Below are 53,824 nucleotides of genomic sequence, written 5' to 3'. Positions count from 1 at the left end.
GTTTTAAAATGTATAAACTTCAAAGTTTACTTCAATGGTTTGTTTCTCCTGCCTATAACTTTGACTGGTGATTTTTAAAACACAGTTCTGTCTCAATAAGGAAGTCAAATAGTGTTCTTGTGCTTCCTTCTTTAAGGTCTAACATAATAGGAGCACCCCTTTTAAGTCCCTGCTTGGTATTATTAAGTCCACTTTAATAAAGTTTAAATGAAAGCAAAAACAGTGTATTAGCCTCAGAGATTATAAGGGAACTTACCCGAGTCTTTTCATTTTCTAAATGTCTTCTATAAAGTCAATTGCACCACCAAAATATCTTTTTGTTTTGGATGAATTTACGAGGTGGTGGTTTTTTAAAATCAGGCTGAGCAGATCATGTCACTCCAGTGGCTTCCCTTCTCACAGGTAATGAAAACCAAGTCCCTTTCTGGAAGTCTCTTATTTCCCTTTTACCTCAGAGTCCTGTCACACTCTTGACTCAATCATCCTACCTCAGACACTCCAGCCTCCTTGCTTCTCCTCAGGGTCTTAGCAGTTGCTGTTTCCCTGTGTTTGACTCAACCCTTAGTCATTTGCATATCTGTGTGACTTGTTCCCTCACTTCCTTTAGGTCTCTGGTGCAATTTTCTTAATCAGAACAGCTGTCCTTGGCTACACTGTATAGAACTACTTCCCTTTGCTTCCTATGATCCTTATCCTTCTTGCTTTTTCTCCTAAGCCCCCTAAATGCACCTGTGCTCACATGCACACTACAGTGTCCGCTCTGTAAGGGCAGGGGCCTTTTTTGTTACTATCACCACTAGAAAAGTGCTTGCCTACTAGAAGGCGCTGAGTAACTTAGCTGCTGAGTGACTGAACAGACGTAGTATCTCTTCATCGTCAAGGCCTGCTCTTTTGAATTTCTTGCTAATGCAAAAATACAAAATGATGAATTGCTTGGAAACTGACGACCTATATCCAGTATGTAAATTTAGTTATGTTCACCAACTACATTTTCTTAAACACTTCTAGTAAAGAATTACGGTTTTGTGATGCTAAGATATGAACCAAACTTCACATTTTAAAAACAATATTTTAAAAAAATAACCATTTTAAGAATTAACTACTTACCAAAAATGCTGTTTGCAAAGTATAACATTTAACCTAATGTGATATCTCTTTTTAGGAATTTTGGCTCTTGATTTGTACTCAGCTTACTTTGTTCACATAACTTCTAGACTGAATTTAAAAACAGAAAACTCAAGGACTGTGGTATTTAAGAGTAAATCTTCATAAGCATTATGTAATATGGAGTCATTGTCATCACTTTATTGATAATGCACTTTTTAATTTTTGATACAGATCTGTCTGCAAGAGTAGATGCAGTTAAGGAAGAAAATCTGAAGCTAAAATCAGAAAACCAAGTTCTCGGACAATATATAGAAAACCTCATGTCAGCTTCTAGTGTTTTTCAAACAACTGACACAAAAAGCAAAAGAAAATAAGGGATTGATATCTCTTATGTCTTACGGAATTGCTGCTGATCTTTTTTTTTCTTTAAAACTTGGATAGATTCCAAAAGTTACAGTACTTTTGTTTGTGGCTTCACTGAGTATTTATGAAGATAATGTCAGATCTAGGCAAAAATAAGAGCATAACAGGAGACTTCCATGAGTTTGTGTATTATGTTAGTCTATGAAAATGTGCAAATGTAGAGACTTTATAATTAGAAATGCATATATTTATGAAACTTGAAAATGAATGTTTTATCAAATTTGTTTTGATTTATAGGGTTAGCATTGTCTTATATTATAGGCATAGAGATAAAAGCAAATAACTACCGTGTTGTGAAAAAGTAACCAAAATCATGTACCGAATGCACAGCTTTATGTACCCTGTCTACCATCGTGTGCCTCTTTTCCATTTGCTATCTTCCTGTTTTTCCTTCCCCTAAGGAAAAAATTGGTTACACGTTTGTGAAAAGTAATTTCAGTAGCTAATCATCTAGGAGAGTAGCCTGAACTCTAACTGTTGAAACTTAACCAAAATAAGTTACTTTCTCAGTTAGGGCTTATTTATTATGTTTAGTAGTAAGGATAGTAGGTTTCTCTTACATTAATTGAAAATGGAGGCTATAAAAATGAAGGTTTTTCTTTGAATTATGGTATGGGGAAGATTTGTTATTAAAAACTTCCTTTGCACAAAATAACCCACTTGGTATCTGAAAAGATGAGTTCTGGTTGTGTGTGTGTTTCAAATAGAAAATTTTGAGGAAAAATAGAAATAGGGTGGGAAAAGCACTTCGTAAGTACCTGTAACCAACTCCAAATGTTTCTACTCCAGATTTATGTTCTCTCTGGCACAGATTGGATTTTGGAAGGAATATTTTTAAAAATGGATTAAGTTTGGCTAACTTTATGTAAACCACACCTGGAAGAGAATAGAGTTTGGTCTCAGGTTTATTTGTTGTACCAGCAGATCAACTTTGCAAAGTCCATTAAGAGTGGATTAGTATCAGAGTCATGAATAAGATGAGAGAGTTTTACATGTAAACTAATTGATGCTTTCTCAGTATTTTATCTACTTCTCCCAGAAGTTTCTGCAAACCCAACTACTGGTTTGCAGAATTTTAGTCATTTAACCGTTTTTTAAAATTTAGTAGGTTCCATTTGGTAAGGAAATCAGTAGTTGTTAATTAAAATGTTAAATAGGAAAAGAAATCCACTAATATAGTTTATAGTTATTAAATTTAGGCTAATCATGGAATAATCTTTGTTTGTGTTGGTGTAAGATTTGATGACTTTAGCTGTATGAATATATAATAGTCATACTGCAAACATTTTTGCATCTTTGTGACCAAATTTTCAAACATTTAAAATTGTGTTGCAGTTACGCTTTGCTGTTTAATAAAAAGCTGTTTCAAAAACTGCGTGTGTTTTGATATAGTTGCCTAAGTAACTGGGATATATATAGTGGTGCGGTGTGGTATATTCAGGGTTGTTCCAAGCCACAGGATTACTTAAGTATCAGTTACTGGATGTTTAAGGGAATACTGTATTTTTAAAATGATATTATACATTAATTTAAAAAAGAAAAGCAAAGAATTCAAAGAGAAGGATCCAAGATTGCCAGGAGAAAGGTGGTTGTCATTTTTTAGGTTAGGTTAGGCTAACCTCTTTTAACAAGAAACACAGTGATTAAATACATGGAAGTTTTCTCTTCCAGCTAAAGGTTCTGAGGTGAGCATTATAAACTAGAAGGCTTTATGAACTGGGGATTTCTCTGCCATTTTCAGCCATGGCTTCCAAGTCACATTCGTTTTCTCTATTCAGATTTGCAGCAGAAAGTGCCTGGTGAATACTTGCAGGGTTTTATGGGCTGGGCCTGCCTGGAAATGGGCTCATGTCTTATCACATTCCCAAGGGTGTAGGGTGTGGGAATTTACTTAGACCTAGTTGCTGAGAAATGTAACCCCTGCTGGAAGCCGTATTCCAGCTACAACTTTATTATGGAAGCAGACAGAGGATAAGGTGGGAGCAGCCTTAGCCACAGCCCTCTTCTTGTGCTGTGAAGTATCTGTGCCCAACCTTCTTCCCATACATAGAACGTACATAGCCTCTCCTTGTCCACTTCTGACGCAGCGCAAAATCCAGGGTCTCTATCAAGGTCTGTCAGTTGTAGATGTGACTCCTCATAGTCTGACCTCCTTTAAACTGATGACAGATTATATAACTCCCCTGCGTAAGAACCTTCAAAGACGCGAATGTGCCTGTGCGTGTCCAGTCACTACGTTCACGTGTCTAGTGCGTATTGTCACCTGCATGTACCCACTATAAGCAGTTGTGTTTTTGTGTGCTTCACTGTATACAGTACTACAGCATCTTAATTTCAAGCTCAGGAAGCAAGCGTAAAAGCTGTGATACATAGCAGATTGTGTTAATTGGGTACATAGGCTAACTTTGTTGAAGTTATGAACAAGTTGGACTTAGCAACTTGCTCTTGGAAGGGAACTCATTCATACATAAGGGACTTACTGTATTTGCTCTGTCCGTTTATAATGGTGCAGTGGGGATAGGATACCCAAATAACTCTCAGTTTGGAAAATTGAACAAAGAGAAACACGTCAAAGTCACTGTGGAATACTCCTGGGAGAGACACCCTGGAAGATTCCGTCTCATAGTGGACAAAGTTCCTTGATTCAACCTGAGTGTAATCTCTGGCAAGGGACTTCGCTTATTCCTTGCTCTCCATGGCTCCCCCTAGCTGGAAAGTTACTTGTTATCCATCCCGCTCCCCGCCCCCGCCCCCCCCCATTCCCCTTCCTGGGACTCTCAAGAGTTTGGGGGTAATTCCCTGCACAGGTTAATGTTATGAAAACAGTCCACTTCTCGCTGGTGTGAGTTTGGTGCCCACTGTTTGAAGCCCAGGCTCACATTTCTTGGGCTGTACTGTTCCCTCAGAAATAGACTTCTTGTCTACATGCTTCAGTTCCATATGCTGGGAATCACAATCACGCTCTTCTAGACCAAACTCTCCAAAGCTGGCCTGCTTTCCTTCTTCACAGGACCCTGCCTCTCTGAATGGACCCTGCCTCCTCTAATGGAGGCTACTGTGAAACCAACTGAAAACAGGGCTGGGAATGCAGCATCCAGGTATCACTGCAGGGCCGGGTTCCTTTGTCTGCCTAACACTTGGCAGAGAAATCTTAACTGGGCTTACCCTTCTATCTCCCACACCTCAAAAATAAAACAATGCTGAACTTCTGCCATTCAGGGTACAGAAGCAATTAGCTTTTTTAATATTTGTGAGGTACCTAATACATGATTTTTCTCTGTTCCCTTCCATCTCTGCTTGGAAACTAAGTTCCTTCTTGTGATACCTTCTTGCTATAAGCATCAGGGCACACCCAATTCACTTCATATTCTGCCTTTTCCAACTGCCATCCTACAGCTGTTAACTCAGAAGGTGACAAAATGTTACTTGAAATACATGCCCCACCTGCTTGCCATACAGATGGTAAACCAGTGCCCAGAGGAGCCTAGTGGGCTACAGTCCATGGGGTTGCAAAGAGTTGGACATGACTGAGCGTGCACACACACACACGCATTATTATGGCAATATCTTCAGGATGTCAGTTTGTATATTAGAAATACAGGTGGTAACTGTGCACAGAGACTGTACTTAGCTTCTGATGAAGACTCTCCTTAACCAAAGTTTAGCCAGGTTCTTCTGAGCCCTCTTTCTCAGCAGGCCTCGTATCTTAGGTCCTGTCTTCAGCCTAACTAGTCCATTGTTAGTAAAAATCCTGCTGCGTCACTTTAGAACGAATTCCCCTACTCTCAGAATCTAATCACCCTGACGACGGCCTTCGGCAAGAATCCTGTTAAGTCAGCATGGCAAGCATCCCCCTATCTTGGTGTCTTCTCAGTCCCAATGACCCACTTCCACTCTGCTTGATGACTATACATCCTCAGCTGTCTTCACTGTAGTTGGAGCTGAGCCCATTCTCTTGCCCCTGTCACCACAGCCTTGGCCCCTGCTGCAATAGCCCTGAATAAAGTCTTCTGTACTGTTTTAACCAGTGTCAGAATGCATTTTTAATTCTCCCCAGCTCTAAATGCTAGTGGAATGATGACTTGCAGAAACCCTTCTTCCTCAGGGTCTCCAGCAGAAATTCCCTCAATACTAATACTAGGTTCCATCCAAAATTTGTCTTTATATTCACTATGAACTTTACTTACAGCAAGTTAATATAGCTCATAACCCCTTATCTGTAACTCTTGGGACCAGATGTTTCAGAATTTGGAATTTTTCATACATGATAAAGTATTATGTAACTCATACACCAATACAGCTTGGGGCAGTACTTGTAATCAAATATATTAACACTTTTGTAGCAAAATATATGAATACTAAGATAAATAAAGATTAAAGGTAGTCTGTTAGGGAAGTCAGGTTTGGCTGCCAAATGAGTTTTGATGTCAAACATGAAAAAACTCTAGATTTTCACAGATTTTTGGAATTGTACGTGTAACAGCGAAACAATTTGTGAAATAACCAAAATCATCGAAGCTTGCAGTTTCAACCAGTTTGTTAATCAGTTGTGTCCAACTCTTTGCGACTCCATGGACTGCAGCCCACCAGGCTCCTCTGTCCATGGGATTCTCCAGGCAAGAATATTGGAGTGGGTTGCCATGCTCCTCTCCAAGGGATTTTCCGACCAGGGATGGAGCCCAGGTCTCCTGCACTGGAGGCAGATTCTTTACCATTTGAGCCACCAGGGAAGCCCTCCAACCAGTTTATGATGTCACATTTGTATTCCTTTCATTATTCTTCCCTCTGATCTAATCTTTTTCCAAATGAGAAATGGAAAGTGAAATATATATTCTAGGATGACTTTTATGATCCAAAACAAAGCAAAACTGATCTTAGTTCTTTAGAGTGCAATCTTTACTTTCCCCAATAATTTTGTACTTCCCTATCTTGAGTTCAGAGAAGGCAGTGGCACCCCACTCCAGTACTCTTGCCTGGAAAATCCCATGGACAGAGGAGCCTGGTGGGCTGCAGTCCATGGGGTTGCTAAGAGGCGGATACAACTGAGTGACTTTGCTTTCACTTTTCACTTTCATGCACTGGAGAAGAAAATGGCAACCCACTCCAGTGATCTTTCCTGTAGAATCCCAGGGACGGGGGAGCCTGGTGGGCTGCCATCTCTGGGGTCGCACAGAGTCTGACACAACTGAAGCGACTTAGCAGCAGCAGCATCTATCTTGAGTTAACACCCTCTAGTTGGTTGGTAGGACCACTTGTAAATCATGAAAGAAAAGAGACTGTGTCTAACATGACAGGGTTAAGAATTGGAAGACTGACTTAATTGCCTCTTAGCTACTCTAGCCAAAAGACAAGCTACAGACTATTTCACTTAAATCACAGAGATTAATGAAATTTGACGATATTTACTATAACTTGGACTTTACGTTGGCCTTAGGACCTAATTTACCACATAATGGAAGGGGTATTGAGGAGCAATGACAGAAGCTAAAGTAGTACATTGTAATCAACTGTATAATGTATTTGCCTTGTTTTAAATTTTCTATATTATCTATAGATGGCTTACCAAATGTTTAAGTAATTAAAACTTTAAATTACTCCAAAATTTGACAAAGGATGTAAAATTATATTCATTTAAGAAACATAAAATGTGTGATATGATACCATGTTGTTAAAAGATCATTTAAAAATTACCCTGTTGCCCATCTTTTTCTAAAACTACCATTGCTCTTCCTTCCATGCATTTCAATCTCTGTACAAACTCCAAACAGATTCAAAAATACATTTTTTTCTCCCATCAACTTACTTCATCTGACCTGTCAGATTAGAGACAATTTTATTTCCTGAACTCCTCACAGCTACTATACTATGGAAATGAGAGCTATAATTTGGGAAGATAGTCTTAAAATTTATGTAGAAATGCTATTCAGTTCAGTTCAGTCGCTCAGTCGTGTCCGACTCTTTGCGACCCCATGAAATCGCAGCCGGGCCTCCCTGTCCATCACCAACTCCCAGAGTTCACTCAGACTCATGTCTATCGAGTCGGTGATGCCATCCAGCCATCTCATCCTCTGTCGTCCCCTTCTCCTCCTGCCCCCAATCCCTCCCAGCATCAGAGTCTTTTCCAATGAGTCAACTATATGTTTAAATAAACTCTTTACATGAGACTTAAGGAGTTATCCAACATTAGCCATCTGGTATTTCATCTCTAAATCCTGACGTTAAAAACCACAATTGCCAAAAGAAAAAACTTCACAGATGCCTAGAGTATATTTAAATTTTATAGTAAGATATTTATGTTTTAACTATTCTGAATAGTTTTCACTGAAAACTATTAGTTTTCTAAATTAGTATTCTAAATTTCTAAGGTTCATTAATTCCATTACTAGTAGTTAATATTGACATGTAAGGAATTTCATCCTCTGTCTCCTGCAAATGTGGACTGATGCATCAAAAAAGCTCTTAGTTCTAGAAGTCTATATCTTTCTAGAGGAATGACCAATGGAAGCAAGGCTACCTTAAAAAAAAAATCTCAAGAAAAAGAAAGCTACTTTAGTCTGATCAAGGTAAAAAGTCTCCCCAAAATAAAGAGCAAAATACATGAATTTTTCTCCTTTATTAGAGAAAAGGATAAAACTTAAATCATTTAAAACAACAGAGTCAGACTGGGGTGGTAGAAGGAAAAAATGATCTCATTATTAAAGAAAACTCTATGCTTTGTCTACTGAGTGAATGTAGCACATGTTTTTAAGTTTTGGTTAAACCTATCAGCCAACGGTACATTCACAGAGGGGGCACCCACAGGAAAGAGCAGAGAAATGGCAAAACTGGTTGCTCAGATTTTACCACTGTAAGCTCATGGACTTTAACCAAATGTTAAAGTTTAAATGAATCTGCAATCAAGAAATTTTAAAAAGCTTTAATAAATCTTTAGGGGAAAAAAGATCATATACAAGACACTTGTCAAACAAGAAGTTTCCCATAAAAATTTATCTCATGAAGTAGTAGTTTACTTTCAAAAACATTCTCATCTAGAATCATTCAATGTGTCTACTTCATTTAAAGTACATAGCAAGAAAAGGAGTCTTTGCAAGATGTGTTAGGTTTAATTAGTATTAAATAAATACAAAGTATGGTTAGCTATGTATTAAATTGTCCACCACCAATATATGGAAAATTCAGAACACAGCAATGAATAAAGCACTTATTCTCACTTTCAATTCACTGTCTGAAATGAGTGAATAGTGGCTACTCTAGCTATTTGGCTTCCTTCCTTCAGTCAGAGGAGAAGCTAGAAACTCATTTTCCTTATACATGAGCTCTAAATGTATTAGTGGGGCTAGCCCAGTGATGGGATATGTATGTTCATGAAGGAATCCAAAGTATCACCCAACTAGTATAGAGTTCTCAAGGTAGTATTAAAGTAGTTTCATGGCCTCAAAGATTGATATCACCTTCTAAAGGGTTTATCACCCAAACATGAAAAATTCTTAGATATATTAAATGGAATAATACAGTTCTACTATAATGCACTTCTGTAACTTCTGGTACCTACAGTCATCCCTTGGTATCCATGGGAGATTGGTTCCAGGACCTGTGGCAGATATCAAAATTCACAGATGAAGCTCAAGTCCCACAGTTGACCGTCTTTATCTGCAGATTCTGCATCGGAGGATTCAACCAACTACCTACCATGGAGCACTGCAGAATCAATTGGGGAAAAAATCCACATACAAGTGGACTCGTGCAGTTCAAACCTGTGTTGTTCAAGGGTCGATGATATTTTAAAAGAGGAGCAATAATAGTCTGTCTACCATAGAGGGAGCTTTAAAGCTAGATAAGACAATATTTTTGAATTTGTCAGAAAAACAGGATGATCAATCAGCCACTAGAATCTCTTACTGATCAGACCCCAATAATAATTTACCTATTAAAGTAGGTATTGTTTAAAAAAAAAGAAAAAATGCTTAAATTTTGTTTTTAAGACCAATGTAGGCATAAGCAATCTTGTGAATAGGGTAAGCTATTCTGGCATAAAAGAACTATAACAGCTTGAAAAACAACTGTAAACCATTTCATTTTGATAAAACCTCATCTCTGTATTCAAATATGAATATGCTGCACTATTAACCGGTGATTCTATGAATGATAAGACACATTTCTGTTCTGTTAACTGACCTGTCAACAAAGCACCTCTTTAAAGTGAACAATGGACCATAACTATAACTTGACACAAACTGGGTAAATGTGGGTCACATACAACACTTTCAATTGTTGGTAGAACCAAACAGCCATACAGAAACTTTCTTGCAATCAGCTCTGCAAAACAGAACTCTCTCACTTATACTACAGAACTACCAGGTATATTGTAGGATAGCCATTTAAGGGGAAATTCCAATAACTGACTTGTCCCATAGCAGTGAAGCATATTATTTTGCTCTGTAGAAACTAAAACTCTCCAAACTATGAAAACTGTGTAACCTCTAATGATATAAATCTCTTGAAATCTGATATGTAACGTGCCACTTTTCTTTTATTCTAAATTCAAAGACCAGGTAACTTCAAAAGTTTTTCATTTCTGAAAAAGAAGATTAAAAGAAATGTCTGAAAGAATAACATTGCTAGATGGTAGAAAAGGGATGTGCAGATTGACAAGCGCAGTTCTGGCACACAGACTTGAGAATGCCAACTTGCTCTCTCAGGAATGAAAAATACTTGAATACAGGTTACTCCTTCCGTACTCTTCTTTTGCGTACTGACTTTATTGGCCCATCTCCAGATCCTGTGCTCTCATCTGCCTCTTTCATCTAGGAAAAAACGTTATGAAAATGGTTATTTTCAGACAGTAGGCAATGAGTAGACAGTAGTATATAAAATATTTATTTTAAAATACCTCTATTTCTAAAATACATGTTTCTAATCAAATGCTTTATACTAATTAATGATCAGTCAAAAATGTATATATATATTGATGTGTTTCAGTTTGTTCATCTTTTGCCATGATTTCATTTTTAGAGTAACTGTGCCTGTCAGATATGCATCTGACAAGGGATAATGCTAACAGCTCAGTTCACGATTTTATCTCATGATTTCCAACCTAATCTAATGTCATGGTTCATTAAAGGTGGCATAATGTTTTCATTGTGGATAGTAACCACTAACTATACCAACACAATGTCTCTGTAATAGTGAACCGCTGCACTGGTTTTACAGAGACTTTTCCAGAACTTCTGGCACACAGTACTTGATAAAAATTAGGAGAGAGGAAAGGGAAACATCAAACTTACGGTTTGGGTTTTTTCTATTCTTTAACTCGTATCCTTCCAGAATAATCATTTGTACATAAGGTAAACTTGTGTAACAAATAATGGGGGTGTTATACAAAATAGTTAAAATTATTTCTCAAGGTTACACTATATAAAATTTATTTATTTTAGCTCACTGACAAATGCATAAAAGATTAAAAGATTGGAACATGGAATTAATATGCTTTTAAAGGTACGCAAAATATTTTTTTCTAAAGCAAAATATAACTAGAGTAAGTGCTCCATATGTAATTCCAAGTATTATTATGAAAGTGTAACACAGGGAAACAAGGGCCATGTAAAACTACGTTCTGGAAGAAACTTTCTTCACCCAGGTCCCTTTCAATAAAGGTATTTGTGATGATCCCCCAAACCCATTTAAACACTCACAAGACAGTTAAGACTAGTAACCAGGCAAATGTACAGAGTAAGCTTTAGAAAACACTTAAAACAATAAAAACAGACGTTTATTTGGGTGATTTCTTCAAGCAGACAAAACAGAATGTTTATTTCATCATACACAACAGTCCAGGCATCACGGACATTTACCCTCCTAACTCTAAGCTACAAGAGTGATGGGGACAGTGACTCTGTCAGGTTAAGATTATGCAGCTCTCAAAAGGCCAGAGAAATACAGAAAACGGGCTTTTGAGGGTATACAGTAGGTTAAAAAAAAGAGAAGGAAAAAAGAAACCTCTGGTTCTGAATTATACCCTGGATGATTCTGATTTCATAACTGACTATAAAAAAGGGCACTATGGAAAGTTTTACTACACATCAGGATGGGGAAAAAAAGGGCAGACATATCAAGTTAATGAAAAAAACAAGCTTAAAGATTTGAGAAAAACACCACTACTAGACACAGTACTCCACTAGCCAATGAATGAAATCCTTTAAAATTTTACAGTAAATATAAATGTGACAGAATGTTTTCACAATGTCTATAAAGAAGACTGCCTTATAATAAACATAATTACCTCTTAAATATTCAATTGGTCTGCTTATTACACCTTTCAACAAAACACTTTAATAAAATTTTGTTTTTAAACAGATGTAGCTATTTTGTAAACCAAAGGCTTATTTTATACTATTTCATTAGGCGTTAGGAAGATAGTTTTTTCATGCTTTCCTTATGGATACATTTTATACCAATATGTATGCTCTTAAGAAAGCTGGGAGAAAATATGGCAAAAACTTCTTCACAAACGAGATCACTACTTTTATTAAAATATTTTTATAGACTAACAATCGTACATAGAAACTAGTTTATTTTCTGTTAAAGAGATGCTTACCTCATCCTCTGATCCAGACTTATTGGATTTATTACCTTCTTCTTGTCCTTCTATAATTTCAATTTCTTCTTCACTCTTTTCCTCAGGTTCACCTTCCTCTTCTAGAAGTTTTTATTAAACAGATTTTATTCAAGGCAAAAGACTCAATGAATTAGAATTTTTCTACTGAAAAGTATTAAGTAAAAGTGGAGGAGTACATTTAAATTTCAATATTTGAAAGCAATTTCTTCCATTCGACATTTTTGAAAATTAAATACAAGTACTCGTTATTTTGCCACAACTCATTGGAAAAGACCCTGATGCTGGGAAAGATTGAGGGTGTGAGGAGAAGGGGATGACAGAGCATGAGATGGTTGGATGGCATCACCGACTCAATGGACATGAGTTTGAGTGAGCTCTGGGAGATCGTGAAGGACAGGGAAGCCTGGCGTGCTGCAGTCCATGGGGTCACCACGAGTCGGACATGACTGAGCAACTGAACAACAACGATAAATATATCATCATATCTGAGGAAAGGGGCAGGTTTACAGCATTTTAAAGCCTTCAGTCTGTATGTGAAATGAAAATCAAAGAATATATGTGTGTATGTATATACATAAATATACATGTGTGCTTTGAGAGAGCATGGTTTTTAAGTCAACTGTTTCATCAACTATTAAGTTAAAAATAGTGCTCAAAATATAATGCAGGTTATAAAGGGCTCATTCTGGAGCCTGGCTTGGGACATCTGGCAAACATCAATAGTTTTATTGCTACTTAGATGTATACAAGGAAGTCTCACTGGAGAGGTACCAAAAAGCTGCAGTTGTCTTCAGTTCTAACATCTTCTGGAGTTTAGCTGAGAGCAGGAGGGGACCTATGATTCAGCAATCCTTTGAAGAGATTAAACTACTGGTTTGATATGATAAACTATCTGATAAACAACAGCCCTTGGTGTGGATTTTGTTGCTGCAGACACCTGTCTTAAGCCAACTACTCCTCCACAGAAGCTGTGATCTGTGCCTCCCATCTCATCCTTGGAGGCAAGAAAAACCCTTGCAAAAAGCTATGACATATGGGATTGATAGCTGCTAGATTCTGAAGCAACTGAACAATTCTGACAACTCTTTCTTCCTAGAAGAGAGAGCTCATACACTGGATGTCTGCTCAGGTACAATCCAGGCAAGGATGGTACTCCTCTTCACCACAGTCACGCACTCCCAGGGATTCAGATGGTATAAATCTGACAACAGACAAGTGCAACAGCTAGTGGCTCCCACTTAATCTACTGTTCTTAATGAGCTCTGCCCAGGGTCCCCTTTATATATCGCCATCACTGTCCTACCTTTTTCAACAATTTCACCATCACTTTGCTTTTTTTCCTCTTCCAAGTCAACTGGCTTCTCCAGGGCTGCTTTCTCTTCCTTCACTTCCTGCTCCAGTGCTCCCTTTGTTTGTGGTTTACATATGTCCAGTTTTTTGAAAGCCACATCTTCATATTTTTTCTGTGGTAGTTTAACATAAGCTATTTTTACTAGAAGCAAAGCACTATTAAAAAAAAACATTTTCTTTTTTTGCAATGACGGATAACACACACGCGCTGAAGAACTGATGCTTTTGAACTGTCTTGTTGGAGAAGACTCTTGAGAGTCCCTTGGACTGCAAGGAGATCAAACCAATCCATCCTAAAGGAGATCAGTCCTGAATATCCATTGTAAGGACTGATGCTGAAGCTGAAATTCCAATACTTGGGTCACATGATGAGAAGAACTGACTCATTTGAAAAGACCCTGATGCTGGGAAGGACTGAAGGCAGGAGAAGGGGACAACAGAGGATGAGATGGTTGGATGGCATGACCGACTTGATGGACATGAGTTTGAGCAAGCTCCGGGAGATGGTGATGGACAGGGAAACCTGACATGCTGCGGTCCACGGGGTTGGAAAGAGTCAGACGTGACTGAGCAACTGAACCGAACTGAACTGATATCGTACACGGTGAACTAACAGTAAAAACTTATATAGGAAATTTAGTTTATTACTTTTAAGAACCACTGACTCCATTTATTGAACTCCTAAACACTAAGAGATTTTTTTTTTTAATGTTGAAGGAAATTCATTTTCTTTACCTTTACTTTTCTTGGCCAACAAAATGAACTAATCAATGCTATTGGAAGCGCTGCTGTCAAGAGGTAAATGAACCAAAGCCATGGGCGCTGTTCAGTAGCCGACATCAATTGTTTGAATATACCAGGCTGAAAAAGAAATAAGCATAAAAAGGCTATTCAGATTTTATAAACCTTCATTCATAAATACAGCCTACGAAAACAAAAAAAAGTTATTTCACCTAGGTAGTTTTCTACTAAGGAGTCAAATTTATAAGGCAAAAAATATTTTCCATTTTATACTTTGTAAAGTTTAAACAATCTTTAAAAAAAAAAGTTTATCTGGCATGCCAGTTCTTAGTTGTGACCTGTGGGAACTACTTCCCCAACTAGAGATCAAACCCAGGCCCCCTGCACTGAGAGCGCTGAGTCCTAGCCACAGGCCACCAGGGAAGTCCCTTAAACAATCTTTAATTATTCACATGCATTGCAGTTTGACACTTGGTAGAAGATACATTATATTATACAAGTGAATATTGCTAATTCTCCAGCAAGAATTAAGACAGCTTCCTTTTCTGGTAGGTTTCAGGATAGTACTATGCTTCACGGATGTATTATTTGGTTCATTTAGAAGTAAACTCTCTAACTCATTCTGTACTTTTAAAGAACTTACTAAAAAAAAAAAAGTCAACCTAAGGATAGCTATGTTTTTTCTTATTTCTTAACAAATTTCACACACAACCTTCAGAAAGGAAACTGTTTTCTTTATTAAAATGTTTTAGTTAAAAGAGTTTCAAAATGAGAATCCTTTTACCTTTATTTACTCTTTTGAGGTTTTTGCTAATATTCAAAGAAACCTAATATAAGGTACATTTTTCTTTATGGTAATTGGTTTTAAAGATAGATAGATTCTCCAAGATGTACTGTGTTGAAATATTTAGCTTAAGCTTTCCTAAGCAGTGTTAAGGTTTGGGAAAAATAGCTAGAACATAATAATTAAATTTTAAAAATTTCTGTACTCCTCTAAGTGAAAAGTAGTTAAAATGAATAAAGATTTAGATTTCTGTTCCCACTTAGGCCTTAAACTGATAAGGTGACAAGATATTAAGCCTCATTTCTAACAGTAGTAATAACCGTCTCATTTCTATAAACATCAAAAGGCATTCAATCCATTTATGTTATCATAATCTAACAAATGAAAAGAAGACTTACATATATATAATTCACTATATAGTTTATAATGAAGTTATATCATAATTTGGTGAAGCTCATATTCTGTCTACATAGATTTAAATATGTTTCTTCATCATTTAGTAATTACTGTATCTATTGACTCATCAAAAGGCCATCTGTATAACCTATAACCAGGACGATACCCTATTATTATCATATGCTAAATACTGTGTACCTCATTAGCATTTTCTATTAGTATCTTCACTCCCCAACCATCTGCAGCCCAGCGGTCTGCTACTTCCTTTTCTGAACAGATAATAAAATTATCAAAGTAGATATCAGAGGTCATGGACCAAAGCTCTAAACCAAGAGCACGGAAAGAAGTCAGAAGAAATGGGTGATTGTCTTCAAAATAATCTGGATTAGGAATTTTTCGAGGACTCCAGACACCCTGGAAAAAAAATAATTTAAATACATTTTCAAACAATAATTTCATTATAAGTGTTACTCAAGAAGCAGTTGCTGTTGAATGAAATTAGCAATACTAACTGGGAAAAAGAAAACTTTAACTGATAATTAATTCATTAGTAATTCACTAGAAATAAAATCTTGTTTCCTCTTATCCTGTACACGATGTTAGCTATGAATAATACTGACTTTAAACTCAGCAAAAAAAAGAGGCAGAGTGAAAAATCCCACAGAAACTTGAGTAATTAAATTTCACTACTGATGCTGTATTAGACGAGTTTCTTTTTTTACATTTAGTAAAGATACTCAAGGCACGATATCATTAAAATTGCTCAAATCAAAGAGATTACTGTATGGCAAAAATGGAACCATGTCTTTTAACATACACTTATGATGGGCATCAGTAGTCACTCATGGTTGAATCACAGAACAATTATTCAACACAGAACTTCCATTAAGTCTTAAATGATTAAAGTCAACCAAAGCAGATAAACTGGACAATGTGATCACTCACTGGCCCATTCTGCCATCACCTATGACCATTCTGTGCCAGGCACTATGCCACCTGCTCTGCTCTGATAGTCAAGGCGGACATGGTCCCTTCATCATGGCGTTTAAAGTCTAATGAAGGAAAGACAGATCTCAAACAAAAAGTTACCAAAACAGTCCTTCTATGAAGAAAAACTACAGTGAGCAAAAAGAGTCTATAACTGTATATATATAAAATAATGTTAGAAAATGTCAATGAATAATTAGATAAAACTACAGCGTTAAACGGACAACATAAGGACTTCTACCCCAAAAGCTAAGTATACTCAAAAAAATCTGTTTCATATTAGGAAAAAAAATTCAATTTTAATAAAACCTGAGAGTAAGGAACGCATTATTTAAGCACAGACTTCAATTACTAAAATGTACAGTGTGAGTCCTCTTGATCAGAACTCAGTTCTTCTATTTAATCCTAAAATAAAATATTCCAAAGTGATGTCAATTGATTACTCAGGAAAATAGTATGAAGTGATTTATCTTTAGTTATTAGTTTTATTACCCCAGGAAATTAAAAGATGCTTTACTTTAAAAAAAAGTATTTATTTATCGGCTGTCTCAGGGCTCTGTGGCTGCACTGACTTTCCCGCTAGATGTGGCAAGAGGGGACAACTCTCTAGTTGCGGAGGGCAGATTGGAGAGAACACTGTGGTGGCCTCTCCTGTTGCAGAGCACGGGCTCCTGGGCACACAGGTTTTAGCAGCCGTGGTTCCCGGGCTCTAGCAAACAGGCTCAATAGTTGTGGCATACCGGCTTAGCTGCTCCCCGGCTCGTGAGATGTTCCCTAACCGGGGATCAAACCCGTTGTCTCCTGCACTGGCAGGCAGATTCTTTACCACTGAGCCGCCAGGGAAGCAAGCCCCACTTTATTTTTTAAACATAAATTGGTTGCAGTCTATTTTCTTTGACTTCAGATAGCTAAGGCACATTATTACAAACCAAATTTCCTCAAGTTAACATAACATTATTAATAACTAGATGTATAACAGAAATAGGCACAGCATTTTAAAAAGTTTACTATGGGAAGGGAATAAGTGGTTATTACCTGGTAGTTAGGGTTATCTATCATCGGCGGTCTCCATACTCCTTTGTATTTCGGATTATCTATCATGGGAGGGCTCCATTCACCACACCCAATCCGACATGCTGGGTTAGAAATATGAGGTGCCTCCCATTCTCCATCCATGTCTTCATTCCTTAGGGTATTAGAACAAAGCATGCGGAGTAACCTCAAGACTCCTGTCAGTCATATCAACGGTAACAAAAGAGCATGTAAGAAGCAGGAAACCGACATCTGAAGGTGAAGAATGCTTACCAGTCAAGGGGTTTCTCAGCATGAGGATCAGGAATAAATTTCGGTTCATTATCAAGCCAGCCATCAGGTTTAACAGCACTTGAATCTTCTATTTGGGCAGGTTCACTTTCATCCCTGTAAATACAGTATTTTATGCTAATTACTAATTATTCAAACAGTTAAAAATGCACATTACAGAATTCAGAAGGTACCAATAGGCACTTCCTACCTCTGTGAACAGAAGAGAAGCAAAAAGCAAAGGAGAAAAGGAAAGATACACCCATTTGAATGCAGAGTTCTAAAGAATAGCAAGGAGAGACAAGAAAGCCTTCCTCAGTGATCAGTGGAAAGAAATAGAGGCAAACAATAGAATGGGAAAGACTAGAGATCTCTTCAAGAAAATTAGAGATTCCAAGGAAACATTTCACGCAAAGATGGGCTCAATAAAGGACAGAAATGGTAGGGAACTAACGGAAGCAGAAGATATTAAGAAGAGGTGGCAAGAATACACAGAAGAACTATACAAAAAAGATCTTCATGACCCAGATAATCATGATGGTGTGATCACTCACCTAGAGCCAGACATCCTGAAATGTTAAATCAAGTGGGCCTTAGGAAGCATCATTACGAACAAAGCTAGTGGAGGTGACAGAATTCCAGTTGAGCTATTTCAAATCCTAAAAGATGATGCTGTGAAAGTGCTGCACTCAATATGCTAGCAAATTTGGAAAACTCAGCAGTGGCCACAGGACTGGAAAAGGTCAATATTCATTCTAATCCCTAAGAAAGGCAATGCCAAAGAATGCTCAAACTACCGCACAATTGCACTCATCTCACACGCTAGTAAAGTAATGCTCAAAATTCTCCAAGCCAGGCTTTAACAACATGTGAACTGTGGACTTCCAGATGTTCAAGCTGGTTTTAGAAAAGGCAGAGGAACCAGAGATCAAATTGCCAACATCTGCTGGATCATCAAAAAAGCAAGAGTTTCAGAAAAAACATTTATTTCTCTTTACTGACTATGCCAAAGCCTTTGACTGTGTGGATCACAATAAACTGTGGAAAATTCTTAAAGAGATGGCAATACCAGACCACCTGACCTGCCTCTTGAGAAATCTGTATGCAGGTCAGGAAGCAAGAGTTAGAACTGGATATGGAACAACAGACTGGTTCCAAATAGGAAAAGGAGTACGTCAAGGCTGTATATTGTCACCGTGCTTATTTAACTTATATGCAGAGTACATCATGAGAAACGCTGGGCTGGAAGAAGCACAAGCTGGAATCAAGATTGCTGGGAGAAATATCAATAACCTCAGATATGTAGATGACACCACCCTTATGGCAGAAAGTGAAGAGGAACTAAAAAGCCTCTTGATGAAAGTGAAAGAGGAGAGTGACAAAGTTGGCTTAAAGCTCAACATTCAGAAAACTAAGATCATGGCATCTGGTCCTATCACTTCATGGAAAATAGATGGAGAAACAGTGGAAACAGTGGCAGACTTTATTTTTGGGCTCCAAAATCACTGCAGATGGTGACTGCAGCCATGAAATAAAAAGACACTTACTCCTTGGAAGGAAAGCTATGGCCAACAGAGACAGCCTATTAAAAAGTAGAGACATTACTTTGCCAACAAAGGTCCATCTAGTCAAGGCTATGGTTTTTCCAGTAGTCATGTAGGCATGTGAGGGTTGGACTGTGAAGAAAGCTGAGCACCAAAGAATTGATGCATTTTAACCGTGGTGGCAAGAGTGAACGTTGACATTTTAGGAATCAGTAAACTAAAATGGACTGGAATGAGTGAATTTAACTCAGATGACCATTATATCTACTACTGTGGGCAAGAATCCTTTAGAAGAAATGGAGTAGCCATCATAGTCAACAAAAGAGTCCGAAATGCAGTACTTGGATACAATCTCAAAAACGACAGAATGATCTGTGTTCGTTTCTAAGGCAAACCATTCAGTACCACAGTAATCCAAGTCTATGCCCTGACAGGTAACTGAAGAAGCTGAAGTTGAATGGTTCTATGAAGACCTACAAGACCTCTTAGAACTAACACCCAAAAAGACGTCCTTATCATTATAGGGGACTGGAATGCAAAAGTACGAAGTCAAGAAACACCTGGAGTAACAGGCACATTTGGCCTTGGAGGACAGAATGAAGCAGGGCAAAGGCCAACACTTTGCCAAGAGAACGCACTGGTCATAGCAAACACCCTCTTCCAACAACACAAGAGAAGACTCTACACATGGACATCACCAGATGGTCAACACGGAAATCAGACTGATTATATTCTTTGCAGCCAAAGATGGAGAAGCTCTCTACAGTCAGCAAAAAAAAGACTGGGAGCTGACCATGGCTCTGATCATGAACTCCTTATTGCCAAATTCAGATTTAAACTGAAGAAAGTAGGGAAAACCACTAGACCATTCAGGTATGACCCAAATCAAATCCCTTACGATTATACAGTAGAAGTGAGAAATAGATTTAAGGGACCAGATCTGATAGACAGAGTGCCTGATCGGTGAAGTTTCCTGACATTGTACAGGAGGCAAGGATCAAGACCATCCCCAAGAAAAAGAAATGCAAAAAAAGCAAAACAGCTGTCTGAGGAGGCCTTACAAATAGCAGTGAATAGAAGAGAAGCAAAAAGCAAAGGAGAAAAGGAAAGATATACCTATCTGAATGCAGAGTTCCAAAGAATAGCAAGGAGAGAAAAGAGTCATGTAAGGTAGTCATGTATGCATGTGAAAGTTGGACTATAAAGAATGCTGAGCACCGAAGAATTGATGGTTTTGAACTGTGGTGTTGGAAAAGTCTCTTGAGAGTCCTTTGGACTGCAAGGAGATCCAACCAGTCCATCCTAAAGGAGATCAGTGCTTAGTGTTCATTGGAAGGACTGATGCTGAAGCTGAAACTCCAATACTTTGGCCACCTGATGCAAAGAGCTGACTCAGTTAAAAAGACCCTGATGCTGGGAAAGATTGAAGGTGGGAGAAGAAGGAGACGACAGAAGATGAGATGGTTGGATGGCATCACTGACTCAATGGACGTGAGTTTGGGTAAACTCCGGGGGTTGGTGATGGACAGGGAGGCCTGGTGTGCTGCAGTCCATGGGGTCACAAAGGGTTAGACACGACTGAGCAACTGAACTGAACTACAGAGTATGTTAGACCTTGTTTTAGTACATTTAAAAACTCATTCATCTTTTTATATTATTTGTTGAAATAATAATATTTTGGCTCTATTGAGTTAAATAAAATATATTATTAAAATTAAAAAGAAACCATTCATCAACAAACATATACAGAAAGACTACAACATGTCAAGACTGTTCTAGGAGCTCTATTTTATATAAATATATATCTGCTTTATTCTTAACAGTTTCATAGTTTTCTCCTTTGTGAATAAATAATAATTTATCTATTCTCTAGGATATTTAGTGTTTCCCAAAACTTACTACAACAAATAATGCTACAATTAATATCCTGGAATATATTAGAAATTAGTAAGCAATTAGTTGTCAATTATAGGAATTAAAATTTTTTCCAGTTTCTTGTGTATTTTTATATAGTTTATGGTGGGGATTTTTGTCATAGAAAAATAATTTATTTTCATGTAGCTGAAATTTATTAATATTTTCCTTTATGATTCTTCAATTTTATGCTATATTTGGAAAGGTCTTCCCTACTCCAATATTATTTTTTTAAACTCCCCATATCCTGGTAATTTTTATATTTTCATTTAAAAAATAACATTTAGAAAGTAAGCTCCAAAGTATATAAACATAGTCACAGTAAGTACAGAATAGAATTACTAATATAATTTTCGTCTTTTCAGAAAAGCAGGAATTTTATCTAGAATTTACATTATGCTTTTCCAAACAAAACTTGAATAACAAACTGAAATAATTTATATATGTGAAGACTGAATAACAAAACTGAAATAATCAACTGTATACATGTAAAGACTTGTACTTTCCTGATATCAATATTATCTGAAGGTCTCTTAGGGCTTGGAGTAACCTGAGTTTAAAATTTAAGGCTCTTTTAGTACTTTATAAAAGAAACTCTCACAGATTTCACCCATCATAATGAGATTGGTATATACAGTTTTTCTCTTTAAGGGCAAACCTATGTCCCATCCTTACTCTTTATAGGCAGACAAATATAAAGCAGTTAGAAAGTATACACAGATGAATATAGTCCTCTCTTTTCTGACACCATGAATTCATGGAAGTGATACACTGGTAAGCGACTAATTTTTTTAAAGGTACTGTTCTTCCTATCTTGCACAAGTTACTTCCCTCTTATACTATTTCCCTGAAGGCAAAGACATTTTCATTGCTAACCAATATCCTTCTTTATGTACAAGAGTTTAACAAGGTAACACTGGTTTTCCAGGAGCAACATTCTATGCTTTCAGCAGGCAGTAACCTCAATGGTTACAAACAAGAACTTGAACAGGAATAGACACTTTCCACAATGAGGTACACAGAGAAAAACTGGTTTAAAAAAATGAATAGATCCTCAGTGACTTGTTTATCAAATGTAAAGCAGTCTAACACATTTTTAAGTGGCATCTCTCCAAAAGAGATGGGGAGCCATATATAAATATTTAGAGAAACAATGGCCAAGTGTTACCCATGAGCAGTATAATATTATCTGAGAGTAGACTGACTTGGGGTAGCTCCTCCTGGCCGCTGCCCATCCTTGGACACGGGGTAGCTACTCTCGGCAGGGCACCCGCGTCCAAGGTAGGAGCAGCGGCTGCGTTTTGCTCGAGCAGCCATGACGAGATACCCCACGTCCAAGGTAAGAGAAACCCAAGTAAGACGGTAGGCGCTGAGAGAGGGCATCAGAGGGCAGACAGACTGAAACCACAATCACAGACACCTAGCCAATCTCATCACATGGACCACAGCCTTGTCTAACTCAATGACACTAAGCCATGCCGTGTGGGGCCACCCAAAATTGGCAGGTCATGGTGGAGAGGTCTGACAGAAGGTCATCCCCTGGAGAAGGGAATGGCAAACCACTTCAGTATTCTTGCCTTGAGAACCCCAAGAACAGTATGAAAAGGCAAAATGAGAGGATACTGAAAGAGGTACTCCCCAGGTCAGTAAGTGCCCAATATGCTACTGGAGATCTCCAATACTTTGACCACCTGATGTGAAGAGCTGACTCATTGGAAAAGACCGTGATGCTGGGAAAGATTGGGGGCAGGAGAAGGAGATGACAGAGGATGAGATGGTTGGATGGCATCACCAACTCGATGGACATGGGTTTGGGTGGACTCTGGGAGTTGGTGATGGACAGGGAGGCCTGGCGTGCTGAGGTTCATGGGGTCGCAAAGAGTCGGACACGACTGAGTGACTGAACTGAACTGAGACTGAAATACGTTTAAGACGTACACTGCAAAACCTAGAGCAACCAGTAAAACAACAGACTACAGAGGAAAAGCCAAAAGGCCAACAGAAAGAAAAAACAGAAGGCTCAAAAAAGTAACTCAATCCAAAGATAGTCAGGAAAAAATTTTATAAAAAGCCACAAACTATATGGGACAAAGAGAAAACAAACAGCAAGACAGCAGGTTTATATCTAACTATCAATAAGTGCATTAAATGTAGATGATTTAAAACATTCCAACGAAAAGGCAAGACCCGAATACAGTTGACTACAAGAAAATCATGTGAAAAATAAAGGCATATACAGGTAACGCTCAAAATCCTTCAAGGTAGGCTATACAATACATGAATTGAAAACTTCCAGATGTACAAACTGGATTTAGAAAAAGCAAAGGAACCAGAAATCAAACTGCCAGCATCCACTGGACCATAGAAAGAGCAAGGGAGCTCCAGAAAACCTTCTACTTCCACTTCAGTGACTATGCTAAAGCCTTTGACTGTGTGGATCACAACAAACTGTGGAAAATTCTGAAAGAGATAGGAATACCAGACCACTTTACCTGCCTCCTGAGAAACCTCTTTGCAGGTCAAGAAGTAGAACTGGACATGGAACAATGGAGTGGTTCAAAGTTGGGAAAAGAGTACATCAAAGGCTGTATATTGTCACCCTGCTTATTTAACTGATACGCAGAATACATCATGTGAAATGCCGTACTGGAATAATCACAAGCTGGAATCAAGATTACAGGAGAAATAACAGCAACCTAAGACATGCAGATGACACCACTCTAATGGCAGAAAGCGAAGAAGAACTAAAGAGCCTCTTGATGAGGGTAAAAGAGGAAAGTGAAAAAGCTGGCTTGAAACTCAACATTCAAAAAACTAAGATCAAGGCATCCAGTCCCATCACTTCATGGCAAATAGGTGGGGAAAAAGTGGAAACAGGGGCAGGTTTTCTTTTCTTGGGTTCTGAAATCACCGTGGACAGGGACTGCAGCCATGACATTAAAAGATGCTTGCTCCTTGGAAGAAAAGCCATGACCAACCTAGACAGCATATTAGAAAGCAGAGACATGACTTTGCCTACATAGTCAAAGCTATGGTTTTTCTAGTAGTCATGTGTGGATGTGAGAGCTGAACCATAAAGAAAGCTGAGTGCCAAAGAACTGATGCTTTTGAACTGTGGTGTTGGAGAAGACAGTTCAGAGTCCCTTGAATAGCAAGGAGATCAAACCCGTCCATTCTAAAGGAAATCAACCCTGAACATCATTGGAAGGACTGATGCTGAAGCTCCAATATTTTGGCCACCTGATGTGAAGAGCCGACTCACTGGAAAAGACCCTGATGTTGGGAAAGACGGAAAGGCAGGAGGAGAAGGGGGTGTCAGAGGATGAGATGGCCGGATGGCATTACTGACTCAATGGACGTGAGTTTGAGCAAACTCCGGGGGATAGTGAAGGATCCAGAAGTCTGGCATGCCACAGTCCATGGGGTCACAAAGAGTCAGATACAACTTAGCAACTGAATAACAACAACATACAGGTTACAGATAAATAATGGAAAATAATATTCAGTGGAACTATGATTAAAAGAAATGGGAGTGCTGATCTAGCATCAGACCAAGTAGATTCCAAGACAGAGAGTATTATGACTTTATAAAGAACATTTCATAATAATAAAAAGGTCAGTTCCTCAAGAGGTCATGAAACACTGTGAACTGATCTAGTGATCTAGACCTTCAAATTACACAAAGCAAAACAAATAGAACTCAAAGGAGATAAAGACAAATCTACAGAGGTTAAAGCGTCTGCCCCCAATGCGGGAGACCCGGGTTCGATCCCTGGGTCGGGAAGATCCCCTGGAGAAGGAAATGGCAACCCACTCCAGTATTCTTGCCTGGAGAATCCCTTGGACTGAGGAGCCTGGTGGGCTGCAGTCCACGGGGTCACAAAGAGTCGGACACGACTGAGTGACTTTACTTACTTACAATCATAGTTGAAGACTTATTTTCTCTTCCCAATAAGAGAACAGGCTGAAAACCATTAGGAATATAAAGGCTTTAGAACAACACTATCAACCAACCTGATGTAAGTGACATTTGTAAATGTTTTCTGACAACAATAGAATTATATTGGGAGTTAAAGTGAAAATCGTATCTGGAAAATCCATAAATAATTGACAACAAAGTAACACTTAAAAAAACATGTGAATCAAAGAAGAAATCACTAGGGAAATTATAAAACAGTATGAATGAATGTTCTCAGAAATAGTAGACATTTGTGGAACATAGTTAAAGCAGTGCTGAGAGAAAATTTATAGCTGCTTCTATCAGAAATTATTTTCTACCTTAAAAAAGCAGAAAAGGGAAGCAAATTAAGTCCAAAGTAAGAAGAATAGAAAAAAGGCCAACAAAAACTAAAACAAAAGCCCGTCCTCCAAACAGCTCAATAAAATTGATAAACCTGTAGCTAAATGCATCACAAAGAAACTTGATACAGAAAAGAAAGAGGGGATATCAGTATGGACATTAAATGGATGCTCAGAGTAGAACAATTAGACATCCATATTTTTGAAAATTAATCTCGATTTATATCTCACACTACGGGTAATAACAAACTTCGAACAGAGTTTTAGTCAAAATTATTTGTCTAGAAAACAAAAAGTCTTTGTCACGTTTAGGCATAGTATCTTAGGAAGATGCAAAAACCATGAATTTTCAAAGACAAATATTGACAAACCGGACTTCATAAAAATTTAAAACTTCTGCTCTCTACTAAAAGAACTACGACAAGCCCGGAGTGGAAGGCAACGTTCGCATCCTGTTGCTGCTGCACGTGTGCTCACCACGTCTGACTCTTCTCCAGCTACACGGACTGCAGCCCACCAGGCCCCTCTGTCCATGGGATTTCCCAGACAAGAAGACTGGAGTGGGCTGCCATTTCCTTCTCCAGGGGATCTTCAGGGGTTGAATTTCTGTCTCTTGCGTCTTTTGCCTTCGCAAGCAGATTATTTAATGTAATGTAATGTAACTAGTGTCTCCTGGGAAGATGAGTGCATCCCATATAGTTTTATAAGATGCTGAGGATATGGCTATTTAAAGCCAACTAATCATTAACTGCAACGACCACAACTATGTAAAATATGCACACACATATATAGGAAAGATCAAACCGGAAATAGAAGTTAAAGCACTGGTGCTTGAGACTCGTGGTATTTTTTCCCCACAGCACTGAAGAATACAAAATAAAATATACAGATTGGAAGTATACATTATATATATATATATATGTGGGAAAAGGGAACAAAATTAATTAAAATGAAAATTAAGATAATTAAAAGGTAGGAAGTGCAAAATCCATTTCAGGAAGTATTTCTCCTAAAAGTCAAAGTATTTCTGATGTTTAAAAGAATATGTTTCATTAGTTGTAAACTTCACTTATACGTTACATTTTATTACTTTGTGCCAAACAATGCTTTGCTACTGAATTCTTTGCTTACCAATCTTCTGGTTTGACAGCAGAAGCATCAGGGATTTTTGCTCTTTCATCCCAATCATCAGGTTTTTTATCACTGGGATCTTCAATTTCTTTGGGAGGATTGATAGGAGGAACCACATCCTCTAGTAGGCTTCCTTTGTTTACAACTATCTGATCAATTAATACTTCAAAAGTGTCATCTGGATTCATCACTAAGGACCAATTTAAACATATTACACTTATCATATTGATAGACATGTTAAAGATAATCTTCTAAATAAAAAAAACTACCCTAAACTTCATGGGTAAAATTTTCTCTCAACCAGAATAGAGGAATTAGCAATGTATTAAATCAAAATATGCAAAAATCACTAACTATAATGTTTTCTAAAACCAAACATAAAATTTTAATAAAATGCTCCATTACTTCTCAAATAAAAAAAAAAATACCCAATTGCTAACTCAATTTAGGACTCACATAACCATTCAGCGTTAGTCTTTTATAGTTACAGAATACAACCCAATCTTCACTATTTTAAAATAATTTTTTGAAACGACCTCAAACTTTAAAAGTTGCAAGTATATATAAAGAACTTCACTTTTTCTTGAATTACTTGAGAGTAAGTTACTGACCTCATCTATATCATCCCTGAATGTTTTAATGCACATTTCCTATAAACAAGGACATCCTTCTATATAACCCTAACCTAGACACCAAAATCAGGAATTTAACATTCACACATTCCTATGATCTAGAAATCTATAAAACTCATCAGCACTTCAAATTCATTGACTCCTACATTGTAGTGTAAAATATTTTAAGGACAATTGAAAACACTCAAGCTCATGCTTTGGTATGCTGTTTCGAGGTCAACTTTAGCTCTTTAAAAGTTTCCACATCAAAAGTTTCACGACGCCTCCCGTGATTATAAAAACAAAAGAAAAGCTCTCTCTCCCTTCTATAAACACGGGGTGGGGAGTCACTGAGTACAATTTTTATCTTTGGAAAGAATGGTAGATTAAAAAGTAATAGCTTAACATTTGCTTTTAGTAAAGTAAGTTACGGAAGTGGTGGTGGTAGTGGTGGTTTAGCTGCTAAGTCGTGTCTGATTCTCTCTGGAGCAGGAAGCCTCTTCCTTCTCCAAGGGATCTTCCCCACCCAGGGATAGAACCTGGGCCTCCTGCATTGCAGGCTGATTCTTTACCAACTGAGCAACCTGGGAAGCCCAGTTAAGGAAGTAGCAGCTGCCAATAAGTCAGGATGATCTTGACTTAACTAGCTATGTGACAACCACTTTCTGAAAAAAACATTACTGAAGTAATCTCCAGAGGTTTTCAGTCACAACAATGCCAAATTGTTTATATCAAAATCAAATATTGCAATTTACATACAAATTCAAATAATGCAAATGAAGAGTTAGTGTCTCCTCCCTTCTCTTTTTTCTCCACCATTTTCTATTACAGCCGAGACTATAACACTGTATTACTACACAAAGGAAAAATGTCAAGACCGAAGCACAACTAACAATAATAAGATCTTAAATGCAAAAATGTACTGCTGCTGCTGCTACTAAGTCGCTTCAGTCATGTCCGACTTTTGCGACCCCATAGACGGCAGCCCACTATGCTCCTCTGTCTCTGGGATTCTCCAGGCAAGAACACTGGAGTGGGGTGCCATCACCTTCTCTGGCAAAAATGTACTAGACTCTTTCTAATTCAAAAAAGGCATTTCTCAAGAAAAACCCCTAAAAGAGTATTTTCTGACTCAATTTTGCAACTGAAGTATTTTAAAATTACAGTAACTCCAAAAAAGCACATCACAATTACATCACTTTGACATCTTGGTCAAAAATCTTTAGCCAAAAAACTTTCCGTTTAGAAAACGGCTTTAAATATTCTAAATGAATTCACCACAAAAGGCACCGGATTATAAACTCTTTTTAAGGGAGTCTGTAAGGTTCTTAGAACAACTACAGAATAATGTTATGAAAATATAATACAGACATTTTTAAAGGAAAAAAGTCCTTTAAAAGTGGATAACCCTAGCACAACAAAGTTTTTGTGTATCAAAGTAAGAAAAACAAATGTTTAAGAATTTCCTTGAATTTTAATTCCAGCTCTACCAATTACTTTTATTTCCTAGGGCAAGTTACTTAAATTAAGGCAAAATAAAAACTGCTCACCTCACATGACTGTTCTAAACAAAGTGCCTAGCACAGAGCATGGTGCCTATCAGGTGATTAATAAAAGTTAAGACTTTTCTAAGCTTTTGGTTTTGTTTGCATAATTTGTCTAGTGGCCACCAGAATGTGCCTCCAACTTTTCTTTCCTTCCCCATTTTGATATTATAAGCTGAACATTTTCATAGTTATCTTTTTGTATTGTACTGCACAGAAAGAAAACCACTACTGCAACATTTGAGCTGCTTCCAATTTACAGTATATTTTTACACACAGGTCATTTTCTTCCTTCTGGATTATTTTCTTTGGATAAATTCCTGAAAGTGGAATTGTGTCCTCTGAAATATATACTATCATATTGGTTTTTACTGGGTTTATACAAGGTCTAATTAAAATTCTTTTTTTTTTCTGTTCTAGTTATAATTTCTCATTATTTCTATGTTTTGACAGTTTACCTTACGTTCCCCCAAATGTCCAGTACTATTTTCCAATTTCAGAGAAAGGTCTTTGATATTAACATTAAAAATAAAATTGGTCTCTGCCTTGGCAGACAAAAAGGAATGTTTCTGTAACTGCAGTGTTGAGGAAGAAAGTTGATACATGTTAGTCTTGGATGGAGTTCTCCTGTTAGGTCCTGACATGCTCGGATTTTTAGTAATCATAGTACATAACCATATGTACCTGGAAAGAGGAGAAACAATCCTGTATAATGTTCCTCCCAGTCAATGTATACTCAAACTCCCAGCTGCAAAAATAAAGCTAAGTATGTTAGCAGATGGTTGCTGAATGCTTTCCCTTTAACTACCACCAGGCAGGACCTAACAATGACAACTGCCTACGGAATGAAGTCTAATGTTAAGGGTTTCTCCCTCTTTAACCTTATTTTCCGGTTTTCTATTCTGTCAGCCTTGCTAATGCCAGGGTACCTAAATATCCCTTCCCTCTCCTATGTTCCACATGGTATACCTAAACTTAAGATTAGGTCAGATGGAATCACCTTGCCCAGGTTTTCGCGAAGCTTCTTAACTGAAAGCAGGATTGCCTTTGAGCTCTTAACTGTGTCTCACATGGCGCTTTCCTTTCTGCCTGTGCTGTAAGTACGTGTGTCTGATTTTCCTAAAAAGATAAATCCTTAACAGAAGTACCTTGCTTGCTTCTCCCAAAGCACTTGCCGTGAAAATACTGGTAGTCAGCAAACAAACACTTTTAAATTAATGAATGAATTAAAAGGATATACCAAGGGTATAAAGATGAGTCTTCCTGTCTGTAAAGAACCTTTTAAGGTCTACATCTGGAGGTTTGGCATGCTTTTCTTCAAAAACTCCAGTTTTGGGATGTTTATGTCTGAAGATAAAATGAAGTTTATAATCTTCTCCACATTTATCTGGTCCAAACATAATGGTATAGGATGTTTTATCATAGAAATTTTCCTTCAAAGGGAGATGAGTATTAGGATTAGTCCAGAATTGAAATACTTAATGAATTTCTCTATTCTACCCCATTGGGTAGAGTTCACAAAAATGTATTAAATGCTAATTTACCAAAGAGTGAGTTGACACAGTGACAATAAAGGATGTGGAAAAATGACAAGTTTTATTTCAAAACAGATTTTTTTTTTTTCTTAAAATGCACACACTACTTCCAGAAGCTGGAACCACTTTAACAACATAATAGGCTTTAATCACTCTATATAGATCTGTATTAATATCTTATTAAGAAAATTACACATAGAGAAAAACGTACTGTGACTGAAGACTACAGTGCTTACTTAGGCACTACTACTATTCAGTAAGACACCAGAAAGTGGGGCCCTTTAATTAAGCACAAAGTGAAGAACAGACACAGTGACTTGCTCCCCATTTTCCCACTAGTCATCTCTCTTCAGGATCCCTAGTGGCTCAGACGGTAAAGAGTCTGCTTGCAATGCGGGAGACCTGAGCTCAATCCTTGGGTTGGCAGGATTCCCTGGAGAAGGAAACGGCAACCCACTCCAGTATACCTGCCTGGAAAATCCCATGGATTCATTTGGCATGGCCTACTGGTTAAGAGCATGGGATCTGGCATCAGATACTGAGGTTCAGATCCTACTGTTGCCTTTAAACCAGCTGTGTGTGGCCCTGAGCAAACCTTCCAACCTCCCCGTAGTTCTATTCCATCACCTCTGATGGGGATAATAATAGTACGTACCTTATAAGGCTTCTCTAAGGATTAACTGAGTTAACCAGATGAAGTGTTTAGAAAAATACTTGGCATTTGACTTTATTATTGCCACGGTACCTTCAGGTGATTGTTACCTCACAACACCTAAGAATTGCACCATAAACTACAAATGGCTCCTCCTTGACCTTATCTAAGAAAATGAAACCTTTAATGTTTCATATCCAGGAGTTCTGACAAATATCTCATTAACGTCTCATTCATTTTATATTTGTTATATGCAGAAATTCTGACACAGCCTCCTGTGGGAGGATGCTATAAGAAATGTCTCCAAACTTCAAATGGTTCTAATATAACCTGCTTCATTATGAACTTAACATTTTTAAGTTAGTAAATTTTTGCAGACTGTAACTCCTGAGCTGACCTGCCTTTTTAATTTGATTCTTTGGCCATTTTGTTTTACAGCTTTGCTCCATTATCTTACTTCTCCTAACAAACTTATGATTATTACTTTGTAAAGAAAATAACTGTAAGTTGATCTCTCGGTGACATTTATAAGGACCAGGTTATATTTTATTTTATAGACTTGGCAACCTTTTTCACTTGCTAAAGATTATAAAACTGATGCCATCAAGTAACACGGCTGTGTATGAAACTTGAAGGCACATGGAAAAGCTATATAAATTCATCTTGGATAAAAATTTTCAAAGTTATTTTTGACTTCAGATGAAAATAAAAATTTCAGTTGTGTCAATTACTCCTTAGAAATACTTATTAACTTTAATAAGGCTTTCTTAAACATTAAAATATCATACCAGATTCAAACCATCAGTGTCTGCTAGGAGTTTAATGTATGCACCTCCACAATCAATACCATCTTGAAAATTTACTTCATATCTAAATGAAGGGAAAAAGAATCATACTGCTGATAAATAAAAATTACTAAGTGCTCTTCAAAATCTAATGTATTACTCTCAATTCATTTAAATACAAACATTTACATTACCAGAAAGCTCACACAAAGTACATCCACAGAACCTGTGAGGAACAAGCAGAAAGGCCTTTTCCATGAACATCCTTAAAATACTGAAAATAGAATGACCATAAACAACTATAGAAAAGCCAACTAATTTGCTGAAATAAATTTTTTCATCAAAACTGTTTAAGAATAAGATACTTTGATTAAAACTTTTAGCAGGAAACTCAAGTTAAAATAAGGTACGTACTATACATACTCTTTATAAAGTGAAAAACAAAGGCTGCGGGGATCACAGTTATAGCACAGGTTTCTAGAAAACTGCTAATGACCTTAGCTATTCAGTTCAGTAACTAATTTGTCTTTTAGTTCAGCTACACCTAAACCAGGTTTAAAAAGTTGTACATTTAATTGAATAACCCCAGCAGAGAGATTTTGTAAACTTGGAATATTTCAGATCTTAGCAGCCAGGAGGCAGAGGAAATACAGTGTAACAGCTAAAAAAGTGAACTGACATGGCAGTCTTCTCATGGATTTAACAACACTGTAATTCTCATCAAAAGTTCTGTTGTCTTGTTTAGTCAAAAGACAGTCTTACAGAACAATATGTAGAAGAGATTTTTAGTAAATTGGTGAATTATGTGTGACAAAAGTCAATGAGGAAATGGACATAAAAGTGAAAAACAGTGAAAACCAAAAATGTTATGACTGGTTTAATGAATTAAAGCAAAAGCAGATGAAAAAACCAGAGCAGTAACAGGATATAGTGATAATTTTAATAAAAAAATTATAGTTTAAAATGTTTCTAAAGAGACTTCAGGGACAAAGTAAAAATAGCATGCAAAACTTTGACAGTCTGAGCCCAATTAGTAATATGCATTTTATATAGAAAAGAAAAGAGAAAACACAGTCAAATTTTAAGTGATAATCTCTGAGTTGCTGGACTTTATGGAGATCTCCCCTCCTTATTTTGTATTCTGCTTTATTTCTCCAGATTTCTACAACAGTGGTTACAGGCAAGCACTCTGGAGTCAGAAAGACCTGAGACTTTGTTCTTGATTTTGGTAGGCCCTGGCTCGAGACACATTACTAGAGCTCTGGCCTCCATCTGCTCACCTGCCAGGAGGGAACACTGCCCATACCTACACCTCTAAGGACTGTTGTGATGACTAGAAGTCGTCCTGCACAGTGATGGGTCAATAAATGCTCAAAAATGTTAGCTTCTGTTATGATCAGAAGAAAAGTTTTGTTTTGTTCTTTTTCATGTTTTAAATCAAGGAGTTTGTTTTCCTCAAGGCCTTATCAATATTTTTATTTTAGCAGTAGCTAATAAGCTTTTCCTTCATGAAACATGTCTTTGAAGAGCATGAAGTAAAAGAAATTCTGCATAATGTGAACTAAAGGTAAATATTTGTGACTCTAAGTAAAATAAAATGTTAAAGCTTTATTATAGGTCATCTGAGGGTTCTGTGAAAAGCACTAGAGATAACAATTGTATAAATTGTCTTTATAAATATTAAGACAGTTTTCTATCTTCTTATGCATAGACTTGATCACTATGTCTATTTCACACGCTGCATACTTCCAGATTTTCATTAACTTGTGCCTAGTATAAACAGTTCACAAACAATTCGAGGATCAGTGAAATGTAAGTCATAGAGCTGGATGGACTGCTTGCTGCTAATCTTAAATCACAGGAAAAATGAGGACAAATGCCGAGTATATGTTAATCCTCTTCTCTTTAGGGTGCCATTTTCTAAACTGTCCTATGAAATAGTAATTATTGTTTAGGGTGGAAAAAACTTCTGTGGTCAAATATTTTTGGGAAACCCAATGTTCAAATTAAGAATAGGTTTTTTTATGTAGAACTCTCAAAATCTTTAATGGGCAAATATGCTTCCTTATCTTTAAGGTTCAGATATTCTTAGTTTCTAAAACTTATATGACCACATAATGCATATTAATAAGTACATAATTTGGGAAAAGCAGTTTTAAAGTTATATCTTAAATAGTTCATATTTATGAGTTATAGTATATTTATATTTATAGTATATTTATAGTATTTATAATAGTTATAAATAGTATAGTTTTTATAGTATTTATAATAGTTAATACAAAATTTATTTTATCTATACTATTTAATTTTATCAAAATTAAGAAAACCAAACACTCACTATCCTTCTTTGAATTGTTTTCAAGCATATCAAAGACCACTACTCAATTCTTTTTGATTCTCCTTTTCTTTTTTCAGTTCACAATTGCTTTAATAATTTTTTAGACTTACTACCTTTGCTTCCAATCTTGTAAGCTATCTTTCACTTACTTGCCTAGCAGTGATTTATACTTTCTGAAAATATCAAACTTGATTCATATTACTCTGGAGAAATTAAATTTTGTATTATTTTCCTTTACCCTTTCATTTAAGACACAAAAGATTAAAATAGAAAATTATATTATATTCACCTAAATTCAACAGAATAAGATTACTTTCAAATTTTCAAGAAGAAATAAATATAAAACTCTGAATAATGCCATAATATCAAGCTCAAATATTAATCCCAGTAAATACCTGTGGTAATAGTCTTCATTTGTTTAAAATGGTTGTATACTCTTCTGACATTTGATATTTTAAATTTCTTGAAATAACAATGCAACTAAATCAAAGCATCACAGCCAAAAAATTAAACCAATTATACCAAATGCCATATTGTTTTACATTTTAAAAACACAAAATGGCATTTTAGTTATACCACACAGGCATATATTTAACATGCTAACAAAAAGTTTAAAACCAATTTACAGTTAGTAAGCTTACAGTTAGTAATACTTCTTCTGCTGTAATTAACTTTGGACAGCCCAATCTTCTGATATAAAATAGAAAATAACATTTCTGCATTTCCTTTTCTTTGTTTTTAATATGAACTTCATTTGTTTTGTAACTGTATTTGTACAGATCTATTTTGGATTTATACCAGTATAGGTGAAACAAGCTTGAGGAATTAATACTTGATTTTGCGATAGTTACACATGCAAGCAATACCACAAAACTAGTGTATGTCATATTTTGAGGGAGGGGAGAGGAAGACTCTATGAGAACACAGACCTTTAAAAGGGCATTTCCTCTTTAAAACAAATTTGCTGCCTTTGAATCTTATCACTGGTTCAACAGCAATATTTATAGTTCTATTTAAAATATATTGAAGTTAATATATCTCAACAGCAAGTCAACTTGAAGTAAAGAGTTCAAACAAAAATGATGATTTTAATATGTACTATATAGATTATGCTGGCAGAATACTGCATATTATATAGCAAATGTTATATTAATATAATTCTGCAACAAATCTCCATTTCATTCAAAACCTCAGGGTGTTTGTGCATATACACACATTGTGTATTTAAATAAATGAAACGGGAAAGGGAAATCTGAAGCTTTATACCCATTTTATACCCATATTCAGAAGCAAAACTATACAAAACTAAAATAAATGTTAGAAAAAGTATTCAAAACAGAATAACACTTACTGAACTACCAGAGGTTTATCAGCAAAGATGAAGGGTTTTGCTAACACAGCAGATATTGCATGATGCTTTGCTCTAGATTTCAACACCAGTCCTCGATCACCAGGTACCCGATTTTCTCTCAATTCTTCTATTTCCCATCTTCCTAAAATACAAAACCAAGCAAGTTAAACTAAAACCAAAAACACTGACTCAAAAATTATCAGAAATGGTAACCAATAAGATGTTTCCGTGAAGGCTGATTTTGGAAAAATAAAGTCACGTTTTAAATCAGGAACCAGTGCCTGCACTTGTACGTATGTCTCCTCTTTTTTCTCCTAAGATTTGTGGGAACTACTGGGTTGGCCAAAAACATTCGGGTATTTCTGTAACCTCTTATGGAAAAATCCGAATGAACTTCTTGACCAGCTCGCTAATAAACAACAGATAGTAGAGCATTTAATTAAAGGACCTCCAAAGCTGGCTTAGTTTGGATTTCTCTGAAAGACTGTAATCATTGAAACAGAATTTTTGTCTCATAGGGTCTCATTGTATTTTTAAAATGAGTTATTTTTAAATGACACAGGAGACAAAATACCTCTTTAACACAAAATGAGTTTGCCTCAGTCTATGTATTTTGAAATTCACGGTGTCATCAACTACTTTGCTTACTTTGCAGAAGTTATTGTAGTGATTTACATTTTACTTTAAAAATTGTATGCCCAAAGAACACAAACTGCGGTTACCCTTTCTGAGCTAAGCCAATCAGTTCTCAGAACTTTTGGCCAAGAAAGTCCTATAAGCTCGATTAACACTAGGCTGTAGCAGAGCAAAGCTGAGTGAGGCCCTCTCTGGGCTGGAATTGTCCCCATTTTAGATCAGGAAGCTCCTGCAATTATATCATGGGATGCATACAATACAAAGATGAATGGGTCATCTGTAGCCCCAAAGTTGTGGGCTGGACTTTCCTCCTTTTAAAACACTAAATAACTAATTTATATTAGTTTGTATAAAATGTTCCAGTTTTGAAAATTAGATGTATTGCCTATTCCAAGAAAATTTAGTGAACACTGGCTATTTTCCAGAATTGTGCCAACATGAAATATTAATGGGCACTTCTGAATTTACCAATGCATTTTATATACATTTTTTTTCTTTCTGCAAAACAACAGTACAAGAACCTGAACAGTCTCACTAGTCAGAGACGGGTGTTTTGGGATCTATCATTGTGCACACTTTTTTGGGCTTTCAAAAATTCATTTTTTCAACTTTTCAGGTTTGTTTTCCTTTTTGTCCCCCAATTTGGATATACTAAACTTTTCTTAAAAAGGTGAATTCATTTTCTTTTCTCACACTGATGAGCAACTGTATTATCACTACTAACCTTTGGCTTGACCAAATCACAAAGGCCTTCTTTTAAAAAGTAACAACTATATCTTTAGGGATTTTGATAGTAAAGGAATTCTTAAAACTACATTGTCTTTCTTTATTAATTACGTGCATACATTTATCAGTCATGAAAACATACTCTCTAAAAGTACTACTTAATTTTAGAAAACCTGTGGCAAGGTGGTTATTCCTCCAGGACACGAAGTTTTTCCTAACTTCAAATCAGTAGTAACTTTTCATTAACCAATCTTTACTCAAGGCCAGGCAATGTGAACTCAGATTTAAGTAAAATCTCGAAAAGAATTCAAACAATTTTATAAGATAGCCTGAAAATTAGTCACTTAAAGAACTGGTGATTATTTAAACAGCTATATTTTTATTAATAACTTGATATGACAATTTAAATAAGCCTCCCTCAAATGCAAATCCTGTTCTCCAGCACATAATGTTTCTCACAGATTGCTCCTGAAAATCTAACAACTGGTTTTACTCAAGGGGCACTTGACAGAATCTGTAATTAATGACTGCTGCTACTGCTACTGCTAAGTCACTTCAGTCGTGTCCAACTCTGTGAGACCCCATAGACAGCAGCCCACCAGGCTCCTCCGCCCATGGGATTTTCCAGGCAAGAGTACCGGAGTGGAGTGCCATCGCCTCCTCCGGTTATTAATGACTATAAATACTAAATATTCCTGCAAAGAAATTGATATTGGTTTCAACTAACCACTATATAAAAGACATTGCTAATATTTATATACAAAATGCCACTTTTGGGGCCTGAATCTTTAATAAGAGACTTTGTATTTTTCAAAGGTGCTTTCAAGAAATTGAGTCAACCAACCATACCAAATCTAATATGCTAAAAAATTATCTTGTGGATAATTATGTTTAATAAGACTATGGACCAAAGTTAGGTGTTGTTAGTAAGCTCATTTTTTGCTTGCTTGCTTGAGTTCTAATTTTAAGCTGAGGGAAAAACTCATTTAAGCACTAAGAGTCATTCTGTCCAGACTTAAACTCACTTCTAAATAGACCATAACCTAATTTTAGGAAAATTCCATCAGTGGATACTTCTAAAATAAAAACATACAGCATACATCTACCCAATGTTGTTCTAAACAACTGTAAAGTAAGCTAAACATAGATGTTTTAAGTCAAGCATTCTGTTTGATGGCATGTATTTCTGTGGGTATTATTTTAAGTACAGTTCTATCTCTGCAAACACTGCTTCTTTGAGGGCAGTCATTCTCTTCTCTAAACGAATTCAGATGACTAAACTCAGTGTTGTTTGTTCTGTGCATATGGCAGAACTCCTTCTGGAGTTTAGAAGTGTATGTACCAGGATGGAGAACACAGCATGGAAGACACGCAGGCAGGATCTGTATCTCACACTAAAACAGACACTATGGAAAGGGAAGCAGACAGTTCACCTCTTACACATGCTGTTAATCTGTTCTGTTGTTATTCTCACGTAACTCCTACTGGGATCTGATGTGAGGTCACATCCTTATGGATCTTAGGTAGTCTGTGATAGAGAAAATGCCCACTACCCATCACCTTGAATGAGGCTGATCCTGCTTTATGATTTAATGACTGAGGAGACTGGTCTTAGACTAACACGAGGAAGAAATTCTCTCATCATACTCCAGGAGAGTCCTACTAAGGCAGAAAAGATGACCCTTGCTAATAGGACTTTTCTTTCTAAGGGTAAGCCTGAAGATAACCTATCAGAGATACGTTATGGGCCTGGAGATGGTGGCTCCAGGAGCAGCCACATTGCCTGTAGCTCTCACAAACGTCCCCTGTCTTGCACCCTCTAGGAGGTCCATGCCACAAGTTATACCTTAACTGAAGTGGGCCTACGCTTGAGATGAGACGGAGAACAGCAGCAGCCTGGGAAACCCTGCAAGAGACTAAGTGCAGGGGAGTGAAAATTCAACCGTTTAAAGTTAGAAACCTGGATGGTGGCTTAAGTATGGATTACTCAGACTTCCAGAAATACTAGAAAGGAGACAAAAGACTGAACATTTTATTGTGAAGCAGGATGGATCCTGAGGCCCCATTTATATATTTAACAGAAATATAATCTCAAAAGCTCATGCACTCTCGGTCATCCTTGTTATGTTGAATATTTAAATAATACTGTACCATCATATATAGAAATCTCCGCATCTGTATCATCTTTCTTTGCTTTTGATAATACCCACCTATAAATAAAATTGAAAGAAATATATATCATTTAAAAGAAGACTAACAATTTATAGATACAATGTGTATCAGAGATACAACAAAAGATTATCCAGTAGTCCCTTTTCACTCTAAGATACATGAATGCTTAGAGGCTAAATAAGGATGTCTATATGCTACCTTGCAAAGAAAGCGAAAGTTGCTCAGTCATGTCCAACTCTTTGTGACCCTATGGAGCATATAATCCGTGGAATTCTCCAGGCCAAAATCCTGGAGTGGGTAACCTTTCCCTTCTCCAGGGGATCTTCCCAACCCAGGGACTGAACCCAAGACTCCCTCACTGCAGGCAGATTCTCTACCAGCTGAGCTGCAAGGGAAGCCCAAGAATACTGGAGTGGTTAGCCTATCCCTTCTCCAGCGGTTCTTCCCATCCCAAGAATCAATCTGGGGGTCTCCTGCATTGCAGGCAGATTCTTTACCAACTGAGCTATCAGAGAAGCCCAACTATCTTGCAAAACTAGAGTTAAATTAAATTTGGAATCTGCAGTTTATTTGTTGTATGATCATAGGTGAGCTTCCTTAGTAGCTCAGTGGTAAAGAATCTGCCTGCAATGCCGGAGATGCAGGTTTGATCCTTGGGTTGGGAAAATCCCCTGAAGAAGGGAATGGCAACCCACTCCAGTATTCCTGCCTAGGAAATTCCACAGATGGAGGAGTCTGGTAGACTACAATCTATGGGGTCACAAACAGTCGGACAGAACTTAGTGACTGAACAGCAGCAATGATCATAGGTAAGGTACACTAAGCCTCAGTTTCTTCACTGGTAAAAGGCAGATAAAGACAGTTCTTACCTACATGGAATATAATAATCAAGAGATAGTAATCTTTATTTTCCTCACCATAGTTTAGGGTGAACATTAGCTTAAATTTGTCATCTGAAATTAAACTATTAATATCTGTCCTAAGGAATGAAGAAATGTTCTAAGTTTTTATTTTATATTCATACTTCATTTATATATATTCTTTGTATAAATAAGTAACAATTCAAATTAAACATTTATATCAATAATGAAAATGTGTTAAGGTGCTAATTTTCCTTAACTAGAACATTAACCTTTTTTTTTTTTTATAGTTCTGTGGTAGGGGCAATTTTCAGAGATTAACAACCAATAATTTCAGAAAAGCTAATCAAATCAAGGAAAAATTCTCCTGAATGAATACTTACCCAGCCAGCCTTCCACTATCAAAAGTTTCTGTAAAATACACTTCTCCTACAGGTTGAGGTGTCTTATATTTAATCTAGAAAATAGATTTTAAAAATCTAAAGTTATTCACCTTCACAAATACTTTAAACAATCTAATTAAGAACCTAGTATGGAATGCACATATAGGTAATAGAGATAGTAGTTTACATGGTCTCCTCAAAACTTTATATCCTACTGGTAATAGCATACAGAACATAAGAGATACATAATGGAAAAAAACACTATATGCAAACAGAATACACTGACTCCCTCTAACACAGGAGGGATGGGAGGAAGTACTTACCCAAGGTCTCATATTGCAGTGGACAAGACCTTGAAAGGATTCTAACAGGTGACAGTATTTGGGGATAAAAATTATTAGAAGCAAAAGAAATAGCATGATCATAAACATATAAGATGAAAATTTTAATAAACACATAGGTTAGTTTAAAATTAATTCCTGGGCTTCCCTGGTGGTTCAGTGGTAAAGAATCTACCTGCCGGTGCAGAAGACACAGGTTTGATCCCTCATCTAGGAAGATCCCACACGCCACATGTGAACCACAACTATTAAGCATGTGCTCTAGAGTCTTAGGGAGAAGGCATGGCACCCCACTCCAGTACTCTTGCCTGGAAAATCCCATGGGCCGAGGAGCCTGGTAGGCTGCAGTCCATGGGGTCACGAAGAGCCGGGCATGACTGAGCGACTTCACTTTCACTTCTAGAGCCTTAAAGCTATAACTGCTGAGCCTATGTGCCTCAGTTACTGAAGCCCACATCCCCTGGAGCCGTGCTCCGCAACAAAAGAAGCCTCTATAATGAGAAAGCCACGCCCTGCAACTAGAGAAGAGCCTGCATAGCAATGAAGACCCAACTTTCACTGTCCTTACCCTTCCCTAATAGCATACTTTCTATTTAAGGGAGGAAAATCAGTACTTAAACAAAATCCCAGATACTTCTACAGGGTCAAGATTCTGCTACCCAAACTGCCCATCTCCTATGAAGTTTACTGAATTATAACTTTACCGTTCTCTATATTTTTATGCATTGGCAAAAATGGGCCAATATACTTTATTCATACTTTACCATACCTAGAATTTTCACGCTATAAAATCAGAAGCATCAAAAATTGTTCTCTCCCATTTCTTACCATCTTTTCAAATTATCATCAAATATAGTTAAGAGTCATGGGCTTTCCTGGTAGCTCAGCTGGTAGAGACTCTCCCTTGCAATGCAGGAGACCTTGCTTCAATTCCTGGGTCGGGAAGTTCCCCTGGAGAAGGGATAGGCGACCCACTCCAGGATTCTTGGGCTTCCCTGGTGACTCAGATGGTACAGAATCCGTCTGCAATGCGGGAGACCTGGGTTCTGTCCCTAGGTTGGGAAGATCCCCTGGAGGAGGGCATGGCAACCCACTCCAGAATTCTTGCCTGGAGAACTCCCATGACAGAGGAGTCTGGGTGACTACAGTCCATGGGGAGACACACACACACACACACACACACACACACACACACAGAGTCAGACATGACAGAGTGACTAAGCACAGCACACAGTTAAGAGTCACAGGTATCTGGCAATTTCTTTAAAGTATTAACCTACCAAAACCCCCACAGTAGCTGTATCTTAAGTCAGCGATAAACACTTTGATTACTACTTACTTTCTATGGATCACAGAACCAAATTGTAAAGAAATTTAAATTTTTAAACTTAAAAATTTAATTTTTTAAGTTTGAAGCTTGTGGAGCTTCAAACTTAAAAGGAGAAAGAATATTCACCTTGAACAGCTAAACAACACATGCATTTGCAAATTTAAAAAAAAAACTCTAAAAAGACATTTATAACAACTTGGCTGATTCATGCTGATGTATGGCAATAACCATCACAATACTGTAAAGTAATTATTCTCCAATTAAAATAAATACATTAAAAAAAACTACATATTATTCTCAGCCCTTTAAATAGCAGCCAGCAGAACATAATTGGTATTTTCTTACCAAAATATTTCTGAAAAAATTTTGATTGTCCCAGTATTAGATATGAATATTCCTCAATGTGAAAGTTCTTATGGATTGTCAAGAGTACACAAAAACCTCTAAAAACTTTTCCAGACTCCTGTCAGTCACCACCTCAAAACACACATCTTCAAGCTGAGATTAAACCAGTGGGAGCCTTGCTAAATGCCTATTTCATCATCACTCTCCTTTCAATTCATCCCCCTATTCAGCATTTCTTTTCTCAGAGAAATGAAGAAACACTATTTTGTCTACTTTTAGAAGAAGTGAAAATTATTACCTTTTCTTTTATCTGAAAAGGGTGAAAAGTATTTTAGTCCTCTTTAGCTAGTAATGAACTCCTAGTTTGATCATAAAAATCTTTCCCATATTTATCTGGTAATAATACTATGCTAGGCGCCACACACAAATTTCTGTGGCACATGGGCACCCTAAAAAACGCAGCAACAAATAGCTGGGAAAAGGCAATTTTTCTATTTATTTAGAAACTAAAGACTATTCTAATTGAAAGGAATCCTAAGAAGTTAGTCAGCCCTATGTATCATGTAAAGGAATAATGGATAGCTTGGTTCTCAATAACCTTACCTCTGAGGAGAGTTCATCAGTCTCTTCTGAATTTTCATCAAAGTCTTCCGTCTCAACACTATCATCCATAAATTCTGCATTAATTGAGATGAAAAGAAGACCCAAACATAGCCGAAAGCCTTGGAAACGCATATTGATTATCTGTGAAAGTGACAGTAATCAGTAAAAATAAAACAAAGTCGTGAAAAACACGTGTAAGTATATGTACCAAGAAATAAGTCCTCCTTTAATACCTTTTTCTAGAATGGTTTTTAAAACAAATCATTACCAAACTTACTTAAATTATGCTTTCAACAAGTGATACTACAAACTTCAAAATCCCATCGGCATCTACAGCTGAAGGATTGCCTTGAAAAGCAAAGAGTCAATGGCACAAACCTAAAGACACAGAAGTGACCACCAAACTCATATGTTTTTTTAAAAAAAGGATTGTGATTCCTAAATGTTCGCTCATTACTTTTTTATTACAATGTTGCTTAAGTGTATATAAACATGCAATTGGAAATTTTATAACTGTAAAGCCAAAATACATTTATATGTAAACACCCAAAAAAGAGAAGAAAAATAATTTTACCACAATTGAAAGTAACAGCCTTTTACTGAAAACAAATTACAGCTGCAAATTCTAATAAATACAGGACTTACTGCAATCAGGCTGACTGCTGTGAATGAAGTTCTCTCACGTTTATCATCCCTGTAACACTATGATGATTCAATTACATACATAACCACTTCTCCATTCAAAAGCTCCAAAACCTCTGTTCCTTATAAGATGAATTGAGATGAGTAGAAAACAAATATTACTTGACTGCCTCTTGGCAGAAATATGTTTTACATAATTACACCCTCTTTCCTATTAGCATGTTAAAAATTCAGGGTTTATTTCTTGGCACCAGTGGACTTTTAAACAAGTAAATATGAATAATGAAAGTGTGGCAGTATTGATTAGGAGATGGTCAGTCATTCAGATGATCCAGGGTATAGTTATACTACCATCAACATGAAAGAGTTTCTATTTAAAAAGTATATTCTGAGAGAACTCTTAACTCCTGCAGAACATATTTATAGACCTACATGGGTCTGCCTAAGAAACACTGAATTTATGACACAGCACTCTACACCCACCAGAATGGCTAGTGTAGACAAAGAGAGACAATAACAACAAGTGCTGGGAGGATGTGGACAAACTGAAATCCTCATACACTGCTGGCAGGAATACAAAATGAGCTTGGAAAACAGTAGAGCAATTCTTCAAAATGTTAAAAATAGAATTACCTTATGATTCAGCAATGCTACTCCTCTACCCAAAATAAATGAAAAGAGATGTCCCAACAAAACCTTGGAATATAAATGCTTAATGATAATGATAGCCAAATAATGATGGTTGTTAATGATAGCCAAAAAAGTGTAAACAACCCAAAAGTTCATCAACAGATGAATGGATAAACAAAATGTGGAATATTCAAACCGGAAGATTATCTAACAATATAACAGAATGGAATACCGAAGTGTTACAAGATAGATGAATCTCAAAAACATTATGCTCAGTGAAAGAAGTCAGTCACAAAAAACCATGTATTGTATGACCCCATTTAAACAGGCAAACCCATAGAATCAGAAAATAGATTAGTAACTGCCTAAGGAAAGGAGTGGGAAGAAAGGGTTAATTGGTACAGGTTTCTTTTGAGGGTAAGGAAAGTGTTCTAAAATTGGAATATGGTAATGGCTGTGTAACTCTAAATATGTTAAAACTCACTGAACTGTACTCATTAAACAGGTCAACTTGTAGGTATGCAAATAATATATCAATAAAGCTGTGTAAAAAAAAAAGAAACATCAGACTATAAAAAGCATTCTTCCATCTGGTTAGCTCAAATAACCCTTTTTAATAAGGGCAAAACTCAACATGAATGTATGGGCCAGTTAGCTTTACTTTCTTCTAAAGGCCACTGACTACAACTTTCAAGTCTACTTTGAAAATGCATCTTTAAAAAAACTAATATGAACATTGTATATGAAAAGATGTATTAATATCACCATTTTTATGGAAAAGAATACAAAAATGATACATACTACTCATAATTTAACTGGAAGAGTGTAACCTCTCTAGAGTCATAGAAAAGGTTAACTGAGATAGAAAGCAAATGTAAAGGGATCAATTTGAATTCAATAACAGGAAGGTACAGATTTTTAAAATTTTCATTTACTGGCACAGAAATGAGTACAGTTGCAAATTGCTTATCAATTGTTAATAACCCTAAAAGCTTCACTGCTCTAAAAATTAAAGAGCTTTCCATGGCTTATACAATGTAGTAAAAGGTGTTCTTCTCGACACTATCAGTAACATTTGAGTAAACAGAAATGCATACAATGAGTAACAGCAGTAATAATGAACACTCATATCATTTTAGCCCCATATCTTCTCCTTCAAAATGAATGCACAGTTTAATAACTAATTTGCTGAAACCATTTAGGTTATTACAGAGTACTGAGCAGAGTTCCCTGTGCTATACAGTAGATCCTTATTGGTTACCTATTTTAAATATAAATAGTGTCTACTATTTGTTTTCTATATCACAGTTCTTCCTAACTTTCCTTCAGAAACAGTTGCCAAAGCTTCAGGAAAAAAATTTAAAAACCCTTTATCTGGAAAGTTTGTTTCTTCTCTAAAGTTCTATGACTATAATCACTCATTTGCATAAAAGAACTAGCTAATTTAATCTTTGCAGCCCAGGACATCACTATGAAAGGCATTATTACTCCCAATCTACAAACTGAAAACTGAAAGGTTAAAACCCTGATCAAATTCTCATAATTGGAAATGTGAGACAAGGTGAGAATCCAAAACTTTACGTTATACCATGCTACTTCTTATTTTAATCTTACCCCCACTGCATTATTATATGTTCCTTTTCCTAGCTTTGGGTTTTTCTAGTTCCTTAAGGTGTAAAGTTAGATTGTTAATGTATAAGATCTTTCTTTTCTAACGTAAGCGTTTACAGCCATAAACTTCCCTCTTAGCACCGCTTTCACTCGGTACCGTAAGTTTGGGTCTGCTTTCTTTTGTTTGTTTTTTGTTTCATTTAACTCAAGATCTTTTCCAATTTCCTAGTGATTTCTTTTTTGACCCTTTGGTTGTTTAAAAGTGTATTGTTTAATTGTCACATATTTGTGGATTTTTTTTCCTGCTTTCCCTTTGCTACTGATTTTGAGTTTCATCACAATGCAACTGGAAAAGATACCCTGAATCTTTTCCAGTTTAAACAAACTCTTAAAAATTTGTTAAGATTTGTTTTGCGGCATAACATATGGTCTATCCTAGAGAATGTTCTGTGTGCACTTAAGAAAAATATGTATTTTTATCAATACTCATCAGGGATATTGGTCTGCAGTTTTCTTAGTGTCTTGGTCTGCCTTTGGCATCAAGGGTAAGGCTACCCTTATAGAGTGAGTTTGGAAGTATTTCCTTCTGTTCAATTTTCTGGAAGAGTTTGAGCAAGACTGGCATTAATTTTTCTTTCTGCTATTGTTAGGTGAAGTGTTTTGTGTACATGTATTAAACTCCAGTTGCTCTGTAGTGTTAGTCGTCTTCCAATTTCTTACTGAGCTATACGGTTGTCCTAAGATATACAGGATTAGTAAAGCAAGAATTTCTCTATATGGTATGATACAGAACTTCTAATGCTGATGCTACCCCCTTTCCTCCTTACAAATGTATACAATATAAAAGCCCAGGGTTCTAACCTTTCTGTGTATTCCTCACTTCACACAGGTTGTTGAAATCACAAAATATTTGTGAAGAAATAAAGCAATGGAGAAGCACATCTGTTTGCATATGTCATTGACCTCCTGTATGTTCTCTGCATTGCCTCTGGGCTGGTTCAATAACAAAGTGAAGTATAAGTTAACTGGCCAAGTAGGAGATACTTGGGAGAGATTTCCGGCTGATTGCCACAGATGTTTTCTTTTTTTTCCCCAGGAGACATAACTCTGTGTTTTTTCTAGAGTTAAGCAGGACTCAGGTGAATGGAGTTAGAAGAGGCCCAGGAAAGCTAACGAAGCACTGCTGGCCTGGGTATAAAAGCTGGGAGCCAGGAGAGCCAGTGCTATGAACTCCAGCAGGCTCAAGACCCAAGCAGAGCCAGTGTTTCAGCTCAAGGCCAAGGGCAGGGAAACAGCTGAAGTCCCAGCTCAGCCTGCTAGGCAGGAGGACGTCCCTCCTCCTCACTGGAGTACCAGCTTTATTGTCCTATTCTGGCCTTCAACTGACTGGATAAGGCCACTCACCTAGGGGAAGGGCAATCTGCTTTACTCAGCCTACCATTCAAATGTTAATCTCATCCAAAAACACCCTCACAAACACACCTAAAGTAATATTGACCAAATATCTGGGTATCCTGTGGTTCAACCAAGTAGATACATACAACTATCACAGCCATCTACTCCTTAGGACACCGGCAACCAGAAATTATGTTAGGCCCCTGGGATTTTTTAATTTACTATTTGAGCATTACCTTAATTAACACATACTGTTAACTGAAACTGGGTATATTTTTCTAAATCAGAAGGACAATGAAAATATCTCAGGAAATACAGTAAAAAGTGGGGAAAGAACCATAATAGCAGAAATAATAGTTGAAAATACAACTTTCTAATGATTTAGGGAAATAACTAGTGTTTCAAGAATTCTGGATCTGATCCTATAAAATTTAGGAACTACTGAAGATGTGAGAGTAGTGAAGTGATCAGAGCTGAAATCCAGGATATGTAAATATTGTTTGGTTTTAGTACTTATAGAAAGAATAAACTAAATCTGCACTGGGCTCTTTTAAAACATAGCTACACACTAAAGTTAAAGTGGATAAAGAGCATCTTTTTCAGAATAATCATTACATAAACATTATAATGATACATTTATTTATTTACTGAGGATTTATAGTACTTCTACATAGTTCCAAAGTGAGGAAATTTGCAACAACAAAAAACATACAAAAATAAGCTCACTGACAGCCAGCATTCTCATTTCTGTATTCACAGCGCTAGCCAAAGAGTGCCAGGGCCTGATAAACAGAGACATATTTATGTTCACAGAATGAATGAGTGAATGCAGAAATGACAGGAAAAAATGTTACAGGGAAGATAAATAGCTGTTACTAAGCAACCAGCTCGAATGACTTGATTGTTGTAGCAGCACTGCAACCATAAATTTGGCAAAAAGATTTCTAGGCAATTAGGGGAAGGCCGGAAATAAAATGAAGCAGTTTCACTGTCCGTAAAAGTCTACAAGATCCTTGGAGGAAAAATCCTTTTTTAGAATTTAACTCCTAGAAAAAATTCATGGGTTGAAACCTTATATATAGTAGATGTTTTTAACTACGGTTTTATGAGAGAGAAATGGTTATGTCAATGGTTCCAACACTGGCCCTCTGATGTCTTTTAGAACATTGTTACAACGTAACACAAAGTATTCCTATAGATAAAGGAGATAATAATTTAGAAATTTTGCAGTTTTATGCTCTAGTTTAATATGGGGGAATTAAACATATTATTCAATTCTATTCTACACCTATGAAGAAACACCTCGTTGTGAGGTATTTCAGAATCTTGCTACAGACATCCTGCATTTTAACAACTCAGTTCATAACTTACTAGAAAAGATAGTAAAAAAAAAAATTAGATGAAAAAATCTGTTACCGTGTCATAAAAATAAAACCGGACAAATTTTCACCAAAATTAAAGGGTATTTTTGGAATTATCTGGCTATGGTGCACATAGTCCACTTTGAAGCATCACAAATAAGGTGGAGAGATAGGTAATGCTGCTGCTAAGTCGCCTCAGTCGTGTCCAACTCTGTGCGACCCCATAGATGGCAGCCCGCCAGGCTCCTCTGTCCCTGGGATTCTCCAGGCAAGAATACTGGAATGGGTTGATAGTGGCATCTTACAGAAGCAGCCTTCTTCCAAAGAAGCTGCAAGACTCCATTTGAAATGCAGGAACTTTCTCAAAGAAGCATGCTTCAGAATAAGTCACACCTGGGATTTATAAATTTTGTAATAGCTAATATTTCCAGAAATTCAGGAGAGGTTATTCTGTAGATTAAAAAAAAAATCATCATTCATGAATTCATTTAACAAATACTGCTGCTGCTGCTGCTGGTTCTCAATTATGTGCCAGGCATGATGTTAGAATTTGCAATTAGAACTTACTGAACTTACAGTAATTAGCAAAACATATGGCCCCTGACTGCAAAGAGCTTATAATTTGGGATGGAAAGCAGGTGTTAAATAACCCAGGTATAACACATAGTAAATTGTGACAAGTGACCGACTAGTAAGGAATTTTTAAGAGTTGGTAATTGGGGAATTAAATTTGCATGGTAGAGGAAGTGTCAGAGAAAGCCTCCTTGAGAAAGCTACATTCAAACTGAGGTACAAAGGTTAGAAAGGACCGATTTCCCCAGGCCATGGGTAAAGGAAGAATTGAAAAGAGAAGAGTGGGAAAGGAGAACTGGAAGTGCTGTCTGAGCATGCACTATTCAGGCAGATTAATTCCAATCCTTACAGCAACTCTCTGATGAAGGTCCTGGTACCCCATCCTTCATAAGGAAAGCAAGACTCAAGGAAGCAACTTACTCAAGAATACAGCATGCTACTAAATAGCAAAGGTAAGACCCAAGGTTATAATAGGTATAGCTTCAAACTCTACATTCATTTCATTAAAGCTCTAAAGTTAGAAGGTTTAACTATTTAGCTCATTAAATGGCCTATAAATTGAGGCTCTAGGCCTATAAATACAAGGTTAAGTATTTTTTAAATATGTTCCATCCTTTAGACATCCATTTCAGTTTATCTGTGGGCTTCATATTCTAAAAGCCATATTTTGATGTCTATCCAAACTATAATTTACACACCCAAATCTAGTTAGTTGGTTAAATGGACTTTAAAATCTTTCCAGCAAAGATTTTAAAGCAGCTTAAGGCTACAAAAAAATTAAAAACTAACAACTTCATAGTATTACCTTATATTTCTCTGACACTTTAAAATTTTACAGTGTTCACACAAACTTCAGATATTTAAGAAGACAGTTATGCAGCTCAAGGATAAACAGTAAGGCTTACTATTGAACTATAATCATCACATGATAGATAATGTAAATGTTTCTGGGTATCACCTTAATGAAAGCATCTAGAAAGAATGTCTTAACTGCTGGCATTTTTAATTTCCTGTGGTAGCCACAACAATGACCTGTGCCCCAAAGATGTTCACATCTTATTCCTTGGTTCCTGTGAGTGTTACCTCACATAGTAAAGGAGGCTTCTCAGATGAAACTAAGGTTGTTACCTAGCTGACCCTAAAACAGATTACTCTGGATATGCATGTGGGCCCAATATAATCACACAGGCCCTTGAAAGCGGAAGAGGAAGTCAGTGAGAGAGGGCAGAAGAGATCTGAAGAGTGAAAGGGACTCCACCCACCACAGAGATCTTGCAGATAGTGGAAGGTGGGTCATGAGCCAAGGACTGTGAGTGGGCTCTAGAAGCTGAAAATCACAACCTTCAGCTGCAATCAACAAGGAAACAAGAACCTCAGTCCTACAACCAAAAGAAATTGAATTCTGTCATCAATCTGAATGAGCAAGGAAGAAGACTCTCCCCAGAGCTTCTAATGAGGAATGATGCCTTGTCAACACCTGATGTCAGTGCAGTGAGACCTGTGTCAGACTTCTGACCTATAGAACTGTGAGAAAATAAATGTGTGGCATTAAGCTTCTAAGTTTGTGGTAACTTATGATGGTAACAATGAAAAAGTTCTAGTATTCCTGTACTTGATTCTAGCTTCTTTGAAACAGTTCCCATCAAACAAATCTTACTTGGTAAATGCAACAGCTTTTTTTAGTCGTATTGCCTGCTGCTCTCTCTTGACCTTACTGACTGTTTCTTCGAAGCTCTCTCCTTCCTCGATTTCCATGATGCTATTCCTGAGTCTTGATTCTCTTCATCTTCTCTGCCACCTTTATGGGCTTTCTCTAATCTCCTGTAAATGATGCTGTTCCTTCAGGTTCTGTCCCCAGGCTTTCTCCTTACATTTCATATACTCTTGGCCTCTACCTCTAAAGACTGCTGCTGCTGCTAAGTCGCTTCAGTTGTGTCTGACTCTGTGCGACCCCATAGCTGGCAGCTCACTAGGCTCCCCCGTCCCTGGGATTCTCCAGGCAAGAACACTGGAGTGGGTTGCCATTTCCTTCTCCAATGCATGAAAGGGAAAAGTGAAAGGGAAGTCGTTCAGTCGTGTCCGACTCTTCGTGACCCCATGGACTGCAGCCTACCAGGCTCCTCCGCCCATGGGATTTTCCAGGCAAGAGTACTGGAGTGGGGTGCCATTGCCTTCTCCGACCTCTAAAGACTCCCAAATGCTATCCACAGCACAGAAGTCATCACTCTTTAGTTTCTTCAAGGATGTAGCAAAGCCTCCATTAATTTGAGGCTCATCTTTCCACCCAAACCAATTCTCTAATCTCAATTCCCTTCTTCCATTAACTGCACCTCTGGTCAACCAAATCAGCCATGTTACTCTGTCACTATCTTATGATTATTCTTGCTGATATTCTATACCATTGGTAGCTAAACCTGTTTGGGTGTTTTTGAATGTATATATATCCATGCCACAACCTTAATTTAGGAATCCATGACTTCTGAAAAGCATCAGTAAAGTCCCACTTTGCTTCTTCACTTCCAGTCTTCCCAATCAATCTATCTGCCACCTTCTCTCCAGCATGAATTTTCTAAAGAACAAATGTACTACCTGTTCATAAAAACGTTCAACAGCTGTCTACAGTTCTCAGCATAAATTCTGCTCTTTTAAGACTCATTTCTTACTCTTGACACTCACCTATTAACACATTCGTGCTTTCTATCTGCTATTATAACTGAGATGTTTCTGGTATTCAGTTTTAATGGCTGACTGAGGACTCACCAGCACGACTAAGCCTCAAAAGTACTGTTGGAAAAATCACTAAAGTTTTAGTTGTCATGTAACTTCAGGAGCTCAACTACAAAGTGATATGATAGAAAGTGCACTGAGTTTGGCACCACCATACCAAGTTTCATATTCTATTACTAAAAAGGAAAGGGTTAAAATTGTTCTAAACCTCCCCCCTACCCCATCTATCAAGTGAAAGGATTAAGCTGGATGATCTTAATGTCTATTAAAGCGGGCAATTCTAGCTTCCCAGTTAAGAGCACTAAAACTTATTAGGAACAAGCAATAAGGTTAATTTACAGCACTTGACAACCCACTCCAGTATTCTCGCCTGGAGAATCCCATGGACAGAGGAGCCTGGCGGGCTATAGTCCATCGGGTCACAGAGTCCATCCAACACGGCTGAAGTGACTAAGCACAGCACGGTTCAGTTTCTGCGGATCCATTAACATACACCATCCATACACAATAACCAACTTTATCAACTAGATGAGGGCTATCTTCGATGGATTTACGTATAAGTTCTCAATGTGACTGGAAGACCAAACCAACTGCATGTGAAGACAAAACTGTAAACTTAAAAGAAGTCAAACAATTGCCCAAAGGAAGGTTACCTTCAGTAAAAGACCTAGAGTGACGTAAGAATTTAAAAGCAAACAAACTCGCAAGGCTAGATCAAGGTTTTGATGTCTTTAAAGCATCAAAAAGTCTCCATACAAACTAACTTTCCTAATTCGAGAGTTCTTCCCACGGCCACTCTCGAATGATCTGCTTTCTCCCTTCTGGACGTCGTTGCCATTTGCTTATATATCCAAAGCAAACGCCTCGGATTCCTGTTGCTCCGGCAGGTGCTATAAATAAAATCAGCTAAAGGATCTGATCGTAAACAGGCCGTCGGCGATAATGAGTCTCGAGTCATTACGGCTTCGTGGGATTCACCACGACGCTCTCCCTCCCTCCCCAGCGGCGCGCACCGGGCTCCAGGCGGCGCGTCGAGGGAGCGGCCGGGAGTCGCGGGCCACCAGCGCCGCGAGGTCAGGTCCCCCCGCCTCTACGGAGGCGGGGAGGGCGTGAACTGAGCCTAGCTGGGTTTGACTCGCCTGTCGGTGCGAAGCAGCGGGCGGAGAGAGCAGCGCTGAAGAGACCGGCCCGCTCTCCATCCCTCGGGAGCGCGCACCGGGGCTCGAGCGTGGAACGGGGCAGAAATGGCAACCGCTGGGGTAACGGACTCGGCTCCCCGGGGCCTCTGAACCCTCGGGGACGGGCCGGGCTGACGGGCCACCTGGCCTTCCCCGCGCCAGCCCCAGCGCCGCAGGTGGCCGTGGACACAGAAGTTCCGGGGGTCCCAGCCGACCCCGAGGGGGCATCACCCCACCGCCGCCCGCCCGGGCCGGCCTCCCTACCCCCGAGGCCCGGAGGGCCCGCCCGAGAACCTCTCTCGGACGCGGACGCTGGCCGCGTCCCCATCCCCAAACTCAACACCCACCTCCTCACGGGGCCCCGCCGGGTCCGCCCGGCGGACGCCCAAGAAAGGGGCGCAGCAGGAACCCCCGCCCAGCGGGGGAGAGCTAGGACTCGGCTTCCTCACCCCCAGCTGGAGCGCAGAGGACGCGGAAAGTAACCTACTACTGCCCACGCACCTGTCTCGCGGGCCCGTTTTCGGGAGTGGCAGCTCAGATGTCCGAGCCGCTGCCACTTGCTCCCCGCGTCTCCCCTAGCTCAGTCCAGCCGCCGGCCGCGCAGCAGCGACTGCTAACCGCGCGTGCGCGTGCGGCCGCGGGCGGGGAGGAGGCTGCGGCCACAGGCGCGTGCTGCGCGCACCTGCACCGAGGGGCTCAACCGCCGCGGAGGGACCTCCCCAACCACGCGCCGCGCGGCCCCCGCCAGCAGGTTGTTGCGTGCATCCGGCTCCTCGGATGGCCTGGGAGGAATTCCTCGCTATCCATCCGAAGACCCTTCCCTCCCGCAGAGCGCCTGCTCTCTGCAAGCAGTGAGCTTCTACCTCCTAAAGCACATAATTGGGCCCCGAATTTTGAGTAAA

At 37.7% G+C, this 53,824-nt stretch overlaps 2 protein-coding genes across 2 annotated transcripts in view; one reads left to right on the top strand and one right to left on the bottom strand.

The window, feature by feature from the left end:
* SCOC (short coiled-coil protein) overlaps positions 1 to 2,779 on the top strand; it is an 11,708-nt gene extending 8,929 nt beyond the window's left edge. Inside the window, exon 4 of the mRNA XM_052654775.1 lies at positions 1,339 to 2,779. Coding sequence (XP_052510735.1) covers positions 1,339 to 1,481 — 143 coding nt within the window. The 3' untranslated portion in view covers positions 1,482 to 2,779. The remainder of the gene's footprint in view (positions 1 to 1,338) is intronic.
* A 7,474-nt stretch (positions 2,780 to 10,253) lies between these two features.
* On the bottom strand, positions 10,254 to 53,444 carry CLGN (calmegin). The gene is made up of 15 exons (XM_052655051.1): positions 53,424 to 53,444; positions 42,806 to 42,946; positions 40,187 to 40,260; positions 38,923 to 38,981; positions 35,410 to 35,551; positions 31,724 to 31,805; positions 29,989 to 30,181; positions 26,594 to 26,783; positions 17,709 to 17,822; positions 17,439 to 17,589; positions 15,615 to 15,830; positions 14,231 to 14,356; positions 13,449 to 13,608; positions 12,125 to 12,225; positions 10,254 to 10,334 (listed from the first exon to the last, which is right to left on the bottom strand). The coding sequence occupies exons 2-15, from the start codon at positions 42,935 to 42,937 to the stop codon at positions 10,254 to 10,256; spliced, it is 1,821 nt and encodes a 606-aa protein (XP_052511011.1). The 5' UTR covers positions 42,938 to 42,946; positions 53,424 to 53,444.
* Between the last annotated feature and the right edge of the window lie 380 nt (positions 53,445 to 53,824).

This window comes from Budorcas taxicolor, chromosome 17, assembly GCF_023091745.1.
Source record: "Budorcas taxicolor isolate Tak-1 chromosome 17, Takin1.1, whole genome shotgun sequence".
NCBI lineage: Eukaryota > Metazoa > Chordata > Mammalia > Artiodactyla > Bovidae > Budorcas > Budorcas taxicolor.
Note: the sequence above shows the minus strand (reverse complement) of the source record. Positions and strands in the feature narration are given on the sequence as shown.

Bases quoted from the DNA above. Each gene is read 5' to 3' on its own strand.
- CLGN (XM_052655051.1), bottom strand. From the start codon at position 42,937: ATGCGTTTCCAAGGCTTTCGGCTATGTTTGGGTCTTCTTTTCATCTCA. The intron at 14,357-15,614 runs GTACACAGTATT...TTTCTTTTTCAG, and splicing joins TAATAGAAAATGCTAATGAG to CCTGGTATATTCAAACAATT. The intron at 10,335-12,124 runs GTAAGCATCTCT...GTTTTTTCCTAG, and splicing joins AGTCTGGATCAGAGGATGAG to ATGAAAGAGGCAGATGAGAG.